Here is a 63,664-nt window from a genome sequence, read left to right as displayed (position 1 = left end):
CCCCCTCTCCCTCACACACACTCCCCCCCTCTCCCTCACACACACACTCCCCCCCTCCCTCACACACACACTCCCCTCCCTCACACACACACTCCCCTCCCTCACACACACACTCCCCTCCCTCACACACACTCCCCCCTCCCTCACACACACACTCCCCCCTCCCTCACACACACACTCCTCTCCCTCACACACACACACACTCCCCCCCTCCCTCACACACACACTCCCCCCCTCCCTCACACACACACTCCCCTCCCTCACACACACACTCCCTCCCTCACACACACACTCCCCTCCCTCACACACACTCCCCCCTCCCTCACACACACACTCCCCCCCTCCCCCTCACACCACACACTCCTCCTCCCTCACACACACACACACTCCCCCCCTCCCTCACACACATACACCCCACTCCCCCCCTCCCTCACACACACACTCCCCCTCTCCCTCACACACACACTCCCCCTCTCCCCTCACACACTCCCACTCCCTCTCTCCCTCTCCTCTCCCTCCTTTCCTTTCTCTCCCTGCCTCCCCTCACCCTTGCTAGCGCCTCAGGCCCGGCCGGACTTACCTCGGTAGCAGAATGGAGTCAGTCCGACAACGGGAGGCCGGGTGCCCAGCGCTCCGAAGCGAGCCCGGGGTTCCTGCTGGTGAACGCAGCGGGCCTTTGGACCCGGTTGGCCGGGCTGCAGACTCCCGTGTCCGATTGCGATCGGGGACAGCTGTTTGAAAAGCGCCGGTTTTGCCGGCCCCGCACTCACGGCAAGAAAGAGAGGGGGAAGTAGAGAGAGAGGGAGAAGTAGAGAGAGAGAAGGAGAGAGAGAGGAAGAGGAGAGAGAGAAGGAGAGGGAGAGAGGGAAGAGGAGAAGGAGAGAGAGAGGGAAGAGGAGAGAGAGAATTCTTTTGAGCTTCAGGCCTGCCTGCAGCGGGCGGAGAGCAGCCCCGAGTCCCACCTGCGCGAGGGTGAGGAGGAGGGGGGGACAGCGGCGGTTAGAGCGGAGCGCTGAACTTGAGGCCCAGGCTTCCCGCGCTGCTAGGCCGCGGCTTCACGCATCCACTACAATAAAGAGATTCCTAAATATTAAAGTTCAAGTTTTGAAGCACCCCATAGCTAAGAAGACAACTGTACAAAAGAACCTAACGGGGTACACAGAGAAAGTGGGAAAAATAAAGACACAGAAAGTGTGGGGAAAAAAATCGTGAAGAATCAAGATGGCGGCTACTCACCTCGGTTCAGAATGATAAGGCCCGCCCACACATGCACCGATTGGTCACCATCAGGTCACTGAACTGTAGGATTGGTCAATCATCCTGTCACTCAACACTCAACTGTAGGATGGCCCGCCCGCGCAATGAACCCGCCCCCGTGACGCAGCGATTGGACAACCGTCGGTCAACTGTCAGGTCGCTCGACCGTACGATTGGTCAACCTTCACATCACTCTCAATGCTAATGAGCAAATGAGCGGAACTTTCCCATTTAATGAGCGGAATTTTGAACGTTTTTTGGATACCGTGGGCACGATTTTTGACTGACGGAAAAGAAAATACGCCTATGACCGGTCCATAATCGTAAGCTTTCTTTTGATGTGACGCGCGTCTAGGTACGCTCTATAACTTTCGAACGTATAGAGAATGGACAGACAGACAGACAGACAGACAGACAGACAGAAGAGCTCTTTTATTTATATATATAGACGAGCTGGAGTGCCCGGCGGTGCTGAGGATCTTTTGAGGGCATGTTGTTGTTGGAAGAGAGAGAGAGAGCGACTGGTTGGAAGAGAGAGAGAGAGCGACTGGGGGGAAGAGAGAGAGAGAGCGACTGGGGGGAAGAGAGAGTGCAACTGGGGGGAAGAGAGAGAGCGACTGGGGGGAAGAGAGAGAGCGACTGGGGGAAGAGAGAGAGCGACTGGGGGGGAAGAGAGAGAGCGACTGGGGGAAGAGAGAGAGCGACTGGGGGAAGAGAGAGAGCGACTGGGGGGAAGAGAGAGAGCGACTGGGGGGAAGAGAGAGAGCGACTGGGGGGAAGAGAGCGAGCGACTGGGGGGAAGAGAGAGCGACTGGGGGGAAGAGAGAGAGCGACTGGGGGAAGAGAGAGAGCGACTGGTGGGAAGAGAGAGAGAGCGACGGGGGGGGAGAGAGAGAGCGACTGGGGGAAGAGAGAGAGTGAAGAGTTGCTTTTAAATATTGTTTTAAAAAAAAGTTAATTACTTTCTAAATCTTTTATATAATCTCATTAATTTTCCTACCTTTCCCCGTTTTTCCAGGTAGGCCTCGAAGCCTCGGCCTCTCCTCCGCACCCATGCCCCAGCTAGGCACCTCCTGGCCCCTGTCAACAAGCGGCCCCCGATCGCCGCAATTTTTGTCTGGCCGAAACGTAAATATGCCTATGACCGGTCCGTAATCGTAAGCTTTCTTTTGATGTGACGCGCGTGTAGGTACGCTCTATAACTTTCGAACGTATAGAGAACGGACAGACAGACAGACAAAAGAGCTCTTTTATATATATATAGATAGATGCCCGGCGGTGCCGAGGGGATTTTTGAGGGAATGTTGTTGTTGGAAGAGAGAGAGAGAGCGACTGGGGGGAAGAGAGAGATAGAGAGTGAACGACTGGGGGGAAGAGAGAGAGAGAGTGAGTGACTGGGGGGGGAGAGAGAGAGAGCGAGTGACTGGGGGGGAGAGAGAGAGAGCGAGCGACTGGGGGGGAGAGAGAGAGAGAGCGAGTGACTGGGGGGGGAGAGAGAGAGAGCGAGCGACTGGGGGGGAGAGAGAGAGAGCGAGCGACGGGGGGAGAGAGAGAGCGAGCGACTGGGGGGAAGAGAGAGAGAGAGCGAGCGACTGGGGGAAGAGAGAGAGAGCGAGCGACTGGGGGGGGAAGAGAGAGAGCGACTGGGGGGAAGAGAGAGAGTGACTGGGGGGGTTGAGGGGGTGGTGGTGGGGGGGAGGGGAGGGGGAGGGGGGAGAGGGGGGAGGGGAGAGGGGAGGGAAGGGCAGAGGGGGGAATGTGGGGGAGAGGGGAATGGGGAGGGGAGGGGGGTTGTGGGGAGGGAGGGGGTGTGGGGGGATAGGGGGGAGGGGAAGGGTGAGAGGGGGAGGGGCGGAGGAAGAGGGGAGGGGAGGGGGGGTGTGGGGGGAGAAAGGGAGGGGGGGAGCTAGCAGACCCGATCGCTCCGCGGAGCTCCGTGCCGCCCCATGCACTGACATGGCTCAGCCCGAGCACCGGCCTCCCGCTCTCTGGAGCCCCGCCCTCCTGCTCTCTGGAGCCCCGCCCTCCTGCTCTCTGGAGCCCCGCCCTCCTGCTCTCTGGAGCCCCGCCCTCCTGCTCTCTGGAGCCCCGCCCTCCTGCTCTCTGGAGCCCCGCCCTCCTGCTCTCCGGAGCCCCGCCCTCACGCTCTCCGGAGCCCCGCCCTCACGCTCTCCGGAGCTCCGCCTTCCCAAGCCCCGCTCCCCGTCCGAGCCGGCTTCAAGACCAGAGAGGCGCAACCTACCACGTGAGGCCCGGCCGGACTCAAGTCACGCTCCGGGCGGAAGATGACGCGGACGCTGACTCCCGCCCCGCCCGCCTTTGCTAAGATGGCGGTGGTGGCGACGCTCTGCTCAGGCCCGCCCCCCTCCAGCCTTCACAAAGATGGCGGCGATCGCTGGCCTTTTGTCGATCGCAACGGGAGGCGCCTAGCTCGGGCATGGCTGGTCAACAGATGCCCAGGCTTTGAGGCTTGGGAAAACGGTGAAAGCTAGGAAAGTTCTAGAGGTTAGACAAAAGATTTACAAATTAATTAACTTTTTTTTTAAAACAATTTGTCTTTTAAAAGCAACTTTTTTTTGCTGGAAATGTAGATTTGAAAAGAAACACGCAGAAAGCGGGAAAAAGAAATGAAAAGTTTGGAATCAAGATGGCGGCGACTCACCTCGGTTCAGAACGATAAGGCCCGCCCACACATGCACCGATTGGTCGACCATCAGGTCACCGAAGCGTAGGATTGGCCAATCGTCCCATCACTCGACTGCAGGAGGGCCCGCCCGCACGCGCCAGGACCCCGGCGTATGATTGGTCGACCTCGACATCACTCTATTGCTAATGAGCGGATAATGAGATGCTGATGAGCAGAATTTTGAACGTTTTTTGGATACCGCGGGCGCAATTTTTGTCCGGCCGAAACGTAAATACGCTTATGATCGTTTTGGAATCGTAAGCTTTCTTTTGATGTAACGCACGTGTAGGTACGCTCTATAACTTTAGAGCGTATAGCTGGACAGACACACACCGAAGGACAGACAGACAGACAGACGTATCCTTTTGTTGAGATACCACGGCAAACGTGGGAGTCGAGACCAGAGTTGATGGAACACAACTGCTTTAATTTACATCATGGCAAAACAAGTGCTTAAAAAGCCCACGCAACCACTTAAATACTCCCCAGACAGGAAGTGCTCCCGGCAGCCTGTCCCTGCGGGAAACAAGTTGCCAGAGGAAAGGGCCCACGGCTGGGGGCGACTGCTGCCGGCAGTGCACCTGCGTAAACTGTCCGTGCCGCCGTGAGCGGATTATGTCCAATGGTGGCGTGTCGCCACAGAGCTCCCCCCAGAATCCGCTTAGGAGGAGTGGACGAGTCGTGACGGTGGTCTAATGGTTCTGCCGGAGCGGCTCTGAGTGGCCGCCGGTCTAGTTGGTGGGGCCGGGTGGTTCGCCGCCGGCTGTGCTAGCTTGCTGGCGGGACGGCCTCTAGTTGGAGGTCGGGCCACGGGGACCTGTTCCCCTGGTTCTGTGTGTGCTGGTTTGAGTCGGTCGATGGAGACATTTTCGACCCTGTCGCCGAGTCGCAGCTTGAAGACCTTGTCCCCGGTTTGTAGTACCTCGTACGGTCCATTGTACGGGGGTCGCAGGGATCCACGATGTGTGTTGTGTCGCACGAAGACGAAGCGTGCCTGCTGTAAGTTTGGCGGAATGTGAGGTGCGAGTTCGCCGTGTCGGGTTGACCGGAAGTGGGGCGAACTGTTGAGCAGAAGAGAAAGAGTTGAGCCGCTGCTGTTCGGCCGACCAAGGCTTGGTAGCCTCCGGGAGGAATTCGCCTGGTACGCGCAGCGGTTGTCCATAGACTAACTGCGCTGCTGAGGACTGGAGGTCTTCCTTGACCGCAGTGCGTAGGCCTAGTAGCACCCACGGTAGGCGGTCAGTCCAGGTACTGTCCTGCAGGCTGGTGCGGAGTGAGGCCTTGAGTGACCTATGGAAGCGTTCACACAGCCCGTTGGCCTGCGGGTGGTACGCCGTGGTTCGGTGGGGCGTCACCCCGAGGTTGCATGCTGTGGCCGTCCAGAGTTCGGAGGTGAACTGGGCGCCTCTGTCAGAGGTTATATCGGCCGGTACGCCGAACCTCGCGACCCAGGTGTTAACGAATGCCCTGGCGATGTCGGCTGTGGTGGTGGAGGTCAACGGCACTGCCTCAGGCCAGCGTGTGTAGCGGTTGACCATCGTGAGAAGATAAGTTTGGCCTTGCGATGGCGGCAGAGGACCGACGATGTCGACGTGTACGTGGTCGAAGTGGCGGCTGGGTACCTCGAAGTCTCCCAGGGGTGCTTTTGTGTGCAGCTGCACCTTAGCCTGTTGGCAGGCGAGGCAGGAGTTGGCCCAAGTCCGAACATCTTTGCTGAGGCCGCGCCAGACGAAGTGCTGGGAGAGGAGTTTAACAGATGCGCGGGAACCCGGATGGGAGAGCCTGTGGAGTGCGTCGAAGATGCGGCGGCGCCAGGTTGCAGGGACCACCGGCCTGGGTTGGCCGAGTGATACGTCACAAGTGACTGCCGTGGCTTCGGGCCCGTGCGCGACCTTGGCTAGGCATAGCCCTGGCAGGCTGGTAGCCACCGAGAGGAGGTCTGTGTTCGAGAGCTGGGCCGCTGCTAGTTGCGCGTAGACGACCGCTAGGTGATTCGCGCAGATGGCGGGACGGGAAAGGCAGTCGGCGACAATGTTGTCTCTACCGGAGACGTGCTGGATGTCCGTGGTAAACTCGGACACGGCCGCGAGCTGGCGTTGCTGCCTAGCGGACCAAGGGTCAGTGTTCTTGGCCATCGTGTATGTGAGCGGCTTGTGGTCCACGTACGCGGTAAAGGAGCGGCCCTCCAAGAGTTACCCGAAATGGCGGACCGACAGGTGGAGCGCGAGGAATTCGCGGTCGAAAGTAGAGTATTTGAACTCCAGGGGGCGCAGTTGGCGGCTGTAGAAGGCAAGTGGCTGCCACGCGCCATTGACCCACTGCTCGAACACGGCTCCGACCGCATGGTCGGAGGCGTCGGTGGTGAGTGCGACCCGTGCATCGGCCCTCGGGTGCGCGAGCAGGGTGGCGTCGGCGAGCGCGTTTTTGGTGGCGTCGAAGGCGGCTGACGTTTCAGCGGTCCAGGCTACGGCCATCTTGCCGGATTTACCTCGAAGGGAATCGTATAGGGGCTTCACGAGGACTGCAGCTCTGGGGATGAACCTGTTGTAAAAGTTCACCATCCTGAGGAACTCCTGGAGGCCCTTGATGGTTTTAGGGCAGGGGAATTGCTGGACGGCCTGCACCTTGTTGGGCAGGGGGACGGCCCCAGCAGGGGTGATGTGGTGGCCGAGAAAATCGATCTCGGCTAGGCTGAATTGGCACTGCGCCGGGCTGAGGATGAGCCCGTGTTGGGTTAGGCGCCCGAACAGGATGCGAATGTGTTCGAGGTGTTCCTGTTTGGAGGAGCTGGCCACGAGAATGTCGTCTAGATAGACGAATAGAAAGTTCAGGTCCCGGAGGGCTGAGTCCATAAGGCGCTGGAAAGCCTGGGCTGCATTCTTGAGGCCAAAGGGCATCCTCAGGAACTCGAACAGGCCGAATGGAGTGATGACGGCCATTTTGGGGATGTCCGCGAGGTGTACGGGGACTTGGTGGTAACCACGCACCAGGTCGACCTTGGAGAAGACGGTTCGTCCGGCCAGTCGGGCTGAGAAGGCCTGGATGTGCGGCACCGGGTATCGGTCGGGGGTGGTGGCGTCGTTGAGGCGGCGGTAGTCCCCGCAGGGGCGCCAGCCTCCGCCGGGCTTGGGGGCGATGTGGAGGGGCGAGGCCCAAGGGCTGCTGGAGCGGCGGATGATGCCGAGTTGCTCCATGGTGGTGAACTCGGCCCGCGCGATTTCCAGCTTGGCCGGGTCGAGTCTGCGGGCGTGGGCAGAGACCGGGGGGCCGGTGGTGGGGATATAGTGCTCCACACCGTGTTTGGCGGCTTTGGCCGAAAAGGTCGGGTTAGTGAGGGCGGGAAACTCGGCTAGTAGTGCCGAGTAGTCGTCCGTGGCTCTGGCGAGGCAGTAGGTCGTCAGGCCAGCCGAACGGGCCGGGGTGACTGCGCCAGGGATGGGGGCCATAGTGTTGATGTCAACGAGGCGGTGCCTCGGAATGTTGACAAGGAGGCCGTGGGCGCGTAGGAAGTCGGCGCCGATGAGTGGGCAGAGGACCTTGGCTGTGAGGAACTCCCAGCGGTAGCGGCGGCCTGCGAAGTCGAGCGTGACCATGTGGGTGCTGTATGTGCGGATGTCAGAGCCATTGGCTGCAGCCAGCGTGACACCCCGTGCGCTGCGTTGGATTTCGAGGGCGGGGGTGATGCTGTGCTGGGCTCCTGTGCTGCACAGGAATCGGCGGTTGGTGCTGTCGTCGGTGACATACAGTAGGGGCCCCTTTTGCCCCGCGGCCATCATGGGGGCCGGTGCGGGGGAGGGTTTGAAAGTGCACGGTGGTGTGCAATGTTGGGCCCTAGTGCCAAAACGGGTGTGGTAGTAGCAGTGACCCGGAGTGGAAGGGCGGTCGGGCCTTGTGAGCCGGGGGGACCGCCTGGTCATTGCCGTGAGGTCGGGCACGACGTCGCGGGCGGTCTGTGCGGAGAGCAGCCAGTCGGCCTTTTCGGCTATCTCGTTCAGGTCCATGGAGCCAGACTCCACAATGAGCAGGTGGATGCTGGCGGGGAGCTGCCGAATGAAAAGCGTACGAAAGAGGGCGCCGGGTTTTTTGTCATCCGAGAGGGACAGCATGTGGGAAAGCAGGTCTGATGGTGAAGCGTCCCCAAGGCCTGGGAGGTCGAGGAGTTGGCAGTTGCGCTGGTAGGAGGACGCCTGAAATTTTTTAAGGAGCGCGGCCTTCAGATGTTCGTACTTGCCTTCCTCTGGTGGATCCTGCAGCGCTGCCCAAACCTTAGGGACTGTGGCGCAGGTGAGAGAGGCGACGAGGTAGTCGTACTTCGTGGCGTCGACTGTAATGCTTCTCAGCCGGAATCTGGACTCGGCTTGAATGAACCAGGCCTCGGCCAGGTTCTCCCAAAAGTCCGGTAGTTTAACCGTGACTGCGTTTGTATCCGCCATGCTAGCTTAGGATTCGTCCTGAGCGTCGGGGTCACCAGTGTTGAGATACCGCGGCAAACGTGGGAGTCGAGACCAGAGTTGATGGAACACAACTGCTTTAGTTTACATCATGGCAAAACAAGTGCTTAAAAAGCCCACGCAACCACTTAAATACTCCCCAGACAGGAAGTGCTCCCGGCAGCCTGTCCCTGCGGGAAACAAGTTGCCAGAGGAAAGGGCCCATGGCTGGGGGTGGCTGCTGCCGGCAGTGCGCCTGCGTAAACTGTCCGTGCCGCCGTGAGCGGATTATGTCCAATGGTGGCGTGTCGCCACACTTTTATATATATATAGATATCCAGAATATTAAACTCCAGCCCAGTTACAGGAGTTATTAACATCAGCAGAAACAAACCCCAACTTTCAGAATGAACATGATTCAGTCCGGGATGTAATTAACAGCAGCAATAACATCAGAATCCAACCCCTGCGGTCACTTGTGAAGGGGTTAAAATGAACCCTCTCAGAATTCAGACAGCTGAGGTGACCACGAATGAAGTGATGCCAGCAAAATTAAAATCAGAACAAAGGAGTGGGGTCATGTGAAAATGAACAAGAACTAAAAGAAACCAGGTGGTGATAAGAAATATCACAACAAAAATTGACTTACGTAAAAAGGCAAAACTAAACAAAGGACAGACTGAAAAGTGCTATGTGAAAAACAAAGATAAGACAGTACAGATTGAAAAAGTGCTACTCTTGCTAGTCTTGCACAAAAGACAGTGTGTAGGAAAGCTTTGAAAAACAAAGATAAGACGCAGATGTGGGACAAGACAGAATGTGTGTGTTAAGCGATAAGAAATGTGCTGCTTTAGCTAAAATTTGTAGACACAGCAGAATATAGGGGTCATGGGAATTTGACCTGTGACCAAAGGCATAGTAAGTCATAGAGTTTTACAGCACAGAAAGAGGCCCTTCAGCCCATCGTGTCTGCGCCGCCCATCCATCCCTGTCCAGTCTAATCCCATTTTCCAGCATTTGGTCCATAGCCTTGTATGCAATGGCATTTCAAGTGCTCATCCAAATGCTTCTTGAATGTTATGAGGGTTCCTGCCTCCACCACCCTTTCAGGCAGTGAGTTCCAGATTCCAACCACCCTCTGGGTGAAAAAGTTCCTCCTCAAATCCCCTCTAAATCTCCTGCCCCTTACCCTGAATCTATGCCCCCTTGTTATTGACCCCCCTACTAAGGGGAAAAGTTCCTCTTTATCTACCCTATCTATGCCCCTCATCATTTTGTACACCTCAATCAGGTCCCCCCTCAGCCTTCTCTGCTCCAAAGAAAACAACCCCAGCCTGTTTAGTCTTTCTTCATAGCTGAGGCGCTCCATCCCAGGTAACATCCTGGTGAATCTTCTCTGCACCCTCTCCAAAGCAATCACATCCTTCCTATAGTGAGGCGACCAGAACTGCACACAGTACTCCAGCTGTGGCCTCACCAGCGTTTTGTACAGCTCCATCATAACCTCCCTGCTCTTATATTCTATGCCTCGGCTAATGAAGGCAAGTATCCCATATGCCTTTTTAACCACCTTATCTACCTGTTCCGCTGCCTTCAGAGATCTATGTACATGTACACCAAGGTCCCTCTGACCCTCTGTACTTCCTAGGGTCCTACCACTCATTGTGTATTCCCTTGCCTTATTTGTCCGTCCAAAATGCATCACCTCGCACTTTTCAGGGTTAAATTCCATTTGCCACTTTTCCGCCCATCTGACCAACCCGTTTATATCGTCCTGTAGCCTGAGGCTTTCCTCCTCGCAATTTACCACCCCACCAATTTTCGAGTCATCTGTGAACTTACTGATCATACCTTTTACATTCTCATCCAAATCATTTATGTAGATCACAAACAACAAGGGACCCAGCACCGATCCCTGAGGTACCCCACTGGACACAGGCTTCCAGTCACAAAAGCATCCTTCGACCATCACCCTCTGCCTCCTGCCACTCAGCCAGTTTAGGATCCAACGCGCCAAGGCACCCTGGATCCCATGGGCTCTTACCTTCTTGACCAGTCTCCTATGCGGGACTTCGTCAAAAGCTTTACTGAAGTCCATGTAAACCACATCCACAGCATTTCCCTCATCCACCCCCCTAGTCACCCCCTCGAAAAATTCAATCAGATTTGTCAGACATGATTTACCCTTGACAAAGCCATGCTGACTATCCCCGATTAATCCTTGCCTCTCCAAGTGGAGACTAATTTTGTCCCTCAGAATTTTTTCCAATAATTTCCCTACCACAGATGTTAGGCTCACTGGCCTGTAATTTGCTGGTTTATCCCTGCTACCCTTCTTGTATAATGGTACTACATTAGCTGTTCTCCAGTCCTCTGGTACATCCCCTGTGGCCAGAGAGGTTCTGAAAATTTGTGTCAGAGCCCCTGCAATCTCCTCCTTTGCCTCCCACAGCAGCCTGGGATACATCTCGTCCGGGCCTGGGGATTTATCCACTTTTTGGCCTGCTAAAACCGCTAGCACCTCCTCCCTCTCGATGCTAATATGTTCAAGTATGTCACAGTCCCCTTGCCCGATTTCTATGTCTGCATCGTCTCTCTCCATAGTGAACACAGATGCAAAAAATTCATTTAAAACCCCGCCTACATCATCTGGCTCTACACACAGATTGCCACTTTGGTCCCTAATGGGCCCTACCCTTTCCCTGGTTATCCTCTTGCCCTTAATATACTTATAAAACATCTTAGGATTTTCCTTTATTTTGCTCGCCAGTGTTATTTCATGGCCCCTCCTCGCCCTCCTAATTTCTTTTTTAAGTATGCCCCTGCACTTTTTATACTCCTCTAGGGCTTCTTCCGTCTTTAGTCTTTTGTAACTGCCAAAAGCCCCCCTTTTATTTCTGATGCATTTTTGTATATCCCTTGTCATCCAAGGTTCCCTTTGCTTGTTGGTCCCACCCTTGACCTTTACAGGAACATGTTGGCGTTGTACTCTCTCTATTTCCCTTCTGAAAGTCTCCCACTGTCTTGATGTGGATTTTCCTATAAGTAGCTGCTCCCAGTCCACTTTGGCCAGATCCTGCCTTATCATATTAAAATCGGCCTTCCCCCAATTTAGAACCCTTATTTCCGGGCCGTCTTTGTCTTTTTCCATGACCACCTTAAATCTCACCGAATTATGGTCACTGTCGCCAAAATGCTCTCCTACTGACACTTCCACCACTTGCCCGGCTACATTCCCCAGAATTAGGTCCAGTATCGCCCCCTCTCTTGTAGGACTTTCTACATGTTGGCTCAAAAAGCTCTCCTGGATGCACTTTAAGAATTCTGCACCCTCTAAACCTTTCACACTCTGACTATCCCAATTAATATTGGGGAAGTTGAAATCCCCCACTATTATTACCCTATTATTTTTGCACTTTTCTGAGATTTGCCTACATATCTGTTCCTCTATCTCCCCCTGACTGTTTGGGGGCCTATAGTACACTCCCAGCAAAGTGCTTGCCCCCTTTTTGTTTTTAAGTTCTACCCATATGGCCTCATTAGAGGAACCCGCTAATATATCATCCCTCCTTACAGCAGTAATTGACTCCTTAATTAATATTGCAACACCCCCTCCCCTTTTACACCCCCCTCTGTCTCGCCTGAAGATTCTATACCCCGGAATATTGAGCTGCCAGTCCTGACCCTCCCTCAACCATGTCTCCGTGATAGCAACAATATCGTACTCCCATGTGTTCAACAACAACTTCAGTTCATCCACCTTATTTGCAAGACTCCTTGCATTAAAATAAATGCCTTCCAGCCCTGCCATATTCCCTTTTGCCTTCACATATTTGCTGTGCCTTGCTTTTTTCCCTGTATTTGGCTGTAAATCACCCCCTGCTATAGCTCCACTCTCTACCCCATCCCCCTGCCAAGTTAGTTTAAACCCCCCCCAGCAGTGCTAGCAAACCTCCCCGCAAGGATATTGGTTCCCCTCTGGTTCAGGTGTAAACCGTCTGACTTGTACAAATCCCACCTTTCCCAGAAGCAGACCCAGTGATCCAGGAAACTAAAGCCCTCCCTCCTGCACCATCCCTTTAGCCACGCATTCATCTGTTCTATCTTCCCATTCCTATACTCACTAGCACGTGGCACCGGGATTAATCCAGAGATTACAACCTTTGAGGTCCTGCTCTTTAATCCTTCACCTAGCTCCCTAAATTCTTGCTGCAGGACCTCATCCCTCTTTTTACCTATGTCGTTGGTACCAATGTGGACCACGACCTCTGGCTGCTCACCCTCCCCCTCCAGAATGCCCTGCAGCCGCTCAGTGATATCCTTGACCCTGGCACCAGGGAGGCAACAAACCATCCTGGATTCACGTCTACGGCCACAGAAACGCCTATCTGTTCCCTTTACTATAGAATCCCCTACCACTATTGCTCTCCCACTCTTTTTCCCCCCTTCCTGGGCAGCAGGAGCACCCCCAGTGCCAGGAAGTTGGCTGCTGCTGCCTTCCCCTGGTGAGTCATCCCCCTCAACAGTATCCAAAGCGGCATACCTGTTTGAGAGGGGAATGGTCACAGGGGTCTCCTGCACTACCTGCCTGCTTCTATTGCTCCTCCTGGTGGTCACCCATTTCCTATCTTCCTGTGCAGCCCTTCCCTGCGGTGTGACCAACTCACTAAACGTGTTATCCATGAACCTCTCAGCATCGTGAATGCTCAACAACCCATCCACCCGCAGCTCCAGCGCCTCAATGCGGTTTGCTAGTAGCTGCAGATGGATGCATCTCTGGCACACGTGGTCATCAGGGGCACCGGGGTCCCTGAATTCCCACATAGAGCAAGCGACAGTAAGATGTAACTAACCTTTACTAATACTGAAAAGAATAAATAAGCCATATGTGATCAGGTGATTATTGTAATACAATGTGATCAGGTGATTATTGTAATACAATGTGATTGGATGAAAATAGAATAAAAAGCTGCAGCAACCAAGAGAGAATGAGAAGGGTATCACTAGACCGTGGGGTCTATGACCTTCTCCCACAACGTTCTGTTATTAAACTGTACTTTTACTTTAAGACAGACTCGAGTGAATTTATTTTTCACCAACAAATAGGCACTGCGAGCAGGGTGCTACGGAATTGAAAGACTGCCCATACCAGTGAACCCGGACGAGAAGTCAAATTCTGACCATCCAGAAATTGAGTCATCTGGGAAGGTGGAGGGACAGTGCCGTAGCATCACGAATCAAGTGAAAGTCTGTAAGAGGTGAGAGAACACAGTTGTGTGAGTGTGGATCGCATGAACTAAGGGAACACTGTGTAGCGATAGAGGTCTCGAAGGAATGAGTGATTGACTGATCGACAAGGACAAGGAGGGTGCCTGTCTCATTGACCCTAGCCTGAGCCGGAATTAAGAGGGCGATTGGGCCCCACGTGATGGCCAGGATCAAGTAGGCTGAGAGACTCCAAAGTACCTTGGGATCGTGAAGTCAATGAATGTATGCGTGCTTAATTGTGATTAATTAACCGCTTAAAAATCTTTTACGACCACCAGGGGTGTTACTAGAGGTAAGATGGAGGGGAGCAATCCCAGGTCACGGACGTACCACGAATAAAGACAGGATCACGGCAAACCCGCACAGAGAAACGCAGCAGAGTAGGTAAGACTGACGTAGGACTGGATATGGTGTCGGGGAAAGAGATGGAATGGGGAGCCCCTGGGTCCCTTACCAGGCTCTATGCAGACGACCAGAAGGGTTTGATAGATAAGATGAAAAAGGATGGATGGGATCCGTCTAAGGTACCAGTGTACTAACGAGAATGGTGGGAGACACAAAAGGGAAGTAAGACAAAGAAAGCGGGAGTTATTTAGTAATGGTCATTCAAAAGACTGAGGAAATTAAAACGAAAATGGAGAGAAAGGATAAGGAGATTGGCGATCTACAGGAGCAAGTGACAAAATTAGAGAAAAAATTGACAAAACTAAAGGATAAACAAGGGTCCTTAGAGGGGGTCACGACATTGCCATTGCCATCATATGAGAAGGCCATAGCCAGCGCCCCTTCAATGGATGAACAGGAAGAAGGGGTAGAAGTGGTTCAGTCAGCCCCTGTGTGCTGGACCACACAAGCAAATCCTAATAATCCTGGGGGGCCCCCATTGTTGTCATATAAAGCATTTGCACCAGCCGAAAAACAAATGATTAATCAAGATCTCGGGGATCTTTTACCCCGAACCAGGAACATCCAGTTCTGGCAGAAATTGGATATGAAACTCATGATATGCATGAGAGAGATATTCACCACATATTCAGGGCCAAATGTCCTCGGAATAGATTGGAGCATCTGGCCCAGAATATAAAGGATGGCAAGTGGATCCCTGGGATTCAAGAAACAGTCGCGAATAGAACAGCAGCTAGGAATCTGTTTAAAGATGTGGTTCAACTCGGGATGGGGGCCACTGGCCCGAATTGGGGATTGATTATGCAATTAGGCAGAAAAAGGGCGAAAATGCCAACGTCTACGGGGAATGGTTGTGGTATCAATACCAGGAATCATCTGGATCAAACGATTCTCAGAGAAATGATCCAGTATTTGTAAAAATGTTTAAGACAGGTTGTCATTGGAATACCAGAAAATTTTGAAAATGGGAGCAGTAGTCGCAGACACATATGACGATGCACTGAGATGGGCATGCCAGGTGTTATAGGTATGGTAGTGGACCCAAATGCAGACAGACAGCCAGAGACTTGAGATGGAGTAAAACTCAAAAGATGCTTTACTAGAAGGCTCTTCAAATACAGGACGTACAGAGAATGCTTCAAACAAAAGATCAAAGTAACAATTCAAAGAAACAAAAGTGAGTATACAAACGCAGGGCAAGGACTATAAACTAACCTGTGACTTGCAGGCATGAGAACTCAAGACTGAGTGACTGGGGCTGGAAATAGTCAGATTAAATAACAAGCCTGATTACTCTAATGAGACAATTACTCTAATGAGACACAGGTGAGAAAGAGAGGTACAGAGACATGGCAGCAGTGTACTGAGGCCTCCTAAACCGCCCTCTGGTGGCCAGCAGAGGAACGTGTAGCTGGGACCCTGACAATAACCGCCCCCCTAGGGACGGCACCTGACATACCCACAGTAGCCTCTGGCTGGCGCTGGTGGAACTCGCGGATAAGTCCAGGATCCAGGATGTCCTGAGCCGGAACCCAGGAGCGCCCCTCGGGGCCGTAACCCTCCCAGTCCACCAAATACTGGAGTCCCCCACGGACCCGGCGGGAGCGAAGGAGATGGCAGACAGTGCAGGTAGGCTGGAACCCTACTAGTCGAGGGGCTGGAGGTGGTCTGGTGGCTGGAGATAGGGGACTGGACCACACAGGTTTGAGACGGGAGACATGGAAGGATGGATGGATCCTCATGGATCGAGGCAACAGGAGATGGTAGGTAACTGGGTTTATCTTCCGGAGTATCTTGAATGGACCGACGAAGCGAGGAGCCAGTTTGTTGGACTCAACACACAGGGGAAGGTCCTGGTTGGAGAGCCACACCATCTGCCTGGGCCGGAGCAAAGGGGCAGGATTGCATCGTCGGTTGGGCTGGATCCTTTGTCGACGTGATGCCAGTTGCAGTGCAGAACGGGCCTTTTTCCAGGTTCTCCGGCAGCGTCGGATGAACAATTCCACCGATGGTACCCCCACCTCAGGCTCCTGCTTGGGGAACAAGGGAGGCCGGTAACCGAACTGACACTTGAACGGGGACATCCAAATGGAGGAGTTCTGTAATGTGTTGTGAGCATATTCTGCCCAAATGAGGTGTTTGCTCCAAGTAGAGGGGTTGGAGGAGGCGAGGCAATGCAGAGTCATCTCCAGGTCCTGATTCACCCTCTCGGTCTGCCCATTGGACTGGGGATGATAACCCGAGGAGAGGCTGACCGCTGCACCCAGGAGACGACAGAAAGCCTTCCAGAACCGGGAGGTGAACTGGGGACCACGGTCTGACACTATGTCTAGGGGGAGGCCGTGTAGGCGGAAGACATGCTGTGTCATGAGTTCCACGGTTTCTCGGGCAGAAGAGAGCTTGGGCAGGGGGACGAAGTGGCAGGCATTGGAGAACCGGTCGACAACAACTAGGATGGCAGTGTTACCCTGGGCTGGTGGCAGACTGGCGACAAAGTCCAGGGAAAGGTGGGACCAAGGATGGTTCGGAATGGGGAGTGGGTGAAGGAGGCCATGTGGTCGTGTCCTGGGGTTACATAAGAACATAAGAAATAGGAGCAGGAGTAGGCCAATCGGCCCCTCGAGCCTGCTCCGCCATTCAATAAGAGCATGGCTGATCTGATCCTAACTGCCAATCTACTATCACAGAACCATCCCCTGAATCTAGCAGAATTAGACACACGAAATAGGAGCGGGGTCAGGCTACACGGCCCCTGGGCCTGCTCCGCTACCCAGAGGGCCATGTCCGATCCGAACCTAGACTCATGTCCAAATTCCTGCCCGCTCCCCGTAACCCTTAATTCCCTTTACTTCTAGGAAACTGTCTATTTCTGTTTTAAATTTATGTAATGATGCAGCTTCTACAGCTTTTTGGGGCAGCATATTCCATGGACCTACCACCCTTTGAGTGAAGTAGTTCCTCCTCATCTCAGTTTTGAAAGAGCAGCCCCTTATTCTAAGACTATGCCCCCTAGTTCTAGTTTCACCCATCATCGGGAACATCCTCCCCGCATCCACCCGATCCATCCCCTTCACAATCTTATATGTTTCAATAAGATCGCCTCTCATTCTTCTGAACTTCAATGAGTAGAGTCCCAATCTACTCAACCTCTCCTCATATATCCATCCCCTCATCCCCGGGATTAACCGAGTGAACCTTCTTTGTACTGACTCGAGAGCAAGTATGTATTTTCTTAAGTATGGACACCAAAACTGTATGCAGTATTCCAGGTGCGGTCTCACCAATACCTTGTACAACTGAAGCAATACCTCCCTATTTTTATATTCTATCCCCCTAGCAATGAAAGCCAACATTCCATTGGCCTTCTTAATCACTTGCTGCACCTGCATACTAACCTTTTGAGTTTCGTGCACCAGGACCCCCAGATCCCTTTGTACTTCAGTACGTTCCAGTTTCTTGCCATTAAGATAATAACTTGCTCTACGATTTTTCCTGCCGAAGTGCATAACCTCACACTTTCCAGTATTGTATTCCATCTGCCAAATCTCTGCCCACTTACTTAGTGTGAAGAATGACCCAGGTTCTGCCTCTCCTCGCCACCAGAGGGCACCATGAACTCTTAATTGTGTCCTTCTTTATTCCTAATTGTACTCACCTGTGCATGGTTATATGCCTACTATTTAAGTGGTGCTTAGTTTATGTTCATTGCTCAGTCTTGAGTTTCACTGCCTTGTGATTCCTCTTGCTGGCCTGCTAGCCTGTATCTGTGCTGTTGTTATTTTGTTTATTTCAAGTAAAGTCTATCTTTGTTTTTGCAACCTAACCCCTGCCTCAATTTGCCTTCCTGCAGTTGGGTTCACCTAGTTCCATTCCTCACAGCAAGACTGAGCCAAACAATGGGCCCAGCAGAGAAGGACCAATGGCTATGACAAATCTTTGAACGGCTACAACTGATCTTGGATGAACTGCGGTGCCTCGCCACGTCATTCTCCCGAAGCCAGAAACAGCTGGAGGCCCTCGTCATTGCTTTCCATCAGAGCCAGAGTCAGGTGACCCAAGCTACTCCAGCACCGTTAACCACTCCTCCGGTTTCGCCTCCCCCTCTGAAAGAACCCCGATTACCTGCACCCGAGCGCTATGATGGTAACCCCGGAGGCTGTCGAGGCTTTCTAACCCAGTGTTCCCTGGCTTTCCAACTGCAAGGTTCATTATTTCCCAGTGACCGTTCCCGAGTAGCCTATATCATTTCGCTACTCACCGGCAAAGCACTTACCTGGGCTACGGCCGTCTGGGAACAGCAAACTCCGGCATGTTCAAACTACCAACTTTTCTCTGAGGAAATGAGAAGGGTCTTTGATCATCCTGTCAGTGGGAGAGAGGCATCTAAGAAACTACTTCAGCTTCGCCAGGGGGTTCGTAGCGTTGCAGACTACGCTATTGAGTTTCGCACTCTTGCTGCAGAAAGCCAATGGAATTCGGAGGCGCTCATCGCCACCTTTCGCCACGGTCTCACAGATGAAATCAAGGATGAACTGGCTTCCAGAGATCCGGTGAGTGATTTGGAGTCTCTCTTTGATATCTCCATTCGAGTGGATAATCATCTCCGTGAGAGGCGAAGAGAACGCCACTCCTTTTTCACCACACTTCCGGAGGCAAGAGCGTTCCCTGCTTCGAAGCCATCCGAGAACCTCTGAGCCATCCCGAGTCCATCTTTGACTGATCCAGAGGAGCCCATGCAGTTGGGAGTAACTCGTCTCTCGCAGCCTGAACGTGATCGCCGAATGAGACAGGGATCTTGCCTCTATTGTGGGAACCGGGCCACCTTCGCTCTTCTTGCCCAAAGTTGGTGGGAGAAGCCAGGGCTCGTCCAGGACGGAGGGACCTCAGATGAGCATAGCCATCCCTCCCGGCCCCACTGTTTCTAGGGTCCTGCTGGCATCCTCCCTTTTCTGGGGCAATCAACAACATGATCTTAAGGCCCTGGTGGATTCTGGGTCCGATGGTAACTTCATGGATCTGGGTTTAGCTAAACAGCTCAAGATTCCCCATACCCATCCTGATCACCCCCTCACTGTTGTCACCCTGGATGGAAGACCCCTGGGCTCCGGAACTATTCACCATCTTACTGCCCCCCTGTGTTTGGGCGTGGAAGGGCAACATTTCGAGACCATCCAATTCTCCCTTATCCACTCTCCCGTGTTTCCATTAGTTCTGGGTTACCCTTGATTGGCCTGCCATAATCCTCGCATGGATTGGGCTGCCGGCCGGCTTACGGAATGGGGCTCCACCTGCCATACCATCTGTCTTCGCTCCAAGTCTCCTTCCCAGCCCCAGGAGTCCCCATCGCACTCTGAATTGTCCCGAGTGCCTCCCAAGTATGAGGATTTAAAAGAGGTCTTCAGTAAGGTTCGAGCCACATCACTTCCCCCTCATAGGCCATATGACTGTGCCATTGACCTCCTGCCTGGGACATGCCCACCTAGGGGTAGGATCTTCTCCCTTTCTGCTCCAGAGACCGCCGCCATGGAGGATTACATCCGTGATGCCCTCACCGCTGGCTTCATCCGTCCGTCCACCTCTCCTGCTGGTGCCGGTTTTTTCTTCGTGAGTAAGAAAGATGGAGGTCTCCGCCCCTGCATCGACTACCGTGGCCTTAACAAGATTACTTTAAAGAACCGTTATCCTCTTCCGCTCATGTTGATGGCCTTCGAGCTACTACAGGGAGCCACAGTCTTCACAAAATTGGATCTCCACAACGCCTACAACCTCATCTGCGTCCGCGAAGGGGACGAGTGGAAGACGGCATTCAACACACCTACTGGGCACTATGAGAACCTGGTCATGCCCTTTGATTGACCAACGCCCCTGCTGTGTTCCAGGCGCTCATCAACGACGTCCTCCGAGACATGCTGAATCGCTTTGTCTTTGTCTACCTGGATGACATTCTCATTTTCTCCAAAACTCTTCACGATCATGTCCAGCATGTAAGGCAAGTCCTGCAACGTCTGCTTAATAACCTCTTGTTTGTCAAGGCTGAGAAGTGTGAGTTTCACGTTTCCACGGTTTCATTTCTGGGCTTCATCATCTCCAGTGGCAACATCCAAATGGACCCTGGCAAGACCCAAGCTGTCCGAGATTGGCCACCACCCACCTCTCACAAACAGGTGCAACGTTTCTTGGGGTTTGCTAATTTCTATCGGAGATTCATCAGGAACTTCGGCACCATTGCTGCCCCTCTCAACGCCCTCACCAAAACCGCTTCCACCCGGTTCAGTTGGCCCGCTGAAGCTGCGCAGGCTTTCGAGGATCTAAAGCGGCACTTCACGTCTGCTCCTGTCCTCATGATTCCGGATCCCTCACTCCCCTTCATTGTCGAGGTGGATGCCTCTGATATAGGAGTGGGTGCCGTTTTGTCCCAGCGGTCTAACGACAACAAACTGCACCCTTGCGCCTTCTTTTCTCGCCGACTCACTCCTGCAGAACGAAACTACGATATTGGAAACAGGGAACTACTAGCAGTTAAGTTCACACTGGAGGAGTGGGGACATTGGTTGGAGGGGTCTAAACACCCATTCATTGTCTGGACAGACCATAAGAATCTGGTCTATATACAGGAGGCCAAACATCTTAACTCTCGTCAAGCTCGCTGGGCACTGTTTTTCAATCGTTTCGACTTTGTCCTGTCATATCGTCCAGGATCCAAGAATCTCAAGCCTGATGCTCTCTCCAGGCAATTTGATCCACCCGAGCGGGAGAGACAACCAGAACCTACTCTTCCTACTTCTCGAATTGTAGCACCGGTTCGCTGGGGGATCGAGACGCTGGTCAGAAAGGTGCAACAGAGGGAGGCAGACCCTGGCAACGGCCCACCAGGTCGCCTTTTTGTTCCCAACACGGCACGCTCACAAGTCCTGCAGTGGGGGCATTCATCGTGACTCACTGGTCATCCAGGCACATTCAGGATGCTGGAGTTCCTTCACAGAAGGTTCTGGTGGCCCACCATGGAGAAGGACGTAAAGGCGTTCGTGGCAGCTTGTGCCATTTGTGCACGAAACAAGAACCCTCGATCTCGCCCCCAGGGTTTGCTGCATCCTCTCCCCATTCCCACCCGCCCCTGGTCACACCTCTCTGTGGATTTCATCACAGGCCTTCCACCATCTCAAGGCAACACTGTCATTCTGGTCATCGTAGATCGCTTCTCCAAAGCCTGTCACTTTCTGCCCTTGCCCAAGCTTCCCTCAGCCCAAGAGACAGCCGAGCTCATCGTCCAGCATGTTTTCAGGTTGTTCGGTTTGCCTCTTGACATCGTCTCTGACCGTGGTCCACAATTCACCTCCCAGTTTTGGAGAGCTTGCTACAAGCTCATTGGAGCTACTGTCAGCCTTTCCTCAGGTTTCCACCCTCAGTCTAACAGTCAAACAGAACGGATCAACCAAGACCTGGAGACGACCCTGAGGTGTCTCGTGTCCGCTAACCCTGCGACCTGCAGTCGTCACATCATCTGGGCTGAGTACGCGCACAACACCTTGCACTGCTCCTCCACAGGAATGTCACCATTCGAGTGCCAGTTCGGTTTTCAGCCTCCACTGTTCCAGGAGCAGGAGCTCGAGGTGGGGGTTCCCTCCATGGAGAAGTTTGTCCAGCGCTGTCGACGGACCTGGAGGAGAGCACGGCTGGCCTTACAATGAGCTTCTCAGCAATGACAGATTCAGGCCAACAAGCGGCGCAGACCGGCTCCTTCATTCCATCCTGGTCAGAGGGTCTGGGTTTCTATGCAGGATCTCCCACTGCGAGTGGAGTCCTGCAAGCTGGCACCCCGTTTCATCGGTCCCTTCATGGTGTTGAGGAAGGTCAACCCGGTGTCCTACCGTCTCCAGCTGCCTCGCTCCATGCGAATTCATCCTACCTTCCATGTCTCCCGGCTCCGGCCAGTGGCCATCAGTTCCCTGGCGCCCGCCACGAGGCCTCCTCCTGCTCCTCGCATCATCGAAGGCCAGCCTGCCTACACGGTCCAGCACCTGATGGACTCTCGCCAGGTTCGCGGGGGCCTCCAGTTCCTGGTGGACTGGGAGGTATATGGTCCGGAGGAACGCTCCTGGGTCCCGGACCGGAACATCATGGATCGCGATTTAGTGCAGAACTTTCTTCGTCGTCACCATGGACCTTCTGGGGGAACGTCAGGAGCCGTTCCTAGCGGGGGGGGGGGGGGTCTTGTCATGAATGATCCAGGTTCTGCCTCTCCTCGCCACCAGAGGGCACCATGAACTCTTAATTGTGTCCTTCTTTATTCCTAATTGTACTCACCTGTGCATGGTTATATGCCTACTATTTAAGTGGTGCTTAGTTTATGTTCATTGCTCAGTCTTGAGTTTCACTGCCTTGTGATTCCTCTTGCTGGCCTGCTAGCCTGTATCTGTGCTGTTGTTATTTTGTTTATTTCAAGTAAAGTCTATCTTTGTTTTTGCAACCTAACGCCTGCCTCAGTTTGCCTTCCTGCAGTTGGGTTCAACTAGTTCCATTCCTCACACTTAGCCTCTCTATGTCCCCTTGCAGGCTTTTTATGTCCTCCTCACTCACTACTTTCCCTGCCATCTTAGTATCATCTGCAAACTTTGATATGTTACACTCGGTCCCCTCCTCCAAATCGTTAATATAGATTGTAAAGAGTTGGGGACCCAGCACTGACCCCTGCGGAACACCACTAGTTACTGATTGCCAGTCTGAGAATGAACCATTTATCCCAACACTCTGCCTTCTGTTAGATAGCCAATCCTCTATCCATGCCAGAATATTACCCCCAATCCCGTGATTTTTTATCTTAAGCAATAATCTTTTGTGTGGCACCTTGTCAAATGCCTTTTGGAAGTCTAAATACACTACATCCACTAGTTCCCCTTTATCCACCCTATATGTTACTTCCTCAAAGAACTCCAGCAAATTTGTCAAACATGACTTCCCCTTCATAAAACCATGCTGAATTTGTCCTATTAAATTATGATTATCCAAATGTCCTGTTACTGTCTCCTTAATAATGGACTCCAAAATTTTACCTACCACAGATGTTAGGCTAACCAGTCTATAGTTTCCAGCCTTCTGTCTACTGCCGTTTTTAAATAAGGGTGTTACATTAGCAGTTTTCCAGTCTGCCGGGACCTTTGCCGAGTCCAGGGAGTTTTGGAAAATTATTACCAATGCATCCACAATCCCTACCGTCACTTCCCTCAAGACCCTAGGATGTAAGCCATCAGGTCCAGGTGATTTATCCGCCTTGAGTCCCATTATTTTACCGAGTACCACTTCCTTAGTGATTTTGATCGTGTTTAGCTCCTCCCCCCCCCCCCCTATAACCCCCTGTTTGTCCAGTGTTGGGATATTCTTAGTGTCCTCTACTGTGAAGACTGATACAAAATATTCATTCAGTGTTTTTGCCATCTCCATATTTCCCACCATTAATTGCTGGTCTCATCCTCTAAGGGACCAACATTTACTTTAGCCACCCTTTTTCTTTTTATATAACTATAAAAACTCTTACTATCTGTTTTTATATTTTTTGCTAATTTACTTTCATAATCTATCTTCCCTTTCTTAATCAATCTTTTTGTTATTTTTGCTGTCTTTTAAAGTTTTCCCAATCCTCTATCCTCCCACTAGATTTGGCTACCTTATATGCCCTTGTTTTTAGTCAAATACTATCCTTAATTTCTTTACTTAGCCACGGATGGCTGTCTTTTCTTTTACACCCTTTTCTTCTCAGTGGAATATATATTTTTTGGAAGTTGTAAAATAACTCCTTAAATGTACACCACTGATCATGTATCGTCTTACCCTTTAATCTATTTTCCCAATCCACTCTACTCAATTCCACTCTCATACCTTCATAGTCTCCTTTATTCAAGCTTAGCACGCTTGTTTGAGATCCAACCTTCTCACCCTCTAATTGAATATGGAATTCAACCATGTTATGGTCACTCATTCCAAGGGGATCCTTTACTAGGACATTTTTAATTAATCCTGTCTCGTTACACAGGACCAGATCTAAGGTTACTTGCCCCCTGGTCGGTTCAGTTACATACTGCTCAAGAAACCCATCCCTAATACACTCAATGAACTCATCCTCAAGGCAGCCCTGCCCAGTTTGATTTGTCCAATTAATATGATAGTTAAAATCCCCCATAATTATAGATGTTCCCTTATTACAAGCCTCAACTATTTCCTGATTGATACTCCGTCCAACAGAGTTGCAACTGTTTGGAGGCCTATAGACTATGCCCACTAGTGTTTTTTCCCCCTTATTATTCCTTACTTCCACCCAAACTGTTTCATTATCCTGATCTTTTGACCCAATATCATTTCTCTGTATTACATTGATTCCTTCCTTTATTAACATAGCCACCCCACCTCCCCTTCCTTCCTGCCTGTCCTTCCTGATCGTTAAATAACCTGGTATGTTTAATTCCCAGGCATTGTCACCCTGCAGCCATGTTTCTGTAATGGCCACAAGATCATACCCATATTTAATTATTTGTGCCATTAACTCATCTATTTTGTTACGAATGCTACGTGCATTCAGATAGAGAACTTTCAAATATGTTTTGTGACACTTAGTTCCTGCTTTTGCCCTTTTTATTGCTTTACCTTTTACTCCATACCTTCTGCCCCTTCCTGACACGCTCTGGTTTTTAATTTCCCCACTGCTACCTAAGTCTATGACCTTCTCTGTTGTCATTTTTATTATTTGCTCTCTAGGAACCTCCCCCCCACTAGTTAGTTTAAAGCCCTCTCTACAGCCCTAGTTATATGATCCGCCAGGACTCTAGTCCCAGCACTGGCCAAGTGAAGCCCATCCCAACGGGACAGCTCCCTCCTGCCCCAGTACTGGTGCCAGTGTCCCAGGAAGCACAACCCATTTCTCCCACACCAGTCTTTGAGCCACGCATTTAACTCTCTAATTTTATTTGTCCTAGCCAAATTTGCTCGTGGCTCAGGTAATAATCCACCCTTGAGGTTCTGTTTTTTAATTTGACCCCTAGCTGCTCATACTCCTTTAAAAGAACCGGCTTCCTAGTCCTATCTATGTCGTTTGTACCAACATGGACCACGACAACTGGATCCACCCCCTCCCACTGCAAGTTTCTTTCCAGCCCAGAGGAGATGTCCTTAACCCTGGCACCGGGTAGGCAACACAGCCTTCGGGACTCTCGCTCTCGGCTGCAGAGAACTCTATCTATCCCCCTAATAATACTATCCCCTACCACTACAACATTTCTATTTACTCCCCCCTCTTGAATGGCCCCCCATTGCACGGTGCTGTGACCAGGTTGCTCATCCTCCCTGCAGTCCCTGCTCCTGTCCCCACAGGGAGTAAGAACCTCGAAACTGTTGGACAAGAGCAAGGGCTGTGGCTCCTCCAGCTCTACCTCCTAGATCCCCGTACCTGCCTCACTCGTAGTCACACCGTCCTGTCCCTGACCATGGGCTACATCTGAATTAATTAACTTCATAGGTGTGACCACCTCCTGATACACAGTGTCCAGGTACTTCTCCCCCTCCCTGATGTGTTGCAGTGTCTGAAGCTCAGACTCCAGCTCATCAACACGGAGCTGGAGTTCCTGTAGCAGCAGACACTTGTCACAGACGTAATCACCGTGTGCCTCAATGGGGTTCACCGGCTCCCACATCTCGCAACAGTAACACATCACCTGCTCCATTCTGACACCAGGTGGATGGTAAGGATGAACAAAAACCAGAGAAGGGGGTAAAAACAGAAAGAGCCGCAGCTGGGACCACCCAGAAACCGTGGCAACAGCGGAAAGGGTGTTATAACTGTGGAAAGCCCGGACATTTGGCCAAAGATTGCCATGGTCCTAAACAAAATGTTTTACAGTGCCAGCATTGTGGTAGGAATGGCCATCCGTCGGAGAAATGTTGGGAGCGGCAAGGTAATCCAGGTAAACCAAAGCATACATTAGATGAAGAAGAGTACCAAAAATTCATGGACTACTTAAAGGAACAGGGTCAGTGATGGGCGGCGGCCCCCGGGGTCGCGGGAAATGGGGATAATCAGGTCCATGTGACAGCACTGTTAGGGGGCCAGCAGTGTGACATGTTAGTGGACACCGGAGCCACCGTGTCTTTTACGAACTTACCTCTCCCCGTGACCAAACATAAATCTATATATATAAAAGGATCAATCTCTCTGTCTGTCTGTCTGTCTGTCCTTCGGTGTGTCTGTCTGGCTATACACTCTAAAGTTATAGAGCGTACCTACACATCAAAAGAAAGCTTACGATTCCGGAATGGTCATAAGCGTATTAACGTTTCGGCGAGACAAAAATTGCGGCTGCGGTATCCAAAAAACGTTCAAAATTCTGCTCATTATCCGCTCATTAGCATAGAGTGACATTAAGGTCGACCAATCGTACGGTTGAGCGACCCGACGGTCGACCAATCGCTGCGTGGTGGGGGCGGGTTCATCGCGCGTGCGGGCGGGCCCTCCTAGAGTCGAGTGACAGGACGATTGACCAATCCTATGCTTCGGTGACATGACGGTCGACCAATTGGTGCGTGTGTGGGCGGGCCTAATCGTTTTGAACTGAGGTGAGTGTCAGCCATCTTGGTTCATAAGTTTATTTTTTTCCCCCACTTTCTGTACGTGTGGAGGGGATTTTATGCAGCACAAATTCAGTACTTAGGAGCCCAACTAGCTCATTATATTATTTGCGTGTAATAAATGAGTCCAGTATGTCAATTTTTTCTCGAGGTCTGACGCCTGCAGGCCTCAGGCCTCAAGCCTTGAAGCCTGGGCATCTGTTTGCCAGCATATCTTCTAACTTTATATCGTCATTCCTTAAAAAAAATTTGGCTTTTGTAGTTAGGAGGGATTCTTTTTAAAAAAATACAAATTTCCGATGTTATACTTTGTAGCTCCTTTTTTTAAAAATAAAGAAATGTTGCAGTTTTTTATTAAAAAAAAAAGACATTTTGCCTGTGTCCAACCGACATGACAAAATGGCCTTCGGCTTCTTCACCCGCCCTGAAGGCTGGCCGACAGCTTTTATTTCTTTACTCCACCCCCCCGCCCCCATACCCATTGCTCGCGCGTCCACTGACTCAGGCCGGGAGCACGGGGTCTCCTGGGAGGTTGCTCCCACAGCGCGATATCACGAGCGGTGCTGGAGGGAGTGGGGGGAGGGTACCCGTTGCTCGCGCGTCCACTGACTCAGGCCGGGAGCACAGGGTCTCCTGGGCGGTTGCGTCCGCAGCGCGATATCACGAGTGGCGCTGGAGGGAGAGGGCCGGGGGGAGGAGGGAGAGGGCCGGGGAGGAGGGGGAGGGGGAGGATGGGGAGGGCCGGAAAGACTGAAGGGTGGGTGGGCGAGGGAGGGAGGGAAGGAGTGAGGGGTGGGAGAGGGAGGGAGGGAGAAAGTGAAAGGGAGTGAGTGAGAGGAGGGGTGGGAGAGGGAGGGAGGGAGAAAGTGAAAGGGAGTGAGTGAGAGGAGGAGGGAAGGAGAAAATGAAAGGGAGGCAGTGAGAGGAGGGGGGGGGAGAGGAGGGAGGAGGAGAGGGGGGGAGAAGGGGACGGGGGAGAGAGGGGAGGGGAGGGGGGGGAGAGAGGGGAGGGGGGGAGAGAGGGGGAGGGGGGAGAGAGGAGTGGGAGAGAGGGGTGGGAGAGAGGGGGGGAGAGAGATGGGGAGGGGGGGAGAGGGGAGAGAGAAGAGAGGAGGAGGGAGGACATCAATGCCCGAGGCTCAGATGTTTAGCTAAGCGCAGAGAGACAGAGACTTAGCTCAGATGGTGTCCACCGGGGCTGCGCAGAGTCTCCGTCTCCTCACGCAACACACACCCTCTCTCCCCTCCCCCCTCCTCTCTCCCTCCCTCCCCCCTCCCCCCCTCCCTCTTCCCCCCCTCCTCCCCCCTCTCCCCCCCCTCCCCCCTCACCTCACCTCTCTCCCCCTCCCCCCCTCTCCCCCCCTCCCTCCCCCCTCCTCCCCCTCTCTCCCCCTCTCTCCCCCCTCTCTCCCCCCCTGTCGCTCTCTCTGTTCCCCCCAGTCGCTCTCTCTCTTCCCCCCAGTCGCTCTCTCTCTCTCTTCCAACAATAACATGCCCTCTGTTAAAAGAATTTAATTGTTAATAGACCCCCAAAAGGGGAAGCTAATCTGGTCTCAGGCTGATGGTAAGAAAATAAAGTTATCCGAACCAGCAAATAATTTGGCAAAGGTAGGCAGTGCGGGAGTTCTAGCTAGAGACTGGGAGAAAGAGGAAGGGAAGTACGGGATTGTATGTGAAGGTGTTAAGGGAGTATGGGCAGTATCAAAACAAGATACAGGACTAGTGGATATGGAACCCCTCGTGATTCCAGGTCCTGTACACAGTCCACATAAACAATATCCAATTAAGCCCGAGGCACGAGAAGCAGTAGTACAGGTCATACGAGATTTGGAAGAAAAAGGGATAGTTAGGACCACTGAAAGTACAACTAACTCACTGGTATGGCCGGTCACTAAACCAGACGGCTCATTCCGATTGACTATTGATTATACGGAACTTAACAAAGTAACTGCGAAACTTCATCCTATGCCACCATTCTAAATGGACTGAGTCCGGAACACAAAGTGTTCACGGTCCTTGGATATAGCAAATGGATTCTGGTCACTACCACTGGACCCAGAATCATAGGAGAAATTCGCCTTCACAGCCGGGGACAAACAATATACCTGGACCTGGCTACCCCAGGGATTCCACAATAGCCCAGCGATATTCCACCGAGTAATGAGTTCCCTATTAGAACCGATAGATCTCATCCCGTACAGAAGCACAATTCTACAATACGTGGATGATTTATTAATAGCTTCGGAAGATGAGATAGGGCACATAGCGGCTCTGATTATAATCTTACAAGCGCTAGAAAAGGGAGGATTCAAGGTGAACCCTAAAAAAGCTCAGATTGGACAGGCTACTGTCACCTATCTGGGGCAACAGTTGTCTCAGAGCATATGAGGAGAGGTTGAGTAGATTGGGACTCTACTCATTGGAGTTCAGAAGAATGAGAGGCGATCTTATTGAAACATATAAGATTGTGAAGGGGCTTGATCGGGTGGATGCGGTGAGGATGTTCCCAATGATGGGTGAAACTAGAACTAGGGGGCATAATCTTAAAATAAGGGGCTGCTCATTCAAAACTGAGATGAGGAGAAACTTCTTCACTCAGAGGGTGGTAGGTTTGTGGAATTTGCTGCCCCAGAAAGCTGTGGAAGCTACATCATTAAATAAATTTAAAACAGAAATAGATAGTTTCCTAGAAGTAAAGGGAATAAAGGGTTACGGGGAGCGGGCAGGAAATTGGACATGAGTCTGGGTTCGGAATGGTCATGGCCCTGTGGGTAGTGGAGCGGGCCCAGGGGCCGTGTAGCCTTGTTCTGCTCCTACTGTGTTCTAATTCTGTTAGATTTCAGGAGATGGTTTTATTCCTGTTCCTGGCTGGGGTGGAGATCGCCTTTACAGAAGGTAAGTACTGTAGAAAATATAGGGACAGAGTGATCTCCTGGAAGAATTTCGATCGCCTAGATGGGTCGGAGAGGAATTTCCCAGATTTTTTTCTCCCAAATTGGCCATTGGGTCTTTATCTGGTTTTTCGCCTCTCCCGGGAGATCACATGGGTTCGGGTGGATGCAGAGTGATAGAAGATTTGAGGTTAGGATCAGATCAGCCATGATCTTATTGAATGGTGGAGCAGGCTCGAGGGGCCGATTGGCCTACTCCTGCTCCTATTTCTTATGTTCTTATGTTCTTATAAGGACAATGTCCACAGACCGACGAAAGTCAATCCAAGAAATGCCGAGACCCGTGTCAGTCAGAGGGGTTAGGAAAGTGATGGGGCTCTTTAATTACAGTAGGAACTTTATACCTAACTTTGCCGCAATAGCAGAGCAAATACAGAAACTAGTAAAAGGGGGAAACCCGGGTAAAGCCCCTATTGACTGGGGTCCGGAACAGGAGGATGCGTACGACAAACTAAAGCAATCCTTAATTTTGGCACCGGGACTCGGGTTACCGGATATGAGAAAGCCCTTTCACATCCATTGTGAGAATGAGGGAGGATTTTATGCTGTGGTGGTGACTCAGCAACATGGGGATAGGAGACGACCAGTGGCATACTACTCTGCAGGGATGTCCCGATGTGTAGCGGCATTAGATTGTGCAGCATAGCTAGTAAAGGTCAGTGAGCCCACTGTCATGACAGGTGAAATAGTCCTCCACACCAAACATACTTTGGTGGAGATGGTAAACAACCATAAACTAAGAGCGGTATCAAACGTGCGAAGGGCGCAATGGGAAACGGTGCTATTGCCTGCAGACAAGTCAGTACAGATAGTTAGGGATACCGGGGAAAACCCGGCTGAAGGGATGTTAGGAATGGGGGAGCCTCACCATTGTGCCAACATAGATGAGGAGATAGAAAGCCACCAACTGGAAGAAGAGCCACTAGAAGAGGCCCAATTCACTCTCTATGTGGATGGGTCCCGGAAATATATTGATGGGGCACCACGAACCGGGTGGGCAGTTGTAAATGATCAGCTGGAAACAGAATAATCAGGGAGGCTGGATGGAGGGCTCTCAGCACAAGTGGTGGAGATAATAGCCCTAACGAAAGCTTTGGAGCTAGCTAAAGAAAAAACCGTAAATATATATACAGACAGTCGATACGCATTCGGGGTGGTGCATGACTACATGACCGCCTGGGGGAGATGAGGATTTGTGACCTCAGGCAGAAACCACATCAAAAATTAATAGAGGGACTCTTCGAAGCCGCTAAAGCCCCAAAGCGCGCAGTGGTAATAAAAATTAAGGCCCACCAAAAGGTAGAAACCCGACAACAGGAGGGCAACCGAGCCACGGATGTGGCTGCACAACAAGCCCTAGAACAAGATGTTATAACAGAAATGGTAGCAAGCGCCCAGGTGGAAAAGATAGATATTAAATAATTACAGACAGACACGTCCACGAGGGAAAAGCAAGAATGGTACCAAAAGGGTGGCAGACAGGATGAGGAGGGGATATGGTGAAAGGATAAAAAGGTGGTTGCCCCTGCCTGCATCCATCGGACACTCCTGGAATTACACCATGGTGCCGACCATGTAGGAAGGGGAGCCATGATCCATCTGTTGGGAACAGACTGGTGGTGGCCGGGGCTAGGAAGGGATGTGGCACAATATTGCCAACAATGTCTGACATGCACTCAACACAACCCCGGCTGCCCCGTTAAAATACACATGGCTCATCAGCCAAGACCAAGGGGTCCGTGGGAGAAAATACAGATAGATTTTACCGGGCCACTCCCCACATCAAGGGGGTAGAAGTACTGTTTAGTAATAATAGATCAGTTTACCAGATGGGTAGAGGCTTTCCCCACGCGAAATTGTACCACTACCACGGTGGCATGGATACTGGCAGAAGAAATAATTCCCAGATGGGGAGTACCAATCCAAATAGATTCAGATCAGGGAACCCACTTTACAGGTGCGGTCATGAAGGGTATGTGTGAATGGATGGGAATAAAACAAAAATTCCACATTCCCTATCACCCCCAAAGTTCCGGGATGGTGGAACAGATGAACAGAACCCTAAAGGCCGCATTGGCCAAAGCGTTGGGTGAGAAACATCAAGGTTGGGTAGATGTGTTGCCCGTTGTATTAATGAAGTTAAGAGCCATCCCAAACTGCACCACACGATTGTCGCCCTATGAATTAATGACAGGGCAAGCAATGCAACTCCCCCATGGAATAATCATGGGTGGAGAGGAGCTAGGACCTTTGCAAGACAGGCTTCGCCGGTATGTCCTTGAGTTAAGCAGACAGTTGAAAGAAATGAGACAGCAGGTTAGGGAACGACAGGAAGAAAAAGACAAAGATTTAGAATTGACTGCGTTACCATGCATTCCCCCTGCGGGAACGAAGGTAATGGTTAAGGTCCTACCAGAAAAACTAGGGTTTGCCCCAAAATGGACTGGACCTGATCAAGTCCTTATCAGCAGCGATACGTGTGCTTGCGTTGATATAAAGGGCATGGGACAGTGGAAGCACTGGACACAGTTAAAGGTCTACAACCCCTCACCAGTACAGAGATGACTACACCAGAGCAAATACCATTTACAGAAAGTGAGGAATATTGGAGACAGTATAAGGAATGGGAATGGGCGCTGGTACGGGTACTGGTCTGGACTATAGGCATTATTCTAATGGAATACACTTTGGGGTGGATTTTGAAGTACGTCTGGGAACAATCCCACCGACCTCGACCCCGGCCAGTTGAGAGAGAGGAAGGAATCCAAATGATTGTGATGAGGAGCCGAATTAATGATTATGTATCTATGTATTCCTGCAGGAAAAACAGAATCTACTAGCAACAAATGGTTAGATTGGCGATATAGCCTTTGGGGCGTTGTTAACATAGAGTAATAAGATGAAAATGCTTATATGTATCAGTGTAGTTGCAGTATGCGCGATGGACATTACCCTGCTCGAATACAAGTGCCTCCCCTGGCGACGGAATCCCATAAGACTGTGTAACCAAGACACAGTTCCATGTTCAGCTTCGAACGATGAAAGCCAAGAGGATTGGAGGCTGGAACGAGAAACCGAGACTACAGCCTGGTTGATCAGAGGTCTGAGGACTCAATTGACTGGCAGGAGTAATTGGACTGTCCTATGCGGGGACACTCCTTGCCCTATCAACTTGCAGTGCCCAGCAGCCCGGAAATATCGAAAGGGGAAATCGTTATGGAAAAGAGAGTTACACGTAAATACGTTCTTGTATATGTCTTATGTCTATGCAAAGAATATGAACCTAAGTTCGTGTTGGGTGTGCTCACGTGCCAATACATAGTAAAGGGGGAATTCCCTTGCGACCGATCCCCTTAAATGAATTGGAGATGGCCGAGTGGTTAATTCGCCAAAACGATACCGATGGGACCCTTGAAGGGCAAGGGTTTAGACAGAAGTTAGAAGCAGGGGACTGGAGAAGTGCAGGTTACAGCCTCACCGCTTTTAAGGGATGGTACCAGCCTAAATATAATCGGGCTCAACAACCCCCATTCTTGGTCCTCACCAACACCTCGGGAGCTGGAAGGCCCCGAGGACCGGTATGTTTAGAACAAAATAAAAAAGGACAGGGGGTGGGATGGAGCAACTGTGAACAGCGATATCCCTTGCAGACGGTTAACAGTAGTAACCAAGGTGACCTGATGACCTTTGGAGAATGGGACATTAGCCAGACCCCAAACAAAGCCAGTGGGGGTCCCTGGGAGGGAAGATCACCAAGATGAACAACTTATGGACAAACTATACGGCATACAACGGCACATATTTTAGTTGTGGACACAAAGCTTACCCCTGGCTGCCCCAAGACAGGACGGGCTCGTGCTATCTGGGATATGTGGTGCCCTATATACATCACTTTGACAGCCTCAGTGGACACCCTGGAATTGGGACAAAATCCCGAGGCAAAAGGGAAATAACGGAAGCCAAAAGGTTCAGAGCTATACTGTTCCCTATGTATGGAGTAGCCAGGGTGATAAAAGAAATAAAGCTAGTAGCAGCCATATTGGAACAAGTTGTAAATGATACAGCAGAAGCCCTGGTAGAGATGAGCGCAGAAATGGTGGCCATATGAATGGTAGCTCACCAGAATAGAATGGCCCTTGATTATCTACTGGCTAATGAGGGCGGGACATGCGCAATGATCGGCGCTGAGTGTTGCACTTATATCCCGGACAGTTCAGAAAATATAACTAGTCTGGCTGAGCACATAAAAAAGGTGAAGAAATTGCATGAAACCCCAGGGGAAGGTTGGTGGAGTTGGCTATTTGGAGGATCTTGGGGTTCATATCTGACGCATGGACTTATAATTGTTATTATAGTTGTAGTATTATTTTGTGTTATGATGACAGTTTTGAATGCATGTTGTAGCGCAGCTGTGGCCCGAATAGTGCCGGTTGCTACAGTTGATATAATCGATATTGAGCCAGAAACCAAACAGTTAATCAGGATAATGAACTGACAGAAGTAGGTACGTACATGTAAAGCTCTTCGATCATTTGCACAGACTACCACGCCCAGCACAACAAGATAGACAGAGGGAAAAGACAAACATAGGTACTAAGTTTAAGCCATCAGTATAGGAGTAATCCTGGGGGTGGTAAAAATGGAAAAGAAGTTGGTATCCCTAGCCAAAGTCTAAATTTGGTGCGGGACCAACAGGACGAACTGAAGGGGTTAAAATGAACCCTCTCAGAATTCAGACAGCCAAGGTGACCACTAATTAAGTGATGCCAGCATAATTGAAATCAGAACAAAGGAGTGGGATCATGTGAAAATGAACAAGAACTAAAAGAAACCAGGTGGCGATAAGAAATATCACAATAAAAATTGACTTGCGTAAAAAGGCAAAACTAAACAAAGGACAGACTGAAAAGTGCTATGTGAAAAACAAAGATAAGACAGTACAGATTGAAAAAGTTCTACTATCGCTAGTCTTGCACAAAAGATAGTGTGTAGGAAAGCTTTGAAAAACAAAGATAAGACGCAGCTGTGGGACAAGACAGAATGTGTGTGTTAAGCGATAAGAAATGTGCTGCTTTAGCTAAAAATTGTAGACACAGCAGAATATAGGGGTCATGGGAATTTGACCTGTGACCAAAGGCATAGTAAGATGTAACTAACCTTTACTAATACTGAAAAGAATAAATAAGCCATATGTGATCAGGTGATTATTGTAATACGATGTGATCAGGTGATTATTGTAATACAATGTGACTGGATGAAAATAGAATAAAAAGCTGTACCAACCAAGAGAGAACGAGAAGGGTATCACTAGACCGCGGGGTCTATGACCTTCTCCCACAACGTTCTGTTATTAAACTGTGTACTTTTACTTTAAGACAGACTCGAGTGAATTTATTTTTCACCAACACTTGTGAACTTGCTGGTGTCTCAGCAGGTTGGTTGACTGAGTGAATCCCTTTCCACACTCGGAGCATGTGAATGGTCTTTCCCCAGTGTGAACTCGCTGGTGTCTCAGCAGGTTGGTTGACTGAGTGAATCCCTTCCCACACACGGAGCAGGTGAATGGTCGCTCCCCAGTGTGAACTCGCTGGTGTCTCAGCAGGTTGGTTGACTGAGTGAATCCCTTCCCACACTCAGAGCAGGTGAACGGCCTCTCCTCAGTGTGAGTGCGCTGGTATACAGTGAGGTGAGTTGATCTCCTGAACCCATCCCCACAGTGAGAGCACCTGAACGGTCTCTCGTCAGTGTGAACACATTGATTGATGGTGTGTCAGTTCCCTGGAACTTTTATAGCACTTCCTGCAGTCCTGACATTCAAAAGGTCTCTCGTCAGTGTGAACTCGCCTGTGCTGCAGCAGATTGCATGACTGAGTGAATCCCTTCCCACACACAGTGCAGGTGAACGGCCTCTCCCCAGTGTGAGTGCGCTTGTGTCTCAACAGGTCAGAGGTTCAGATGAAGCCTCATCCACACATAGAACACATGAACGGTTTCTCCCCGCTCTGAACGGTGCTTTCTGCTTCCATGTTCTGATGAATTGAACGACTCAGTCAGATATTGAAGTGATGTTTGGTTTGAGCTTCCCATCTGCAAATCCTCCCCTTCCAATATCCTGCAAAATTAAATTAAAACAGGAAAAAGTGAGGGTGAGAGAGAACCCACAAAAACACAAAGGCAGGTTGTGAAATTGAGCTGAATGAATTTGGGAATTTGTGGGGCCGGCACTAGAAAAAGTGACCATGAAAGCTGCCGGATTGTCGTAAAAACCCAACTGGTTCACTAATGTCCTTCAGGGAAGGGAACACACCACCCAGTCTGGGCCTACACAAGACTCTGGCCTCTATGGGAAGAGAGAGAGCGCAGTGGGAGGGGGAGGGGGAGGGGTAAAGGAGAGCGACTTTATACATCTGCAACTCGACTAGAATTTTGACAGTACCTCCCAAACACACGACCTCCACCACCTAGAAAGACAAGGGCAGCAGGTGCATAAGAACACCATCACCTCCCAGTTCCCCTCCAAGTCACACACTATCCTGACTTGGGCATATATCACCGTTCCTACATCGTCGCTGGGTGAAAATCCTGGAACTCCTCACCTAACAGCATCTGAGAGTACCTTCACCACACGGACTGCAGAGGTTCAAGAAGAAGGCCCAGCATCACCTTCTCAACGGGCAACTGGGGACTGGCAATATATGCTGGCCTTGCTAGTGACACCCACATCGAATGAATTAAAAAAATCTGTATATATAAAATGGATTGAAAGCCTCTACAGAAATACTTGTTCCTAAAACGATAATCTGTTACACTGTACGGACAGTGCCTGTTTCGTAACTTAATCTCCCCTAGAATGCACCTCCCTTCACAGTCTCACATTGGAAATTGTTGGGTCCCACTGGGCTCAGAAGTACTGGGGGTTAAACCCAGCAGCTTCTCCCCCCTCTCCACTCCAGCTCAAACTGATGCAACAAGAAAGCCCGACACAGGAGTCCAGGGACCGAGTTCCACATCCACCGCCCACCCTGATGCTAACCGGCTCTGAGTTGCTCCCTCTGCTGTGTCAAGGCCACTTGTTGTTTCTCCTGTCGGGTCACTCAGTCTCCGCCACTGCCCAACAATGAGCCTCTCCCGCGCATGCTCAGCTCATGCTGCCCGGGTGATTGACGGGAGCTCCGGACCAATAGGAAGAGCGGGGCGGGGCTGGATGACCGAGCGGGCGGCTGGTCTTCCAAGCAATCGGCGTGTGTGAGGGGCGGGACTTGCGGCACCCAGTGGGCGGGGCTGAGCCCGGATCTCCCTCATTGGCTGAAACTCTGCCTCATTGTTGAAGCTGATTTCTCTCAAACTCCAGGGGAAAACTGGACCTTTCTGTTGTGGCTTTGAACAGATGGAACCCTGTGGGGTGGAGCAAACATTGCAACATTTGGCAGTGAAATGGATTCACTCAGGACAGACAGCAGGGATTATTTCAGGAAATAACACAGTGCAGTGAGAAAGGAAATGCAGTGGATGTTGTGTAGATGGATTGTCAAAAGGTGTTTGATAAGGTGCCCAGAGAACATAAGAAATAGGAGCAGGAATAGGCCACTTGGCCCCTTGAGCCTGCTCCACCATTCAGTAAGATCATGGCTGATCTGAGGCTCAAAGCCACTTCCCCGCCCGCTCCCCATAACCCTTCACTTGTTGAGATACCGCGGCAAACGTGGGAGTCGAGACCAGAGCCAGTGAAACAGTACAGCTTTTTATTTCAGCCTCATGGCAAAACAGGAACTGGAAGAGCCCGCGCCTGACTTAAATACTCCCCAGGCAGGAAGTGCTCCCGGCAGCCTGTCCCTGTGGGAAACAAGTTGCTGGAGGAAAGGGCCCCCGGTTGGGGGCGTCTGCTTAAACTGTCCGTACCGCCGTGAGCGGATTGTGTCCAGTGGTGGCGTGTCGCCACACACTCCCTTATCTTGCAAAAATTTGTCTATTTCCACTTTAAATGTATTTAATGACCCAGCCTCCACAGCTCTCTGGGGCAGAGGATTCCACAAATTTACGACCCTCTGAGAGAAGAAGTTCCTCCTCATCTCAGTTCTAAAAGGGCGACCCTTTATTCTGAGACTGTGCCCTCGAGTTCTAGATTTCCCCATGAGGGGAAACATCCTCTCTGCATCTACCCTGTCGAGCCTCCTCAGTATCTTATATGTTTCGATAAGATCACCTCTCATTCTTCTAAAGTCCAATGAGTATAGGCCCAACCTGCTCAACCTTTCCGCATAAGTCAAACCCCTCATCTCTGGAATTAACCTAGTGAATCGTCTCAGAGAAATGATCTGGGCTTGGGTATGTGGGGCACAAGATGAAAAACTCCACGAGACTAAAATAGGGACCCTGGCCAACTGTGAAGAGGACTGTAAGTGACTTCAGTGTGAATACACGGGTTAGTAAATGGGGCCGGGAGATGTCAGCTGACATTTCATGCAGAAAATTATGAGGTGATGCATTTTGGGAGGAAGAAAAAAGTAGGAAATCTACATTAAATGGTAAAAGTTTAAAAGGAGTAGAGGAACAGAACAGTAAAGAGGTGTAAGATTCTAGCTGATGCCTTGTCTTATTAATTAGCAGGTTCGAGAGTCTCGTGTCAGCAACTTTAATACCTTATTAGAAATATAAGATGAGCAGATTCTCTGTCCTCTCCCGTACCTTACATTGATCCATCAATCAGAGTAAACTTGCAAGTCCCGCGTGTCCACAGTAACTTACACGAGGTCAGCCCGCTGGATGGAACCTCGGGCACCCTGAGCTTGATCTCCGGTGTCTCCAGTCCCGACTGTCCCCTTACATCAGGATCCCCTCACTTTTATACCCTGTAGTGATCCATCTCTGGCACCTGACTCCTCTTTGTCTTCTCTGCTGGGTTTTGGCAGGAAGCGAGGGAAAGGCAGCTGCAACTTCTCTAATCTGTGATTTACAAGGACACTTTCCCTGGTTCCCGGCAGTTCATTTTCTTCAGTTATTTTCTCTTTATCTCTAAATTACTGTTAATTATTTTACAGTTTGACCCAACACAATCGTCGCTAAGCAAAAGGAAAAATATCTGACATATTGGGCAGAAACAACAAAAACCCAAAGCAAACTCAATTGCTACTTGGCCCTAAACAGACAATACAACATAGCTGATTACCTGACCATGGTAAAGGATAACAAACTGAGAAGAACCTTGACAAGGTACAGACTCAGCGAACATAGCCTAGCGATCGAAAAAGGCAGACCAGGCTACCAAGAGAAGACAGGATATGCTCTCACTGCAGTCAGGGAGTAGTGGAGACAGAGATGCACTTCCTCACAGCCTGTGGAAAATATCAGGGCATCAGGGAGAATTTCTACCAAAAATTCTCACAAATATGCCCTGATTTCAGAAATCTGAATGACAACCAAAAACTCCCATTCCTACTGGGAGAGGAGAGAAGCTGTATAACACTGGCGGCACACTATGTTACAGCTTGCCATGAACAGAGGGACAACCAGTAAACTAAGAAAAGAATATATATAAACAATGCGAATGTATATTTATACACTCAGGGAAATACCTGTTTATACACTGTATGAATAGAACTGCGTTTATGTGCTAAACCATAAATGTATTTTGATGCTTTGGCAACATAAGATGTAACTTATCATGCCAATAAAGCGATTTGAATTGTGAATTGTGAATTGTGAATTATAGGCATAAACATCACACATTATAATCTAATCTATTCTATTACTCACTCTGGTTTAAGCTTATATTGTGGATACTAACAGACAAACTCTGTTCTTTCCCCTGATCTGATTAGAGTTTCCACCCAGTGGATTCTGTGGAATGGAATGTCTTATCAGTGTTGCCATGGCGACCTGTCTGCAGTGAAACGCCAGTTTGAGTTTCTAACTCAGACTAAACTTCTCTTCCATAATGCACATTATATCAGACTTTTAATGGCAATGTATTTTAACCATTTTATGTTAAAACATGTTCGTCTCTGAACATTGTTGCCCAAAACCCTGCACAGATTTTAGCTCCATTTGAAACAGTTGTCAGTATTTGGGAAATCCCTTTAAAGATTATTTGGCAAAAGTAACAACAAACTCCATTGGAGGGAAACACAATCAGCAGTAATTTTACCCCCCTTTCAGGGACAAGGGTGACTCTGACCTTTCACCCTTTGGTTTATCATCAGCAGAAATAAATCCCAACTGTCAGAATAAACACGATTCAATCCGGGATGTAATTAGCTGCAGCAATAAAAGCAGAATCCAACCCCAACAGTCAAACATGAACTCACTGGTGTGCCAGCAGGTTGGATGAATGGATGAATCCCTTCTCACACACGGAACATTTAAATGACTTCTCTCTCATGTGAACTCACTGGTGTGTCAGCAGGTGAGAGGACTGGTTAAATCCCTTCCCACACATGGAGCAGGTGAACGGCCTCTCCCCAGTGTGAACTCGCTGGTGTGTCAGCAGGTCAGAGGACTGGTTAAATCCCTTCCCACACATGGAGCAGGTGAACGGCCTCTCCCCAGTGTGAATATGCAGGGGCCTCATCAGGTGGGATGAGTTTGTAAACCTCTTCACACAGTGAGAACAAACAAACAGGCTCTGATCAGTTTTAATACACTGGTGTCTCACCAAGTGGGATTGCTGAGTGAATCCCTTCCCACACGTGGAGCAAGTGAACTCTCTCCCTGACCCATCACCATTTACCCTTCATTTAGAGATGCTCCCTGGCCCATCACTATTTCCCCTTCATTTACAGGTGCTCCCTGACCATTCCCCATTTCTCCTTCATTTACAGAAGATCCCTGACCATTCCCCATTTCTCCTCCAGTTAGACACTCCCTGACCACTCACCATTTCTCCTTCATTTACAGATGCTCCCTGACCATTCCCCATTCTGCTCCATTTACAGACTCTCCCTGACCACTCACCATTTCTCCTTCTTTTACAGACGCTCCCTGACCAGTCACCATTTCTTTTCCATTTATAGAGGCTCCCTGACCAGTCACCATTACTCCTTCTTTGACAGACGCTCCCTGACCAGTCAGCATTTCTCCTCCATTTACAGATGCACCCTGAGCAGTCACCATTACTCCTTCATTTACAGACAGAGGGGTCAGAGTAGGGAAAAATGGTAAAAGGACAAAATTAAAAGCTCTATATCTGAACACACGCAGCATTCGTAACAAGATAGATGACTTGACAGCACAAATAGAAATAAATGGGTATGATCTGATAGCCATTGCAGGGACGTGGTTGCAAGGTGACCAATGATTGGAACTGAATATTCAGGGGTATTTGCTATTTCGTAAGGATAGGCAGAAAGGAAAAGGAGGTGGTGTAGCTCTGTTAATAAGGGATGAGATCAGTGCAGTAATGAGTAATGATATTGGACTAGAAGATCAAGACGTAGAATCAGTTTGGGTGGAGAGAAGAAATAATAAGGGTAAAAAGTCACTGGTGGGAGTGGTCTACAGGCCCCCAAACAGTAGCCATACTGCAGGACAGAGAATAAATCAAGAAATAATAGAGGCTTGTTGTTGTGTATGTACCTTTAAGGGAAGAACTGGTTTTAGACTGCAGTACCGGCAGTGACCACCCCTGTACAAAAGGCCCTAGCAGGCTTCTGTATTTCAGTCTGACGTTGCCCTCCTGTTCAGTAAAGTACCTGTTAAACTGTTCTCCTGAAGTCCGTGTATTATTGAGGTGTGGACTTTACAGTGGCGATGAGTAAGTTCGAACTCACCTGCAGTGTGGCATCATCTCACGGGGATCTCACCCTGAGAGGAGGTTTCTTGGAGGTCGTAGTCTGAGCAACGGGCGTCGACCGCGGGCAACCGCCCAAAGAATTCATCGGTGTTCGGAGAATTGCGGGAGAGACTGTGGAGAGCTGTGCTTGGCTCCCCAGTTAAGGTGTTCCAGCAAATTGTGCTGGTAGCAGGTAGTGCGCTGACCCTTCCGGACTGCGGCGGGCTCAAGCTCGATTGAGTGGCTCTACAAAACGGGCCGCGCAGCGTCGCCGGGAAAAGAAAACAAGAGAGAGGGTGGAGCGCACAGGGTGCGGTCGGTGCTCAAGAACCGGGCAGCGGAGAGAAAATAAACAGGGGGGAAGGAAAGCGAGACGCGCCGAAGCTGTGGGTTGCTGCCATTACCCCGTAGAATGCTAGGAGCAGCGCGGCAGCAAGCGGAAGAAGGAAAAGCACGGGAGGCGCCATTTTATTCCATTGGGGAAGAAGAAAAAGCGCGGGAGGCGCCATTTTAAATCACCCAAGATGCCAAAAAGTGGCAGTATCACTGCTTTTGACAACGAGGTAGAAGACTGGACCACGTATGTGGAAAGAATTGAAGTGTACTGCAAGGCAAATGAGGTGGCCGATGGAAAGAGGGCATCGGTATTATTGAATTTGATGGGCGCGAGTACGTACGGCCTATTGCGGAATTTAATTACCCCAGCTAAACCAATGGAGAAAAGTTTTGAGGCGATTGTTAATACCTTACAGGAACACCTAAACCCTACACCGCTGCTGATAGCAGAAAGATTCAAGTTCCATAAAAGAAACCAGCACAAAGATGAGAGCAATGCTGACTATCTTACGGAACTATGCAAGTTATCGAAGCACTGCCAGTTCGGAGCAGGACTGGCAGACACCTTGCGGGATAAGTTTGTCTGTGGGCTCCAGAGTGAAGGAACCCAGAAACGACTACTTTCAAAAAAGGACCTGAAGCTAGAACAGGCTTTCAGCGTGGCAGTATCCTAAGAAGCAGCAGCACGGGGAGCTGCGGAAATACAACAGAAACCACAAGAATACAGCACTAACGAAATGGTGTATAGAGCAGAAAAGTGCTATTGCTGCGGCAGAACAACCCATGAGCAGAAGGACTGCTGGTTTAAGGACAAAGTATGCAGGCAATGCGGAAAAATGGGACATATAGCAAGAGTCTGCAGGTCGGGAAAGAAAACCAACACGACAAGAACTACTAAGGAACAGTACAGGAAAGTAAAGAAACTGACAGACAGTAGTTCGGAAGATCAGGAGAGTGATAAGGACTCTGGGAGCAGGAGACTAAGTTGTCTAAAGTTACACAACGTGATCGCAAAGGAAGATCACCGAACCATTTGGGTCACCCTCATGATAGCAGGGTCCCCAGTAAAGATGGAATTGGACACAGGATCAGCCCTAACTGTCATGAATCGACGAGACTATGAGCGGCTATTCTCACACATACCCTTAAAGGACACGTCCATTGTATTGAAGACATACACGGGGCAAAAGGTCCACCCCAGAGGAAAAATAAGGGTGCCAGTTAAATATAACGGCAAGGAAACACAGAAACTATATATGTATATACTACGAGATGGAGGACCACCATTATTGGGACGTGAATGGATCCGAAAAATACAATTGGATTGGCATTCCATTCTGGCGCTAACTGTGACTGACAAAAAGGATGATGACGTCGCACCTGGACATCTGTCACAAATTCTATCTGACGCGGAAGAGGTGTTCCAACAAGGACTTGGGACTCTAAAAGGAGTAAAGACAACCATAAAGATTGAGGGTAACGCAAACCCCAAATTTTTCAAGGCCAGACCGGTGCCATACACGATCCGCCCAGCTATTGAAGCTGAACTGGAGAGTCTGGAGCGTTCGGGTGTGTTGTCCAAGGTGGACTGGAGCGAGTGGGCCACACCCATCGTTCCTGTAATGATGAAAGCATTGAGCAGCACGCCTGGGGAGCCAAAGAAGGTTCGCATCTGTGGGGACTTCAAGGTGACTGTGAACCCAGTCCTGCACACAGTACAGTATCCACTTCCGCGGATAGAAGGTATTTTCGCCTCACTATCTGGAGGGAAACGTTTTACAAAGATTGATCTGGCCCAAGCATATCTACAAATGGAGGTGGAAGAAGCATCTAGAAAATACCTCACGATAAACACTCACAAAGGCCTTTACCAGTACAATTGACTGGTATTTGGGGTAGCATCAGCCCCGGCTATTTGGCAGAGGGCAATGGAACAAGTCCTGCAAGGGATCCCGGGGACCCAGTGTTATTTGGACGACATCCTGGTTACGGGCGAAAATGACAATGAACACCTTGCCAACCTGGAGCAGGTGCTCACGAGATTACAGGAATATGGGCTACGAGCCAACCGCCCCAAATGCGAGTTCTTCAGGAGACAAATCTCGTATTGTGGCCACATGATTGATGAGGAAGGGTTGCATAAGTTGCCGGACAAGATTGAGGCTGTAGTCAAGGCTCCAGCACTGGAAAATGTGTCGCAACTGAGGTCGTTCCTCGGGTTGGTGAACTACTACCATAAGTTCTTGCCGAATTTATCTACAATTCTGCACCCACTGAATGCCCTGCTGCAAACTGGAGTGACATGGAAATGGAGTGATGAGTGTAAGCGTGCCTTTCAGGAATGTAAATGCCTAATCACTTCAAAAGAAGTATTGGCCCACTACAACCCAACACTACCGATTCGGTTGGCATGTGATGCGTCACCCTATGGCATTGGAGCGGTACTGTCACACAAATTCTGTGATGGTTCAGAGAGTCCAATAGCCTTTGCGTCGTGCTCGCTAACCTCAGCCGAGCGTAACTACGCCCAGGTTGACAGGGAGGCCCTCAGCCTGGTGTGGGGGGTGAAGAAGTTCAATCACTATCTGCACGGGCAGAAATTCACCCTACTGACTGATCATCAGCCCCTGGTCTCCATTTTTAACCCAAAGAAGGACGTTCCGGTGATGATGGCGCAACGGCTGCAAAGATGGTCACTTTTTCTAGGGGCACATCAGTACGACATAGAGTACAAGGGTACAAAACGGCATGGAAACGCTGATGGGCTGTCGCGCCTACCGTTGCCTATGATAGAAGAAACACCGGCAGTGGACCCTGTTGAGATATTCCTATGACCATAGTCGAATGTTTGCCTGTTACAAACTCGAGTATAGAGAAGGAAACCCAAAATGACCAGACACTCTCTCGGGTCTACAATTTGATGGTGAAGGGATCGCCAGCATATGGCGACTCACTGTTGCCAACATTCTCGCCAAGGAGAGAACAGCTGTCAGTGTGCCGGGGAACCTTGATGTGTGGATCCCGAGTGGTAATTCCACCCAAGTTGAGAGATAGAGTGCTCAATGAGCTTCATGAGGGTCATCTGGAAGGGGTAAAAATGAAGAGCCTAGCCAGGGCGTTTGTGTGGTGGCCAGGAATCGATAAAGAAATCGAGGATATGACCAAGAGATGCACAGGATGCCAGAAGGTCCAAAACGCTCCACCACAGGCCCCGCTACATCCATGGGCATGGCAACGGGTACACATTGATTTTGCTGGTCCATTTATGGACTCAATGTTTCTAATCGCTGTGGACGCCCATTCGAAATGGCCAGAGGTCATTAAAATGTCCTCCACCACCACGGAGAAAACCATTGCAGTCCTAAGGACCATCTTCGCCAGGAATGGGTTGCCAGAACAGATTTGCTCCGACAATGGGCCACAGTTTGTGTCTGAGGATTTCTGGAGGTTCCTGAAGTATAATGGGGTGAAACATTACACATCTGCCCCATATCATCCAGCCACAAATGGATTGGCTGAGAGGTTTGTTCAGACCTTTAAAAAGGCCATAAAGGCAATGTATAATGACGACATACCACTACAACACAAGGTGGATAGTTTCTTGTTTGCTTACCGGAATGCGACACATGCAGTAACCAACCAAGCTCCAGCCGTACTGTTCTTCAACCGAAGGCTAAGATGTCGCCTGGATTTGCTCAAACCAAACATAAGACGAGATGTTGAGGATAAGCAATTCCAGCACATAAATGAGAAGCCAACCCGGAGCTTCAAGGTAGGGCAACCAGTCTTGGCCCGCGACTACCGAACAGAAAAATGGCAGCCAGGAACGATATGCACACAGCAGGGACCACTAATGTACACAGTGGACGTTGGAGAGAGCATTGTGAGGCACCATGCTGACCAGATTCTGGAGTCACAGGAACAAGCCAAACCCGTGCCATGAGAAGGTGCACCTGGAAATCAACCTGAAGTACAGGTTGTGTCTACCTCAGAAGCAGTGGTATTGGAAGCTGACGAACCAACCAGTGACCATAAACCAGAATCAGCTTCACCGCAAGAACAGGATACTCGAGAAAGGTGCTATCCAGTCAGGATCAGGAAGCCTCCTCAAAGACTGAACTTATAAATGATTATTTCAGTTGATGTATATAATATCCAGAAAGTTGTAATTAGTTATTATTTAGTTGTTAAATGAATGTTATGTACTGTTTATCTAAAAGGGGAGGAATTGTTGTGTATGTACCTTTAAGGGAAGAACTGGTTTTAGACTGCAGTACCGGCAGTGACCACCCTTGTATAAAAGGCCCTAGCAGGCTTCTGTATTTCAGTCTGACGTTGCCTTCCTGTTCAGTAAAGTACCTGTTAAACTGTTCTCCCGAAGGCCGTGTATTATTGAGGCGCGGACTTTACACTTGTAAGAAAGGTACGGCTATAATCATGGGAAATTCTAATCTTCATCTTGATTGGACAAAGCATATTGGCAAAGGTAGACTTGAGGAAGAGTTCTCAGAATGTATTTGGAATGGTTTCTTGGAACAATATGTTGTGGAACCAACCAGGGAGAAGACTATTTTAGATCTGGTAATGTGTAACGAGGCTGGATTAATTAATGATCTCGAAGTGAAGGATCCTCTTGGGAAGAGGGATCATAGCATGGTAGAATTTCAAATTCAGTTTGAGGGTGAGAAAGCTAGGTCTCAAACTAGTGTCCTGAACTTAAACAAAGGTAATTACAAAGGTATGAAGGCAGACTTGGTTAGAGTGGACTGGAAAAATATATTACAGGGTAAGACTGTAGAAAAGCAGTGGCAAACATTTAAGGAGATATTTCATAACTCTCAGCAAAGATATATTCCAGTGAAAAAGAGAAGGATGAACCATCCGTGGCTAACTAAGGAAGTAAAGGATGGTATCAAATTGAAAACAAAAGCATACAATGTTGCGAAGAACAGTGGAAGGCCAGAGGATTGGGAAATTTTTAAAAACCAGCAAAGGACAACTAAAAAAATAATAAAGAGAGAGAAGATAGCTTATGAGAGTAAGCTAGCAAGAAATATAAAAACAGTCAGTAAGAGCTTCTACAGGTATATAAATTCAGCACCCTGTCCCTGCCTTCTCCCCATATTCCTTGATCCCTTTAGCCTCAAGAAATATATCCAACTCTTTCTTGAATATATTTAATGAACTGGCCTCCACTGCCCTCTGTGGCAGAGAATTCCACAGGTTCACCACTCTCTGGGTGAAGAAATTCCTCCTCATTTCAGTCCTAAATGGCTTACCCCTTATCCTTAGACTATGACCCCTGGTTCTGGACTCCCTGGCCATCAGAAACATCCTTTCTGCATCTAGTCTGTCCAGACTTGACAGAATTTTATAGGTTTCGATGAGCTCCCCTATCAATCTTCTAAACTCCAGTGAGTATGAGCCCAATCGACACAATCTCTCCTCGTACATCATTCCTGCCATCCCAGGTATCAGCCTGGTGAATCTTCGCTGCACTCCCTCCATGGCAAGAACGTCCTTCCTCAGGTAAGGTGAGCAAAACTACACACAATACTCAAGGTGCGGCTCACCAAGGCCCTGTACAACTGCAGCAAGACATCTTTGTTCTTGTACTCGAACCCTCTTGCTACGAAGGCCAACATACCATTTGCCTTCTTAACCGCCTGCTGCACCTGCATGCTTACCCTCAGCGACTGGTGCACAATAACACCCAGGTCTCTTTGCACTTCCCCTTCTCCCAATCGATTGCCATTCAAATAATTTTTCTGCCTTCCTGTTTTTGCCACCAAAGTGGATAACCTCACATTTATCCACATTATCGTGCATTTGCCATGTTTCTGCCCAATCACCCAACCTGTCCAAATCATACTGGAGTTTCACGACATCCTCCTCACAGCTTACCCTCCCACCCAGCTTTGTGTCGTCTGCAAATTTGGAGATATTACATCCAATTCCCTCGTCCAGATCATTAATATATATTGTGAACAGCTGGGGTCCTAGGACCGATCCTTGCGGTACCCCACTAGTCACTGCCTGCCACTCGGAAAATGACCTGTTTATTCCAACTCTTTGCTTTCTGTCCGCCAACCAGTTCTCTATCCAAGTCAATACCTTGCCCCCAATCCCATGTGCCTTAATTTTGCACGCTAATCTCTTACATGGGACCTTATCGAAAGTCTTCTGAAAGTCCAAATACACCACATCCACTGGTTCTCCCTTATCTATTCTACCAGTTACATCCTCAAAAAATTCCAGTAGATTAGTCAAGCATGATTTACCTTTTGTAAATCCATGTTGACTTTGTCCGATCCTGTCACTGCTTTCCAAGTGCTCTGCTATTACATCTTTTATAATAGACTCTAGCATTTTCCCCACAACCGATGTTAGGCTTACCGGTCTATAATTCCCCGCTTTTTCTCTACCACCTTTTTTGAATAGTGGGGTAACATTAGCTACCCTCCAATCCATGGGTACTGTTCCAGAGTCTATCGAGTTCTGGAAGATGACCAGCAATGCATCTACTATCTCTAGGGCTACTTCCTTAAGTACCCTGGGATGTAGACCATCAGGCTCTGGGGATTTATTGGCCTTCAGTCCCATCAATTTTCCTAACACCATTTCCCTACAAATACTGATTTCTTTCAGTTCCTCCCTCTCATTAGACCCTATGTTCTCTGGCATCTCTGGGAGGTTATTTGTGTCCTCCTTTGTGAAGACAGAACCAATGTATGTATTTAGTTGGTCTGCCATTTCCTTGTTTCCCATTATAAATTCCCGATTCTGACTGTAAGGGACCTACGCTTGACTTCACCAATCTTTTTCTCTTCACATATCTATAAAATCTTTTACAGTCAGTTTTTATGTTCCCTGCAAGCTTACTCTCATATTCTTTTTTCCCTTTCTTAATTAATCCCTTTGTCCTCCTTTGTTGAATCCTAAACTGCTCCCAATCCTCAGGATTATTGCTTTTTCTAGCCAATTTATATGTCCTCTCCTTGGATCTTATGCTATCCCTAATTTCCCTTGTTAGCCATGGTTGAGTCACCTTTTTTGATTTATTTTTATGCCAAACTGGGATGAACAAATTCTGTAGCTCATCCATTCGGTCTTTGAATGTTTGCCATTGCCTATCCACTGTCAACCCTTTGAGTGCCATTCCCCAATCAATTCTACCCAACTCGCTCCTCAGACCATCGTAGTTTCCTTTATTTAAATTGAGGACCCTTGTCTCTGAGTCAACTACTTCATTCTCCATCTTAATGAAGAATTCGATCATATTATGATCGCTCTGACCCAAGGGGCCTCATACAACAAGATTGCTATTTAATCCTTTCTCGTTACATAATACCCAGTCTAAGATGGCCTGATCTCTGGTTGGTTCTTCGACATATTGGTCCAGGAAACCATCCCGTAAACACTCCAGGAATTCCTCCTCCACAGTATTGTTACTAATTTGGTTGGCCCAATCTATATGTAGATTAAAGTCACCCATGATGACTGTTGTGCCCTTATTGCACACTTCTTTAATTTCCCTTTTAATGCCATCCCCAACCCCCACCTTACTGTTTGGAGGTCTATATACCACTCCCACTAATGTTTTTTTCCCCTTAGTATTTCTCAATTCTACCCATACAGATTTCACATCATCAGAGCTAATATCCTTCATTACAATTGTATTAATCCCTTCTTTAACCAGTAATGCTACCCCACCTCCCTTTCCTTTTTGCCTATCTTTCCTGAATATCGAATACCCCTGGATGTTGAGTTCCCAGTCTTGGCCATCCTTGAGCCATGTTTCCGTAATCCCAACCAAATCATATTCGTTTACCTCTATTTGCACAGCCAATTCATCCACCTTATTACAAATGCTCCTCACATTAAGACACAAAGCCTTCAGGCTTGTTTTTTTAACGCTCGTAGACTTATTAGAATTATTATTTACTGTGGCCACGTTTGATTTAAACCGTTGATTTCTCTGACTGCCACTTTTGTTTTTCTCCTTCCTATCTTTTGCTTTTATCCCTGTTTTCTTTTCCTCTGTCTCCCTGCTCAGGTTCCCAATCCCCTGCCATTTTAATTTAAACCCCCCCGAACAGTGCTAGCAAACCTCCCCGCAAGGATATTTGTCCCGCTCTGGTTCAGGTGCAACCCGTCTGACTTGTACAAGTCCCACCTTCCCCAGAAGCAGGCCCAGTGATCCAGGAAACTAAAGCCCTCCCTCCTGCACCAACTCATTAGCCACGCAATCATCTGCTCTATCCTCCTATTCCTATACTCACTAGCATGTGGCACCAGGAGTAATCCAGAGATTACAACCTTTGAGGTCCTACTCTTTAATCTGCTACCGAGCTCCCTAAATTCTTGCTGCAGGACCTCATCCCTCTTCCTACCTATGTCATTGGTCCCAATGTGAACCACGACCTCTGCCTGTTCACCCTCCCCCTTCAGGAGAGGTCCCAGCAGACTGGAAAACTGCAAATGTAACGCCCCTATTTAGGAAAGGAGGGAGACAGAAAGCAGGCAACTATCGATTAGTTAGCCTAACATCTGTCATTGGGAAAATGCTGGAGTCCATCATTAAGGAAGTGATAGGGCATTTAGAAAATCATAATATAGTCAAGCAGAGTCAGCATGGTTTTATGAAAGGGAAATCATGTTTGACAAATTTGCTGGAGTTCTTTAAGGATGTAACGATCAGGGTGGATAAAGGGGAACCAGTAAATGTTGTGTATTTGGATTTCCAGAAGGCTTTCAATAAGGTGCCACATAAAAGGTTACTACACAAGATAAGAGCTCACGGGGTTGGGGGTAATATATTAGTATTGATGGAGGATTGGTTAAATAACAGAAAACAGAGAGTCGGGATATACGGGTCATTTTCAGGTTGGCAAACTGTAACTAGTGGGGTGCCGCAGGGATCAGTGCTGGGGCCTCAACTATTTACAATCTATATTAATGACTTGGATGAAGGGACTGAGTGTAATTTAGCCAAATTTGCTGATGATACAAAGATAGGTGGGAAAGCAATTTGTGTGGAGGAGGCAACGAATCTCCAAAGGGATAGAGATAGGCTCAGTGAGTGGGCAGGAATCTGGCAGATGGAGTTTAATGTGGGAAAATGCGAGGTTATCCACTTTGGTAGGAAAAATAAAAAAGCAAATTAATATTTAAATGTGGAGTGATTACAAAATGCTGAGGTACAGAGGGATCTGGGGGTCCTTGTACATGAATCACAAAATGTTAGTATGCAGGTACAGCAAGTAATTAGGAAGGGAAATGGAATGTTGGCCTTTATTGCAAAGGGAATGGAGTAAAAAGTAGGGAAGTCCTGTTACAACTGTACAGGGCGTTGGTGAGACCACACCTGGAGTACTGCGTACGGTTTTGGTCTCCTTATTTAAGGAAGGATATTACTTGCATTGGAGGCAGTTCAGAGAAGGTTAATGAGGTTAATTCCGAAGAGGAAAGGGTTGTTTTATGAAGAAAGGTTGAGCAGGTTGGGCCTATACTCATTGGAGTTTAGAAGAATGAGAGGGGATCTTATTGAAACATATAAGATTCTGAAGGGGCTTGATGGTGTAGATGCCGAGAGGATGTTTCCCCTCGTGGGGGAATCTAGAACTAGGGGACATAATTTCAGAATAAGGGGCACCATTTTAAATCAGAAATTAGGAGGAATTTCTTCTCTCAGATTGTCGTGAATCTTTGGAATTCTCTTCCCCAGAGAGCTGTGGAGGCTGGGCCATTGAATATATTTAAGGTGGAGATAGACAGATTTTTGAATGATAAGGGAGTCAACGGTTAAGGGGAGTGGGCAGGGAAGTGGAGTTGAGGCCAAGATCAGATCAGCTATGATCTTATTGAATGGTGGAGCAGGCTTGAGGGACCAAATGACCGACTCCTGCTCCTACGTCTTATGTTCTTATGTTCTGACCAGTCACCATTTCTCCTTCATTTACAGACACTCCCTGACCAGTTCCCATTTCTCCTCCATTTACAGATGATCCCTGTCCAATCTCCATTTCTCCTCCATTTACAGACGCTCCCTGACCAGTCACCATTTCCCCTTCATTTACAGATGCTCCCTGACCAGTCAGCATTTCTCCTCCATTTACAGATGCTCCCTGTCCAATCTCCATTTCTCCTCCATTTACAGACGCTCCCTGACCAGTCACCATTTCCCCTTCATTTACAGATGCTCCCTGACCAGTCAGCATTTCTCCTCCATTTCGAGACACTCCCTGACTCACTTCCTCCCTGTCCTGGAGTTTACCGCGGGGCCGCTTTGTGGACTTTCTGTTGTTTGCTCCACCCCACAGATGGAACCCTGTGGGGTGGAGCAAACATTGCAACATTTGGCAGTGAAATGGATTCACTCAGGACAGACAGCAGGGATTATTTCAGGAAATAACACAGTGTAGTGAGAAAGGAAATGCAGTGGATGTTGTGTAGATGGATTGTCAAAGGGTGTTTGATAAGGTGCCGGACAGGAGGCTTGTTGATCAAATGAAGGCTAACTGTATTAAAGGGAGTGGGGCAGCGTGGATAGGAAGTTGGGTAAAGGGCAGAAAACAGAGAGTAGTGGTTAATGGATGTCCTTCAGACTGGAGGGATGTACACAATGGTGTCCCCCAGGGTCAGTGTTGGGACCATTGCTCTTCTCAATATAGAGAAATGATCTGGGCTTGGGTATGAGGGGCACAAGATCAAAATCTCCAGATGAGACCAAAATAGGGACCCTGGCCAACTGTGAAGAGGACTGTAAGTGACTTCAGTGTGAATACACGGGTTAGTAAATGGGGCCGGTAGATGTCAGCTGAAATTTAACACAGAGAAATGTGAGGTGATCGATTTTGGGAGGAAGAAAATGGTAGAAAAAGTACATTAAATGGAAAAAGTTTAAAAGGAGTAGAGGAACAGAACCGTAAAGAGGTGTGGTTTACAAGGACACTTTCCCTGGTTCCCTTTTCTTCAGTAACTTTCTCATTATCCCTAAACTACCCTGGTGTGGAGATGCCGGTGTTGGACTGGGGTGGACAAATGTAAGAAATCACACAACACCAGGTTATAGTCCAACAGCTTTATTTGAAATCACAAGCTTTCGGAGCGCTGCTCCTTCGTCAGGTGAAGTGGAGAGATGCATAAAAACACAGCTTATATAGTCAGAGAATAATGTCAGATGTTTACAGGTAATCTTTCTAACTGCCATTTATCACACCTTGGCAGAGAGGTAATCACAGCAATCAAAGGTGTAAATGGTGTCCAAACAGGTCAGTCAGGAAAACATTACATCAAAGAGCAATGAGGTGGGGTCACAAGGGGTCAAATGTTGCAGATGCTGGGGTCTGTATGAAAAACAAAAAAGCAGACAAAAAACATTTTTTTTGCTGGAAATCACAGCAGGTCCGGCCGCATCTGTGTGGAGAGAACAAGCCAACGACGACTCGAGTCTGGATGACCCTATGTCGGGTGGGGTTACATGTAGCGTGACATGAACCCAAGATCCCGGTTCAGGCCGTCCTCATGGGTGCGGAACTTGGCTATCAGTTTCTGCTCAGACGAGGAGGAACGCGATGGACACCTACAGACGCTGAAAGACGCCCTCGTAAGAATGGGATATGACGCTCGACTCGTCGATCGACAGTTCTGATGGGCCACAGCGAAAAATCGGATAGACCTCCTCAGAAGACAAACACAGGACACAACCAACAGAGTACCCTTCGTTGTCCAGTACTTCCCCGGAGCGGAGAAACTACACCATGTTCTTCGCAGCCTTCAACATGTCATCGATGACGACATACACCTAGCTAAGGCCATCGCCACGCCTCCACTACTCGCCTTCAAACAGCCGCCTAACCTCAAACAGACCATCGTTCGCAGCAAATTACCCAGCTTTCAGGAGAACAGCGACCACAACACCACACAACCCTGTCACAGCAACCTCTGCAAGACATGCCAGATCATCAACACAGATACCATCATCACACGTGAGGACACCACCCACCAGGTACATGGTACATACTCATGTGACTCGGCCAACGTTGTCTACCTCATACGTTGCAGGAAAGGATGCCCCGGAGCATGGTATATCGGCGAGACCATGCAGACACTGCGACAACGGATGAACGGACACTGCGCAACAATCGCCAGGCAGGAGTGTTCCCTCCCAGTCGGGGAACACTTCAGCAGTCAAGGACATTCAGCCTCCGATCTTCGGGTAAGCATTCTCCAAGGCGGCCTTCGAGACACACGACAACGCAAAATCATCGAGCAGAAACTGATAGCCAAGTTCCGCACCCATGAGGACGGCCTGAACCGGGATCTTGGGTTCATGTCACGCTACATGTAACCCCACCCGACATAGGGTCATCCAGACTCGAGTCGTCGTTGGCTTGTTCTCTCCACACAGATGCGGCCGGACCTGCTGTGATTTCCAGCAAAAAAAATGTTTTTTGTCTGCTCTTTTGTTTTTCATACAGACCCCAGCATCTGCAACATTTGACCCCTTGTGACCCCACCTCATTGCTCTTTGATGTAATGTTTTCCTGACTGACCTGTTTGGACACCATTTACACCTTTGATTGCTGTGATTATCTCTCTGCCGAGGTGTGATAAATGGCAGTTAGAAAGATTACCTGTAAACATCTGACATTATTCTCTGACTATATAAGCTGTGTTTTTATGCATCTCTCCACTTCACCTGACGAAGGAGCAGCGCTCCGAAAGCTTGTGATTTCAAATAAAGCTGTTGGACTATAACCTGGTGTTGTGTGATTTCTTACACTAAACTACCCTGCCTACTGTTAATGGTGTTATTTCTTATAGTTTCACAATTCTAGGTATAAACATCACACATTATAATCTAATCTATTCCATTACTCACTCTGGTTTAAGCTTATATTGCGGGTACTTACTGACAAACCCGGTTCTTTCCCCTGATCTGATTCGAGTTTCACCCCGAGCGAAATTTGTGGAACGGAATGTCTTATCAGTGTTGCCATGGCAACCTGTCTGCAGTGAAGCGCCTGTTTGAGTTTCTAACTCAGACTAAACTTCTCTCTCCCATAATGCACATTATATCAGACATTTATGTCAATGTACTTTAGCCATGTTCTGTTAAAATCACTAAAACCAACAAGCGGTTCAGATACACAAACCTTTAAAAGTGGGAGGGGCAAGCTGCTAAAGTGTTTAAAAAGCACATGGGATCTCAGATTTTATAAATAGCGGTGTAGAGTACAAAATGGCAGGTACAGTATGGATTAGATACAGAGTAAAGCTCCCTCTACACTGTCCCATCAAACACTCCCAGGGCAAGTACAGCACAGGTTAGATACAGAGTAAAGCTCCCTCTACACTGTCCCATCAAACACTGCCAGCCCATAATGAGCGGGGCTCAGGGAGGTTGGTTGCTAGGCACTGCAGTGATGTCATAAAGCAGGGCCATTCAGCCCAGCTGGTCGTCTCCTTGTCCCTTTAAAGGAGGAGAGCGGGGACACCATGTCTCCAAACACATCCCACCTGTTCATACTGAGAATCCCCGGGCAAGGCCCAAGGCCCAGAGTGTGGAACACAACCAAGGGGGAAAAGTGGAGGAGAGCGGGGACACCCTGTCTCAAAACACATCCCACCTGTTCATACTGAGAATCACCGGGCAAGGCCCAAGGCCCAGAGTGTGGAACACAACCAAGGTGGAAAAGAGGAGGAGAGTGGGGACACCCTGCCTCAAAACACACCCCACCTGTTCATACTGAGAATCCCCAGGCAAGGCCTAGGGCCCAGAGTGTGGAACACAACCAAGGGCAAAAGAGGAGAGCGGGGACACCCTGCCTCAAAACACATCCCACCTGTTCATACTGAGAATCACCAGGCAAGGCCCAAGGCCCAGAGTGTGGAACACCCTGGGGAAGATGGTGCAGTGTGGGGGGTGAGGCAGGAGTCTGCTTATTCCCGTGGGAAGATCAGACAAAGTGCTTTAAGTGGTGGGTCCAGCAGTGAAACTGAAAGCAAACCAAAGTGAACAAATGAAGATCCAATCCAAGGGAACAAGCAACGGGACAATGGGGAGAAACCACAACTGGCCCAAAAGTGGGACTAAACGCCCCAAAAGGTGGGTGCGGATGGTTAGAAACTCCTCCTGGTGACTGTGTGCCTGCAGGACTCGGCTTCGCTCCAGTGTATAAAGGCACAGAGCACTGGCCTCACACCCTGGGAATTCCAGGGGCAGTGAGGACAAGCCTGGAAATACCCCGGAGCAGGGAAAGCCCACTGGGCCCCAGCACAGGCTCAATCGCCAATCCCCGGTCAAGGGCAATCCCAGCGTGTCCACTCTGAACCTGGTTTGCTGCTCCCTCTGTGCCCAGCACTGCCTCCACCCCCAGCTCACGGAAGTGGAATTTCAGCCTCAGTGTTACAAGTTTCCTCGGTTACAGGCTGGAGAGGAATAATTCAGCTGTGTGATTGGTTCAGTCTGTACATGACTGACAGGTCCTTTTACATTTGAGTGGTCAGGTATTCAAATTCCCTGTGACTCTAATCCCGGATATAAAAGAGGGGAGAGCTGTGTTTAAATCAAAGAGTTTCCTTGGAGATTCTCTGAGAGAAGGAACTGGTCGCTTGAAACTCTGAAAGAGAAAAATCATTTAGAGATTTCCAATTAGCAGTTTGGAAGGTTTGGGGAGCTGAGACTTGTCCATGAGAGTAACCAAAGGTATGAGAACTGAAATAGGCTCAAGTTAGGGAAGAGAAAAGGCCCAAAAATGGAGCAGTCAGTAACAGGACATCAATTAGTCTCCTCTTATCTTGGAGACGTTGAGGACTCAACACACTGTCTGCTTGAAACAAAGTGATTTATTTGGCATCTACGCAGAATATTAAACAGCAGCCCAGTTATAGGGGTTATTAACATCAGCAGAAACAAACCCCAACTGTCAGTGTGAACATGGTTCAGTCCGGGATGTGATTAACAGCAGAATTAACAGCAAAATCCAACCCCTGCAGTCATTTATGAACTTGCTGGTGTCTCAGCAGGTGGGATGACCGAGTGAATCCCTTCCCACACTCAGAGCAGGTGAATGGCCTCTCCCCAGTGTGAACTCGCTGGTGCATCAGCAGGTGGGATGACCGAATGAATCCCTTCCCACACTCGGAGCAGGTGAACGGACTCTCCCCAGTGTGAACTCGCTGGTGTGTCAACAGGCTGGATGACTGAGTGAATCCTTTTCCACACTCAGAGCAGGTGAACGGCCTCTTCCCAGTGTGAACTCGCTGGTGTGTCAGCAGGCTGGATGACTGAGTGAATCCCTTCCCACACTCGGAGCAGGTGAACGGCCTCTCCCCAGTGTGAACTCGCTGGTGTGTCAGCAGGTTGGATGGCTCAGTGAATCCCTTCCCACACTCAGAGCAGGTGAACGGCCTCTCCCCACTGTGAACTTGCATGTGTGTCAACAGGCTGGATGACTGAGTGAATCCTTTTCCACACTCAGAGCAGGTGAACGGCCTCTTCCCAGTGTGAACTCGCTGGTGTGTCAGCAGGCTGGATGACTGAGTGAATCCCTTCCCACACTCGGAGCAGGTGAACGGCCTCTTCCTAGTGTGAACTCGCTGGTGTGTCAGCAGGTCGGATGAATTAGTGAATCCCTTCCCACACTCGGAGCAGGTGAATGGCCTCTCCCCGGTGTGAACTCGCTGGTGTGTCAGCAGGTGGGATGAATTAGTGAATCCCTTCCCACACTCAGAGCAGGTCAACGGCCTCTCCCCAGTGTGAACTCGCTGGTGTGTCAGCAGGCTGGATGACTGAGTGAATTCCTTCCCACACACGGAGCAGGTGAGCGGTCTCTCTCCAGTGTGAACTTGCTGGTGTGTCAGCAGGCTGGATGACTGAGTGAATTCCTTCCCACACACGGAGCAGGTGAACAAACTCTCCCCAGTGTGAGTGCGTTGGTGTCTCAGCAGGTGCTGTTTGCTTTTAAAGCTCTTCTCACAGTCAGAACATTTGTACAGTCTTTTATCAGTGTGAACTCGCTGGTGTGTCAGCAGGCTGGATGACTGAGTGAATTCCTTCCCACACACGGGGCAGGTGAGTGGTCTCTCTCCGGTGTGACTGCGCTGATGAATTTCCAGCTGGGATGGGTAACTGAGTCGCTTCCCACAGTCCCCACATTTCCACGGTTTCTCCGTGGTGCGGGTGTCCTTGTGTCTCTCCAGGTTGGACGATCAGTTGAAGCCTCGTCACACAGAACACGTGTACAGTTTCTCCCCGCTGTGAATGGTGCAATGTTTTTTCAGGCTGTGTAACTGGTTAAAGCTCTTTGCACAGTCAGTGCACTGGAACACTCTCACTCGGGTGTGTGTGTCTCGGTGCTTTTCCAGTCACACTGATGTTTGAAATCTTTTCCCACAGACAGAACAGAGAAACATTTCTCCTTCCACATTCAAAGCCTGATGATATTGATGTCCTGATGAATTGAGTGACTCTGTCAGATCTTGACGTGATGTTTGGTTTGTGCTTCCTGTCTGCAAATCCTCCCCATCTAATACCCTGTAAACGGTGTTTACAAAACTCATCACTAAGTACAGGACAGAAATTCAGAACTGATAATTCTAGTTTTTATGGAACATTCTATCCTCTCTTGTTCCTCCAAAGCTGTAAATCTCCGTCCCACACATTGTCCCTCCTCCCTATGTTAAAATCCAAACACATTGTACGTCTCAAGACAGTTTGTTCTCTGCTCCCAGTTTTCACCACCAACTCTGGCAGGGTTTAGTGCTGCACTCACTGATTCCCCTCCCTCTCCTCCCCTGAAGGTGTTGACTCTGGCTGGGTTCAGTTCACTCACTGGTTCCCCTCTCTCTCCTCCCCTGAAGGTGCTGACTCTGGCTGGGTTCAGTTCTACACTCACTGGTTCCCCTCTCTCTCCTCCCCCGAAGGTGCTGACTCTGGCTGGGTTTAGTTCTACACTGACTGGTTCCCCTCCTTCTCCTCCCCTGAAGGTGCTGATTCTGGCTGGGTTCAGTTCGACACTCACTGGTTCCCCTCCCTCTCCTCCCCTGAAGGTGCTGACTCTAGCTGGGTTCAGTTCCACACTCGCTGGTTCCCCTCCCTCACTTCCCCTGAAGGTGCTGACTCTGGCTGGGTTCAGTTCACTCACTGGTTCCCCTCCCTCTCCTCCGCTGAAGCTGCTGACTCTGGCTGGTTTCAGTTCTACACTCACTGGTTCCCCTCCCTCTCCTCCCCTGAAGGTGCTGACTCTGGCTGGGTTCAGTTCACTCACTGGTTCCCCTCCCTCTCCTCCCCTGAAGGTGCTGACTCTGGCTGGGTTCAGTTCTACACTCACTGGTTCCCCTCCCTCTCCTCCCCTGAAGGTGCTGACTCTGGCTGGGTTCAGTTCTACACTCACTGGTTCCCCTCTCTCTCCTCCCCTGAAGGTGCTGACTCTGGCTGGGTTCAGTTCCACACTCACTGGTTCCCCTCCCTCTCCTCCCCTGAAGGTGCTGACTCTGGCTGGGTTCAGTTCTACACTCACTGCTTCCCCTCCCTCTCCTCCCCTGAAGGTGCTGACTCTGGCTGGGTTCAGTTCTACACTCACTGGTTCCCCTCCCTCTCCTCCCCTGAAGGTGCTGACTCTGGCTGGGTTTAGTTCTACACTCACTGGTTCCCCTCCCTCTCCTCCCCTGAAGGTGCTGACTCTGGCTGGGTTCAGTTCTACACTCACTGGTTCCCCTCCCTCTCCTCCCCTGAAGGTGCTGACTCTGGCTGGGTTTAGTTCTACACTCACTGGTTCCCCTCCCTCTCCTCCCCTGAAGGTGCTGACTCTGGCTGGGTTCAGTTCTACACTCACTGGTTCCCCTCCCTCTCCTCCCCTGAAGGTGCTGACTCTGGCTGGGTTCAGTTCCACACTCACTGCTTCCCCTCCCTCTCCTCTCCTGAAGGTGCTGACTCTGGCTCGGTTCCGTTCTACACTTGTACAAAAGTAAAACACTGCGACTGCTGGAAAACTGAAGTAAAACTAGAAACTGCTGAAAATACTCAGGCAGCATCTGTGGAGAGAGAAACAGGGTTAACGTTTCAGGTCACTTTCCTTTCATCAGAACTCCTTCTGCACTCCACATTGAACAAAGATTTTTCTCAGGGATCAGTTCTGAGTACAAGGGGCAAATCTGGGGCCCTTCTGTTACAAATGTGTGGGCTGTAAACTGTAACCCCGGCACTTCCCAGCGCCTTCAGGAGAGATGGTGAGAAAGCCCGTTTAAGACGGAGCGAGGGATCTACAAGAAAGGAAACCAGCCTAAATATAAACAAAACAGGAAAGGAGAGCACAGGAAAGAGTAACGTTTGAGAGAACATTGATCGTCAGAGAATAAATAGAGTTATAGAACAGGAGTTTAAAAAGATGGTTAAAAATAAAGTGCGAGGAACTGCTATTAAAAATGAGTAAAACTGTCTGTGCAGCAATGCACAGTGTCTGTAATAAACAGGGGAGCTGGAGGCAATCATGCGTTGAGAGGAACCAGACATAGTAGGGATTACTGAGACATGGTTACAGAGAAATTAGGGCTGGAAATTAAACATTGCAGGGTATAACATATTTAGAAATGACAGAGAGGGAAAAAGGGGAGGTGGAGTAGCTGTACTTATTAGAGATAACATAACGGCAGTAGAAAAAAGTGATGCAGCTATCAGCAAGACAGAAATAGAATCCATGTGGATAGAGATAAAAGATAATAAAGGATCAATCACACTAATAGGGATAGACTACAGACCACCTAATAGTGGAAGGGAGGTGGAGGAAGAAATATGCAGACAAATTAGGGAAATGAGTAAAAAAACTTGGAATAATAATCATGGGGGATTTCAACTACGAGATATTAATTGGACAGAAGAGGTAGGTAAAGGGGATTTGCTATTGGATCCAGTGATGGAGAATGAACCAGTGCAAATAAGAGAAGTAAAAGTAGGAGAATATATAGGCAATAGTGACCATAATATAAGACGCTTTAAGACGATAATTGAGAAGGACATAAGTATGACAAAGACCAGATGATTTTCAGGGGCTCAGAATAGAACTTGGGAAAATAAAATGGACAACAATATTGACAAACAATGATGTAGAACAGCAATGGGAAACATTTAAAACAGTGTTCAACAGAATCCAGGAAAAATGTATTCCGCTAAAAGACAAGAACAAGCTCAACACTAATGAGACACCATGGATGAATAAAGCCATAAGGGAAAAATTGAGGATAACGAAAGAGGCATGCATGAAGTGCATGGACAGCAGGGGAGAGCATGATAAGGGAGAATACGAAGAGATTAGGAGAGAAGTTAAAAAACAATTAGGAAAGCAAAGAGGAATCATGAAATTAAATTATCAAGGAACATAAAACAAAATAGTAAAAACAGGCATGTAAATTAAAAAAAGGAAGGTCGGAATGGGAATAGGGCCACTAAGGAATGGATAGCATAATACCACAGGCAGCAATAGAGAGATGACAGCGATATTAAATAATTACTTTGCTTCAGTATTTACCAGGGAGATAGAACAAGTTTAGATGACATCGGATGATGAGATTAGTAATGAGTTAACTGCATTTAAAATAAAACGAGGAGATATACTAAATAAACTAATGAAACTCAAAGAGAATAAAACCCCTGGTCCGGACGGATTACATCCGCGCATTTTAAAAGAATCTAGGGAAGAAATAGCAGAGGCATTACACATATTTAGTCATTCATTAGAAAACGGTGTAGTGCCAGAGGACTGGCGGATAGCTAACGTAATACTGATATTTAAGAAGGGAGATAGAGCATGTCCAGGGAACTACAAATCCGTCAGTTTAACATCGGTGGTAGGAAAAATAATGGGCACAGGGAGTGGTTGAAGCGAGTAGTAAGGATACATGTAAGGGGAGGTTGGACAAGCAGATGAGGGAGAAGGGAATAGAGGATTATAGATAGAGTTAGATGAGGAAAGACAGGAGGAGGCTCGAGTGGAGCATGAACGCCGACATAGACTGGCTGGGCCGAATGGCCTGTTACTGTGCTGTACATTCTATGTAATCAGTTGTAATCCCTGTGTGCAGAGTGAGAGTAAAATCAATGAATCCCTGGTCACTGGGAGCCTGAAGCCCCGCCCACTCATTGTTCCTTTACAAATATGGCCGCATATGTGCTATACAAGTGGATGAAGGAAGATGGCGGCACATTGACCCTGCCACCTTCCTTTGCAAAGATGGCGGCCGTTAACCTGGGCCTGTTACCCCGAAAAAACCCCGGAGCTGCAAACACGGAACCTGTAGGTTTTCATTCGGATCCTGCGGCCTACACCAGATGTTGATGAAGCTCAAACACCGGCTGCGTTACCTCCCTGCGCCCCGTTGATTCATAATCGCCGATAAGCTGCGGCTCCCACCTCGGTCCGCTTCCCGCACTCGCCTGGCTCTGATCACAGTGACACTGCGCATGCTCTAAATACAGGTGGGCATTGCGCTTGCGCACTGGCCTCCTCCATTGTGAATAGGGCACATTCTGCCCCGCGGCGCATGCTGGGGAATAGCCCCGCCATTGAAAGCCCCATTAGTGAATGAAGAATGAGTTTCTGTGATCCCATTGAGAGAAAATTCATCAGTAACATAGAAGATAGGAGCAGGAGTAGGCCATTCGCCCCCTCGAGCCTGTTCCGCCATTTAATGAGAATAATTCACACAGAAACCCAAGTGCACGGGCAGTCTGCCATGGTTCAGTCCTGGATGTGATTAATAATAGAATCCAGACCCCTGCAGTCACATGTGAACTCACTGGAGTCTCAGCAGGTGGGGTAAATTTCTTCCCACACACAGGATATTGAAACAGCCTCTCTCCAGTATCAGTGCCCTGATCGCGCATCAGCTGCTTTGAACTTTGAAAGCTTTTCTCTCAGTCAGAGTATTCAAAGCAACAGTTCTTGGGACAACGGAGTGAATCCCTTCCCACACGTGAAGTATCTAAACGGTCTCTCTCCGGTGTGACTGTGCTGGTGTGTCAGTAAATGGGATGATCGATTGAATCACTTTCCACATACAGAGCAGTGAATGGATTCTCCCCATTACGAACATGTTCATGTGCTAATAGGTGAGATGAGTGAGTGACTCTCTTTCCACACTCTGCTGGTGAACGGCCTCTCCTCGGTGTTACTGGATCCATGAGTTTCCACCTCAGATGGGCAACTGTATGCATTCCCACAGACCCACATTTACACTGTTGATTCAGGTGGGCGCACGAATCTCGATGATTTGTTAAAGGTGGATCCCCACATATAACATGTGTCCTGTTTCTCCCCGCTGTGATTGGTGTTTTTTCCTTCTACATCCAAAGGCCGATGATATTCAGGTCCTGATGAATCCAGTGAATCTGTCAGATCTTGATGCGATGTTTGGTTTGAGTTTCCATCTGCAGATTTTCCCCTTCTAATACACTGCAAATGGTGTTTACAACAGGATAGAAATTCAGAACAGACAAATCTAGTCTCTATAGACAATTTCTTCCCTCCAGTCCCTCCTAAGCTGTAAATTCTCCATTCTACACACCCTCCTTCTATACTTACTGTCTAAAAACAACATTCATTACACCATCTGTGATTTTGTTTCTCCCCTTCTCTCTAGAAGGTGCTGAATCTGGCTGGGTGCAACAACAAGAACAACAACTTGTATTTATATAGTGCCTTTAACGTAGTAAAACGTCCCAAGGCGCTCCACAGGAGGAATTTGACACTGAGCCACATAAGGAGAAATTAGGGCAGATGACCAAAAGATTGGTCAAAGAGGTAAGTTTTAAGATGCATCTTAAAGGAGGAAAGAGAGGTAGCGAGGTGGAGAGTTTTAGGCAGGGAATTCCAGAGCTTAGGGCCGAGGCAACAGAAGGCAATGCCACCAAAGGTTGAGTGATTATAATCAGGGATGCTCAAGAGGGCAGAAT

The 63,664-nt window shown here is 49.2% G+C and overlaps 1 pseudogene; it reads right to left on the bottom strand.

Moving 5' to 3' along the window:
* Positions 1 to 34,802: 34,802 nt before the first annotated feature.
* On the bottom strand, positions 34,803 to 62,942 carry LOC147119717 (uncharacterized; annotated as a pseudogene).
* Positions 62,943 to 63,664: the final 722 nt, after the last annotated feature.

This window comes from Somniosus microcephalus, chromosome 4 (genome assembly GCF_052327205.1).
Source record: "Somniosus microcephalus isolate GS21.2 chromosome 4, FLI_Smic_1.0, whole genome shotgun sequence".
Taxonomy (NCBI): Eukaryota; Metazoa; Chordata; class Chondrichthyes; order Squaliformes; family Somniosidae; genus Somniosus; species Somniosus microcephalus.
This window is presented reverse-complemented; position numbering and strand designations above follow the sequence as displayed.